Source organism: Lactuca virosa, chromosome 5, assembly GCF_052849685.1.
Source record: "Lactuca virosa cultivar CGN04683 chromosome 5, Lactuca_virosa_CGN04683_v6, whole genome shotgun sequence".
Taxonomy (NCBI): domain Eukaryota; kingdom Viridiplantae; phylum Streptophyta; class Magnoliopsida; order Asterales; family Asteraceae; genus Lactuca; species Lactuca virosa.
Genome location: NC_136430.1, coordinates 403176165 through 403248253, shown reverse-complemented (window position 1 = coordinate 403248253; position 72089 = coordinate 403176165). Strand labels below are relative to the sequence as shown.

Sequence of the window (72089 nt, the reverse complement as noted above, 5' to 3'; positions counted from 1 at the left end):
CAACCCAAAAGGACTTTGTTAATAATTCAAGCATATACCAATTTAGTTATTTGGTTTAGACACCTAATCCAATAGATGGTTCCATCGATGCTGAAGAAGTACTTGGTGTGTACGTATCTGGATCGATGATGGTTCCATCCAAGCATTTGTAGCCTTTGTGCGTAGAGCTATAACCCAAAAAAACACATAATTTTGACCAAAAATTTAGTTTGTGAGTATTGTATTTCCTAAGGCTTGGCCAACATGCACAACCAAAGGCACAAGAAAAGAATAATCTGGGTTGACTTGTAAAAGGCGTATGATTTGGTGTAGTATTTCCTATGGTACAGCTCGACATATGATTTATAAGGTAGCAGGAAGTCAAGAAAGCTTTGTCCCAATAATGAAGAGGAAGAGATGATTGAGCTAAAAGGGATAAACGTGTTTCAACTATGTGGCGGTGTTTACGCTCAACTACACCGTTTTGTTGTGACGTGTGAGGGCAGGAAACATGACGAGAAATTCTAGTTTGTTGAAAATATTTTTGGAGGCGATGATACTCTCCACCCTAGTCAGATTGAATAGTACGAATTTTAAGATTTAATAGACACTTAACATGGTTCTGAAAGTTATAAAAAACTTGTTCGACATAAGACTTGTGTTTGATAAGATAAATCCAAGTGTATCTATTATGATAATCACAAAAATAACATAATATCTAAAACCTCCACTGGACACTTGAGCAGGTCCCTAAACATTGATTTGAACAAGCTCAAGTGGATTAGCGGTGACACAAACATAACTATTATAAGGGAGTTGATGACTCTTTGCATGTTGGCATGCATCACAGACAAATGAATCATTATTAAAAGAACAACCTAATTTATTTGAACTCAAAATTGACTTGAAGACCGTTGGAGTGGGATGACCAAAAAGTTGGTGCCATTGTGACGAGGATACCTTGACACTTGATGAAGCTTGACGAGAAGAGCGACTGACTGGAATGTGATAGAGACCTCATTTGCTTCTACTGAGTAGAATTGTTCTCTTCGTGACAATGTCCCCAAATAAGAAAACATTAGGCAGTGTTCAATAAAAACATTATTATAAGAAACAAGTCTTTGAGCGGATAAGAGATGTTTGTTAATATGAGGAACATGAAGGACATTTTTAAGAACTAAAGGTCGAGACAAACTCATAATTTTTGAGTGACCTATATGCAAAATTGAAAAACCTACCCTATTGGCTACTTGGATTTGATATTTCCTATGATAACAGTCTTGCATAGAGAGTCTATTGAGATCGTTGGTAAGGTGGTATGTAGCTCCTGTGTCAAGGTACCAGGAGGTATCTGGATTATTGTTTCCCATGGTCACACTGTTTCCACTCCGGTGCTCCTCAGCTTGGTAGGCATGTTTAAACATATTCCTGCAATTTAATGCACTATGGCCTGGTATACCACAAACTTGGCAACATAGCCTAGTATTATTGCGACCACGACCATGGCCATGGCTGCCACAGTAGTTTCCTCGCTGGTAATTGTTGTTACTGTTGTTGTAGTTACGTTGGGGATTATTGTTGTTATTGTTGGATTCTTGTCGGGACACGTTGTTGGGTGAAGAAGTGAATTCAAATGTGCTACCCATGGCAGTAGCTTTTGCTTCATGTGCAATCAGGTATGAATAAAATTCAGGAAGAGTTACCTTCCGTTCATTGCTCAGAACGATAATTGTTGTAAACAGATCACCGTGTCTCGGTCGTAGGCCTATGATAATGTACCCAATGACTTCTTCGTTGTTCATTGGTTGGCCGATATTGGCCATAGTATCGGTCCAACCATTTTCTGATAATATTCGACAACACTCATGTATCCTTTCTTTATGGTTGAAAGTTGTGTGCTAATCTAAATGGAATTTCCCTGATGTTGAGCCGAAACTGTTGGATTTAGTGTCTAAGCCCATTATTATAACTGGGATGTACTTGACCCGATTGTAGCATGGTCCCTTTGGGTTGCCTTCACCAGTGCAATTTGATAGGATGGACTTTTGAGAATACGACTATTTGTGATTTATTAATGTATTATAAGTATAATATATTAATTGAGAAATCATATTATTTAATTAGTATTGATCAAGAATTAATTTAGTGATCAAAAGAGACTAATTAAATATACGGGGACTAATTAAGTAAATCAATGATTCTTATAGTGTGGGCCAATGATCCATGGTTATTTAGGATGGGCTAAACCAATGTGATAGTCCATGGAGGTTTAACCCATGAAGCCTAAGTAATATGAAAGGTCATCGTGCATTAGGGTTTACAAAGATGTAACCCTAGCATTTGTTACACTATAAAAGGTATCCCCTAGAGCCAAAATCGGTTGCACCTATCATTCTAAGAGTTTGATATTGATTTTGTGCTAACTAGCTTATTCTCTCAAGCCTCCTCTTGCATTTGGTGTTTGTGATACATTAGAGGCATCACACTTGAGGTGCTAAAGCTTTCAAAGGCCAAGAACTACAACTACATCAAGAGGTATTCATCTAACAATGAGTTTTGTATTGTATCTCCTCCATTGTATGCTAGTTAGGATGTATGCTTTGGAAAATTGAAAATGCATGTATAATTAGAGAAAACATAGATCCAAAGCATCTAGGGTTGCATGTGCACCATAGGAGTGTTATAGTGCTTAAAACCCAACAGGGGTATCAGAGCCTAGGATTGTTTTCTGTTATATTTGATGCTTGTTAATTTTCAAAGTTGAAAAAATCGATTTTTTGGCCTCTGACTGATGAACTCGTCGGGTCCACTGGCTGAATCGACGAGTCCACTCAGTAAAAGGGCAACTCGACGAGTCAGGATCATGCACTCGTCGAGTTGATGGCTCAGGTTGCGGAAATTCGAGTTCTTGGCCAGAATTTGTTAAGGATCATTACCACAAACTGTTTTGTAATCATAAAAAATGTATTTTTTTGATTTGGTAATGATGATCCCCATCCAATTAAAGGACATTTGTCAAAATTTAAGATAATAAGATATTATTTGTATTATTTGATATGAATTGCCTTGCTATGAGTTTGGTTAGAACAATCATGAATTATATGATAATTTTATTTGTTGGAATTGATCTAAATGTTTTTTTAATGAGTTCCATAACTTGTCCTCAAGTTATGGAACATGAAAAGTTTAATCCATTTAAATAACATTAACTCATAAGTTATGGAGTTCAAGAGTCTTCGAGAGTTACAAATTTGCCATCAAAGTTTTGGAACTCAAAGGTTTTAAGGAGTTACAAAAATGTGTCATCAAATTTGGAACTCAAAGGTTTTCCAAGAGTTACAAAACTTGCCCTCAATTTTGGTATTTGAAAAGTCCCAATTTATTAAAACATTAACTCTAGTAATTGAAAGGTTTCAAAAGATGCAACTCTTGGGTTCATAACTTAAAAATTAATTAAATAGTTTTAATTTTGAATTTTTAATAAGCTAGATGCTTTGAATAGTTCAATTACACCTTATGGACATTATTAAATTAATTAAAGTGTTTAATTAAAAGAGAAGTTTAATAAATCCATAATAACATGGTTTAAGATTAATTAAATTAAGAGTATAATTTATTAATAGGTTAAACCACCAAGTATTTTAAATGTATAAAATACACCCTTATACTATATAAAATTAAAAGTTTAATATATTATATATGTATAAGTAAAAGGCCAGTCTTACCGTTAGTAGGCATCATTCACGAAGTCGGTCTATAAGGGGGGGTATAAGGTTACTGCCTATAAAATGGTGGTTTAATGGGTGTCCACTCTCACCGACCACTTATTTGACTGGTGGAGGGTCGTTAGCCGAACGGGTACGATAGGACATTAATTCTCATTAAAAGTATAATGAAAATACCAAGTAACTAAATACTTATAAATTCCCAATCTTAGTTACTTAGGAAAAATGTGAATTTGATGCTAACCCATGAAATTGCACATTGCACATTATTGGTCGTTAGTGGAGCGTGTGTGGTTAACCGACACACTAATATGGGACTAATGAAGGATGACAATGGGTAGCTTGATGTTAATCATAGATCAATGGAGCGTGTGTGGTTAACCGACACATTGATTAGGTGACATGTAACATTAAGTGTACCAAGCTAATTTGCATGGTTATTCACACCTTGTTTGTGATCCTCGACATCCCAATCACAAACTTGAAGGGCATAATCGATATTTAAACATGCCATTGAAAAGTTCAATGAATCTCAAAAGAATCTAGGAATTTCAATTCATTTAAAACCTAAAATTCATTTTCGTTTTTCATGGTGGAAATTAGTAAATCGTAATTTACCTACCTTCAAATATTCTATAATTGGATTACGACATCCCTCTTCCGAGTTGTAGAATATTGTGTTGGGTCCTAGCCTTAATATTTAAGGACTTAAATCAACTAACTTGAATTTCTCCCATTATAGACAACTATGGTCTTCCCGAATCTTATGGAAAAAGTTTTCCTCATGAAGATGATATTCAAAAAGACAATCAAGGTGAAAGATTAATCCCTTCTTCATGCTGTAGTGGAACTTCACTTCCTCCACCTCCTCCAATAATTCTCCCTAACCCACAAGTTCAGAGACTTAAAAAGTTCAAGGTCACTCAAGCCCTATTGGCAGGCAAACACCAAGATGGAAGGTCTGTGTGTGCACATGTCTTGGAGATGAAGTCACACATTGACAGGCTGGGAATGTTAGTGTAACACCCATAAAATTCGAGCCAATTTAAAACTTTTTAAATCATTTAAAACCATTCAGTTATTACAATTTGTTTTCAAAATAGTTTAAACATCAGAGTTCCCAGAAATCATAATCATCAATCGAGGAAGTGTACGGTCACGTCTTCGCCTTCCCACGGTCATCCACTGAACCTGAAACAATAAACTGAAACTTTAAGCTCGAAGGATTAGTGAGTTACCCCCAAAATACCAACCTCATACAACCATATTCATATCATATCAACAAATACAGAATAGCCATGCATCTCGAGTCTACAGTGTGACTGGTCCGCCCGCACCGGGCCTTCAGTCCACCTGGTCCAGTCTCTGAGTCTACAGTCTGAATGGACCGCCCGCATCAGGCCTTTAGTCTATCTGGCCCACTCTCCGAGCCTCGGCACGTCTGGACCGCCCTCTCGGGGCCTTCAACCTATCCGGACCGCTCGTCGGGCCTTCGGCCTGTCTATGTGCCCTCCCCGGTCTGCAGTTTATCCGGTCCGCCCTGGGTATGTTGGCCTACAGCACAAAGCAGGACCCGCCTCAACCCAACCCCCAATCAAACAACCATGTGCACATATAACAGATAATCACATAACAGTCTATAGAAAAACAAACCGATCTAACAGATCATATAGCATAGCAACATCCTATAACCAGGATACCGACCTAACCAGGTCACTAACAAAGCATCATCCTATAACCAGGATACTGATCTAACAGATCATAATATCATAACATCAGCCTATAACCAGGACACCGACCTAACCAGGTCACTAAGCATAAGCATATCCCCATCCTAACTATCAGGATGTAAATCAATAACATAACATGCCATAATCCAAATACAAATCCATAAGGGCCGACCTTGGTGCCTTAGACCCTGTTGATATAGTGAGGATAACTCACCTCGCAATGCCGATCTAAACTGAAGAAACGAACTCCCGAACCGTTATCTCACCGGAAATCCCGAACTACCACAACAATAAATACCAAGTCATTACAACATAACAATCTTGACTAAGGGGTCCACACAATCCATCATGTCCATTCTCTTTTATTGGGTCAAGGCCCAATTCCAATTCCATAACCTTGAAAGTCTTTATGCAAGGCCTATTCTTGGCCCAATTTACCAAATTGGGCCCAACTCCCTAATTGGGCCAAATTCCAAGATCCATTATCAACACTTGGCCCAAATCATTATATTCATAAAGTCCAGCAAAGGCCCAAATCCAACTAGTCCACAAACAGCCCAAAACCCGAAGCCCAACTGCCAAAGGACCAACAGAGGACGTACGTGGGGCGTACTCCTCTGGTACGCGGGGGCATACTCGTCTCTATGTTAACCACCATCGGGGTGGTTGACCCAGTATGCTGGGTGTACGGGATTTACGCTGGGTTTCACCAAAACCCTAATAAGTGCTTGATGGCTTAAGCACTTAAGCCCAAACTCCAGATCCATCGACCAAATGTGCCATAGGACTATAAAGTCTCGAACTTTATTACTTTGGACATCCAGAAAGCTCTTAATCCAAGGTCTTAATCCATTAAGACCCTTCTACTACATGCATGGGACATCTTAAGCCATTGGGACCTCATTTTTATCACTTAAAACCTCTCCAAGGTCCAGAAAGGACAACTTATCTCGTCCAAAATGCATCATGCACCATATTGGGGGTTTTTGGGACAAGAAATGGTTCCATGATGCTAGAAAGGCTAGATCTATGTCCTACAAACATAATGTTTAAAGCTTTTTACCTTCTGGAGCTTCTAGGGCACAACACAACTTCAGATCTACAAGCCAATCTCCTTCTCTAACTATTTGTTGCAATGGCTTCACCTTCAAGAGCTCAAAATACCCACCAACTCACTCTCACACACAAGAACTAGGGTTTGGGGACGTTTCTGGAAGATGGAGGCTGAGAAGGAGGAGAGGAAATGAGTTATAAGGATGTTTATATAGCCCCCAACCCGAGATATTAGGGTTTCCTTCTATTATGAGTACGCCCAGCGTACACAAGTGTACGCCTAGCTAACTAGGGTGCGCCCTAGTACGCTTAGCGTACCCTTATGTACGCACAACGTACTCCTTCTGGTCCTAAAATTATAGCTTAGCCCTTAGGCTCTTCATGGCTTTACCTTTCCATCCCCAGGGACTACAAATGACAAAACTTGGGATGTTACAGTTAGGAGTCATTGTGTCAAGGAAGTTGGTTGTTGACTGGGTTCTTCATTCACTTCCTGAGTCATATGGTGAGTTCATTAAAGATTACTATATGACAGACCGCGACATGTCCCTTATCGATCTTACATATTTGCTAATTGTTGTTGAATCAAAAATGATTTGGCGCACTGGTAATGAAAATTTGATTGGAAGATCTACTTCCTAAACTTCCATGGACATTGACAATGGAAACATTGGAAGTCCAGAAAAGATTTCTCTTTCCAAGGGAAAGGGAAAGGCTAAGTCTGAGATTGTCCCGTGTACCATTCCAAAAGAGTCTTTTTGTTTCTATTGCTAAGAGAAGGGGCATTGGTTGCGAAGCTGCCCTGACTACCTGAGAAATCTAAGAGATGATAAAGTCAAAAAGTTTGACTCTGCTTCAGGTAAGTTCATTATCTAACTCTATTAAGTTCCAATTTATTGATTCTTATTACATGATGTAAAGTTACATTTTGATGTTTTGCAGAATCAAAGAGAAAGAAGGAAGCTTAAAGGAAATAGTAAGCTGAATCTGATCGTGAAGAGATGGATTTCGATCGCATGGTTCGATGATCGGATTTTTGAGCTGATGCTAGGAGTTACGATAAATTGCTTAGAAATATGTAGTAACATAGTTTTCAATTGTAATTGCATTGTAAGGAAAAGTTTTTCCGCATATTATAAATAAAGGAAATTTTTGAAATTTATCTTGTTTTATATTTCCTTGCAATGGCATTTGTGAAAAATGGTGTTTATATATTGTTAGCAATTAGATTTGATTCTTTCGCTTGTGGTAGTGTCAAAATTTACCAAATAAGGAAAGATTCTCATCACCCAAGTTTTAATTGGATAGAAACTTGGAATCATGCAACTTGTATTGTGTGATGAATGAGAACCTTCATCTTTGGGAAATTAAGACTAATTCATTGTTCACATGTATATGTGAGTCAAGTGAAGGACTAGGGGATCGGGTACACTTGGTTGTGCACTGGTCAGGTCCACCACAAAGAACGATAAGACTATTCGTTATGATTTACTAAAAGTTTAGTAAATATGGTTATGCTTACAAGATTAAGTATAATTCTGAATCATTGGAAGAGTTTCAATGTGTAGCAGAACGAATAAGAAGAATCAAATTACGCAGAAAGATAAAAGTTTCTCCAATCTAAAAGGAAGGGAGAGTACTTTAGTAGCGTGTTTTATGATCATCCTTATGACTATGGAACCATGTCACAATTGATCCTCTAAGGATACCTTAGTGCATTTGTATGGCTAAGAAAAGGAATCGTGAATTGTTGAATTGGTTAAATCAAAAGGTGAATCATACTTCGTTCCAAAATCAAGTCTTAGAGTCATACTCCAAGATTGTGCCTTGAGTGATATAATCTTAAGAAAGGTTTATCAAATGTAGAGTAAAATGTTTTCTACTCTTGTACATTTGAAATTAGTAAGTTGTGATGTTTTGGATAAAACAAAGATCAACTAAGATCGATTGTCAGAAGTGTTTGTCTTGATAAGAAACCCTACTAACTCTTGAATATTTGGTTGTCAAGGAATGGTCCTTGACAAAGAGAATATTATATGTCAAGAGGTCAGTAGGAGTCTTAAAGATCTTGAATGTAACAACCTGATATTTGAGTTCAATGTAATAGTCTAGGTCAAATTGTAACTTATTTTGAAATAATAAAAATTAAGATGAAAAGTATCGTCAAAAATGAAGTATTAAATAATCTTGATTGGGATGAATAAAGTGGTTGAGATTGTAACAAGGTTTCCAAAAATATAAAGAACACTGAAATCTGAGTTATAACGAAGAAGTTATGACCAATCGAAGATCCGCGACAAAACCGGCAAAACACTGTTAAACGTAAAAATTGAGTTTTCGATAAATTACTTTTTAGCCTTAAGTTTCTAAATGAAAGTTGTAGTATACGTTAAACCGAGAGTATCCATAAAAAGAACGCCACAATCTGACTTTGTATGAAGAAGTTATGATTTTTCTAAGATTCGACATCGCAGTACACAACTAAAAACTCGAAATAAAGTTCGAGTCATTTTTAGCCGACACAACCTAAACAAGAATCTAAGGTCTCGTCAATAGTAGTACAACGGTAAAAAGACAGACGAAAACGGACGTCAGATGAAGAAGTTATGAATTTATAACGGATTTTCCTGTCCCGGTCTGTTAAAAATAACAATATTAAAAATAAATTCAAAATTAACCGACGGAGTCTAAATGAAAGTCGTAGAGTATAATCTCACCTACGCGTACATATAAAGAACGTCGAAAACGGAGCTCGTATGCGAAATTTATAAATTTTAGAAGTTCGGGGTACAAAAACCGAGAAATTTCGCAAAAGGCATGGTCCGGGTTCGACCACGTCACCTCGCATGCGAGCCTGCCCCGTGTCCGATCTGCTGAGTCATCAGATGCGCGACCCAAGTGAAGTCCAACGCGTATACAAGTAACAACTGTATATATGAATATTCTCATATACACGTATATATATTTCGTTGGGAAATTGTGAGTCATTCGTCTTCACAGTACCTATCAAGGTAGAACAACAAGTCCTGTTTTATAACTCGAGTCTCCTCTCGGAGAGCGTGATACTTGTGTATAGATCTATACGGGATTGATGATCCCGCACCCTGACTGTTAGCTACAGTCCCCGGGGTAACAAATATCAAATAGTACGACGCCTGAAGAACGTCGAGGCAGACAAATCATTTGTTAGTACGGTTATAAAAACTGACATAGGGAAAACGAATATATACATAAACACTTCTCTTCAAATAGTTTTATTTTCGAATAAATCTATATATCATTAATTCAAGTATGGTGAATTACTTATACATGTTTTAGTCTTGGATATAATTAAGACTACTATTTACAATTCAGTTTTATGGAAAATATAGGATTTTCCTGGATAAATACGATTTCTTACAAACAAGCAACTTACAACTCAATTTTATAGAAAATATCGGATTTTCTCGAAACGAATGTGATTTCATCTCTTTGAATGGTATTTATTTCTCATAAAAATACTTATGAACTCACCAACTTAAATGTTGACACTTTTTCTCAAATAACTTGTATTCTTAGGAAATCGGTAATCAGGTACACCCTCAAGTTTTTTAGAAGATGGAGCATTGAGACTCTTAACTTTTGTATATATATTTTGGAGTCAATATACAATAGTTTGAACACATATGTAAAACTTATACATTACTAAATGCATGGTTGTTGTACTTGAATTACTATTATGCAATTGTTGTGATACTATACATGACGTCCTCCACCCCCAAATGTTTCTGCCGTTCAGGTTTGGGGGTGTGACAGATTGGTATCAAAGCATTGTTTATAGTGAACTAAGTATATCTATCCACATAAGATATACAAAGTATAAATACAAAGGGACTAAAAATCTCTGAAGTAACATTTTTATAATAATAAAAAGTTTTTTTTATGATGAGTTGGACACTATGATTAAGTCTAGGGGTATGTAATCATGTTTGGGATAAATATAGCCTGATCAACTATATTTATCCGGGACATGATTAGTATATGCCGAGAAATAGTCGTAGTGAATGACAAGTCTAAAACTTAGCAATAAACTATATAAAGAACTTTATCATACTATAGGAGTATTTTGAGATACTATAAAATTTATTTATATATATATATATATATATATATATATATATATATATATATATATATATATATATATATATATACTTTTTATCTCTATTTCTCGTACAATATAACATGGCTGAATATAATTTACCCGGAGATCCCTACAACCAACAATATGGGGGTTGGATCGTGAATTCAGATGAAGAACCACTTGAAGTTAGTGATAGTGATTCTAGTGGTACAGACACTGAGCCTCAAATATACAATCCATCTCAAGCTGGACAACACCCCGTGGCAAGACAAGATTTTCAAGGACCTATACCAATATGGGGCGAATACTTGAACCACTGGAGTCAGCAACAAGGTCTACGTCCACCTTACAAAATGGCAAGAGGCTATTATGACCTCTCCAGAGGAGGTTCAGTTGACAGAGCTCTTCCGGTCATAGTACACCGTATAGCCCATCAAACTGATCAGGCGTGAATTTCTATAAATCGGATCCTACAAGTAGATGCTACTGCACAAGTCAACATTGTTGATATTCTTCGTTTAGATGAACTTCAGGACGATACCCAAAATCATACTGAAGCACTTCAAAGGCAAATGAATGATGCCCAAGCAGAGATAAGGGCACTAAAGGAATAGGAGGCTACCCAAGAAAGGTATTGGAAGAATAAAGATGAGGCTGAATCCAGTAATCGGCGTCGTACTCGCCGTAGGTAGTGTTTACACTACTCGTAATTCTCAATGTTGTAATTTTCCTTATGTAAATTTTATAGATATATATTTGTTTCCAACAGTATGTAACAAAAATACATATGTATCAAATAACAAGTACTTTATTTCATTGGAAATTAGCATAATTTTCATAACATTTTGTGTACTCATGACAAATTCATTACAAGTGTTGCTTGCGATTGTTTACTTATATTAGTATATTTTTATTAAATCACTAAATAAAACATTATATCAGTCAGGATATGATACAATTAAAATTAAGATGTATCTTGTTCAATATCACCTGACTCATAGCTACCATCAGGAACTTATCATTATTTCCTCATAAAATTTGTAGAAAAAGATGCCGCCAAGAAAGAATCCCAGACCTAACAATAATAATCCACCTCCACCACCTCAGTTTGATGCTGCCATGTTTCAAGCAGCAGTAACAGCTGCTGTAACAACAACTATGAATCAAATAAACACAAACAATGCTAGTGGAACATGCAATGGTGCTAATCCTCCGAATCATGGAGAAAACCCTGGATACCCTAAGGAGTGTTCATACAAAGACTTTACTAATGGGAAACCCATCACTTTCAACGGAAGTGGAGGAGTAATCACCTTAATGCAGTGGTTTGAGAAGACTGAAACAGTCTTCGAAATATGTACTTTCCCAGAAACAAGTAAGGTTAAATATGCAACATGTACTTTCTCTAGCAGAGCTCTTACTTGGTGGAAGAGCCATGTCAAGGTTGTAACTCTCCCAGTAGCAAACTCCATGAGCTGGGATGATCTGAAAATTCTGATGTTAGAAGAGTACTGTCCAAGAGGTGAAGTGGAAAAATTGGAACATGAATTGTGGACTCTTAGAATGGATGGATCTGATCTTACTACTTATACGACCAGATTATGTGATCTCTCTGTACTATGTCCCGGGATGATAACCCCGAAATCGAAAAAGGTGGAAAGATACCTTTGGGGATTATCACCCCAAATTCAAGGGTATGTATTGGCTTCCAAGCCTGCTTCTTTTGATAGCGTGAAACGTTTGGCGCAACAACTTATTGATCATGGAGTTCATCAAGGATCGATAACAGCCGCCCCTAAACAACCAAAGGAAAGTAATAGTCAGAAAAGGGCTTGGAATAAAAGGAAGAACAAAGAAACAGAAAAAAACTCTAAAAGACAGTAAGTGGTGACCGCTCACACCATCACTGCCCCAGCAACCCCAACACCCGCTAAACAATATGTTGGGAGTCTTCCGAAATGTGATAAGTGTAACTACCACCATGTTGGTGCGCGTAGAGAAATGTATTGTACGAGGTGCAAAAAGAAAGGACACACTGTCCGTTTCTGCAAAGAACCAGATCAACAAAATGCCTCAACCTCGAATACAGGAGCAAGCCGTGCTTGCTATGAATATGGAGAGATAGGGCATTTTAAGAAGGATTTCCCAAAAGCAAAGAATACAGGAGGGGTAAAAAGGGTACTGGCAATAGGACATGAGGAGGCCATGGCAGACCCGACTGTGGTTACAAGTATATTTCTCCTCAATAACTCTTACGCATGAATACTATTTGATTGTGGAGTGGATAGGAGTTTGTTGAGCCATCAGTTTAAACATTTACTTAATCAAACACCGAAACCATTAAACAAAACATTCACCGTCGAAATGGCAAATGGAAAGACGGAAAACACTAATGATATATGCATAGACTGTACCCTCTCACTAAACAATCATTCCTTTCAAATCAACCTCATGCCAGTATCGATAAAAAGTTTTGATGTCATCATTGGCATGGATTGGCTATGTCCTCATCATGTTGATATTTTGTGCCACGAAAAGGCCATTCGCCTTAATCTGCCAAATGGCGAAACCCTCATCATCTATGGCGATAAACCCAATACAAGTCTTTGCCTCATTTCTTGTATTAAAGCTCGTAAATACCTACCCAAAGAATATCAAGTATTCCTGGCACACATCGTGAATGAGAAACAAGGAGTGAAAGACCTCAAGAGCATTCCTGAAGTCTGTAATTTTCCTGATATATTTCCTGAGGATCTTCCAGGAGTACCTCCTACACGACAGGTCGAATTTAGAATCGATCTTATCCCTAGAGCTACCCCAGTAGCCAAATCCCCGTACCGACTAGCGCCAGCTGAGATGTAAGAATTATCCAACCAACTAAACGAACTACTCAGTAAGGGATTCATTCGACCAAGTTTCTCACCTTGGGGAGCACCGCTTCTGTTCGTTAAGAAGAAGTATGGATCGTTCCGTATGTGCATCGACTATCGTGAACTAAACAAGCTCACCATTAAAAACCGATATCCACTTCCACGAATAGACGATTTATTCGATCAACTCCAAGGAGCAAACTAATTTTCAAAGATCGACCTGAGATCCGGATATCACTAATTACGAGTCCAAGAAAGCGATGTTCCCAAAACGACATTTCGAACGCGTTATGGTCACTACGAATTTGTAGTAATGCCTTTTGGTCTAACCAATGCTCATGCCGTGTTCATGGATTTAATGAACATGGTATGCCGTCCTTTCCTAGACAAATTTGTGATTGTGTTCATAAATTATATACTCATCTACTCGCGAGGCAAGGAGGACCATAATCAACACCTTCGCCAGATCTTGGAAACATTGCGAGCAGAAAAACTTTATGCAAAGTTTTCAAAATGTGAATTTTGGATTCAGAAAGTAGAATTTCTTGGTCACGTGGTCAGCGAAGAAGGAATACACGTAGACCCCTCAAAAATTAAAGCAATCAATAATTGGTCAGCACCAAAAACACCCACAGAAATTCGTCAATTCTTGGGTCTTGCTGGCTATTACCGCAGATTCATACAGAACTTTTCAAGGATCGTTAAGCCACTTACTACTCTGACTCAGAAGGGTATAACTTTCAACTGGAGAGAGAAACAAGAAGCTGCATTTCAATCCCTGAAACAAGCTCTGTGCAGCGCGCCTATTCTATCTCTACCTGAAGGAACAGAAGACTTCGTTGTATACTGCGATGCATCCAATCAAGGACTGAGATGTGTACTTATGCAGCGAGGAAAAGTTATCGCCTATGCCTCACGACAACTAAAAACGCACGAGGTCAACTACACTACTCATGACCTTGAGTTGGGAGCAGTAGTATTTTCTCTAAAGATCTAGAGACACTACCTTTATGGCACAAAGTGCACCATCTTTACAGACCATAAAAGTCTCCAGCACATATCCGATCAAAAGGAGCTAAACATGAGACAACGATGATGGGTTGAACTACTTAGTGATTACGAATGTGAAATTCGTTATCATCAAGGAAAAGCCAATGTGGTAGCAGATGTCCTTAGTCGGAAAGAATACTTGGGCCGTCGAGTAAAGTCTCTGACCATGACCATCCATTCTCACTTATCCACACAAATCAAAGAGGCTCAACTAGAAGCTTTGAAACCGGAGAACATAACGAATGAAACCTTAAGGGGAATGGAAAAGAAGTTAGAAATCAAGGGTGACGGAGTCCATTATTTCATGGATCGAATCTGGACACCAAAGTTTGGTGGATTCAGAGAAGTTGTCATGAACGAAACACACAAGACTCGATACTCTATTCATCCAGGTTCAGACAAGATGTATCTGGACCTTAAGAAATTATATTAGTGGCCGAACATGAAAGCTGAAATTGCTACCTACGTGGGGCAAGTGCCTAACTTGCGCCAAGGTGAAGGTGGAATATCAGAAGCCCTCAGGTTTACTCCAACAGCCAGAAATACCGGAGTGGAAGTGGGTTCGAATTACAATGGACTTCATCACCAAATTACCCAAAACCCCGAGTGGCCATGACACTATTTGGGTGATCGTTGACAGATTGACCAAGTCCGCCCACTTCCTGCCAATCAAAGAAACATACAAAATGGAGAGACTGACTGGAACCTACATCCAAGAGATAGTACGACTGCATGGTGTACCTATATCCATTATCTCGGATAGAGATAGTAGGTTTACCTCTCGATTCTATCAAACACTTCAGAAGGCTCTTGGAACTAAGCTGGACATGAGTACAACTTATCATCCACAAACTGACCGGCAGAGTGAGAGAACCATTCAAACACTAGAAAACATGCTGCGAGCGTGTGTTATCAACTTCGGCAGGTCCTGGGATACACATTTGCCACTAGTAGAGTTCTCTTACAACAACAACTATCATACTAGCATCAAGGCTGCTCCATTCGAAGCCCTCTACGGCCGTAAGTGCAGATCCCCTCTGTGTTGGGCTGAGATGGGTGACACGCAACTAGCTAGAGGTCAAGTTCCAGACTGCATTCTCACTGGTCCGGAAATCATCAAAGAAACGGCCGAAAATATTGTTCCAATTTGTGAACATATGAAAGCCTCTCGGGATCGACAAAAGAGCTACGCAGACAAAAGACGAAAACCCTTGGAATTTCAGGTTGGTGACCGTGTTCTGTTAAAGGTCTCACCCTGGAAGGGCATGATACACTTCGGAAAGCGTGGTAAATTAAATCCAAGGTACATTGGACCATTTGAAATTCTCGCAACGATTAGTCCTGTAGCTTACAAATTACAACTACCTCGAGAACTTAGTAACATACATCCTATCTTCCACGTATCTAATTTAAAGAAATGCCTATCTGACGAGACTCTTGTAATTCCACTCGATGAAATTTAATTGAACGAGAGTCTACACTTCGTGGACGAACCAGTAGAAATCATGGATAGTGAAGTCAAACGAACAAAACAAAGCCGTATACCAATAGTGAAGGTTTGCTGAAATGCTAAGCGGTGACCTGAATTCACTTGGGAACGGGAGGATCAGATGAAAAAAAAGTATCCACATCTTTTCCCTAATCCATGAGTATTACCTTAGAAACAATTTTGGGACAAAATTCCCTCTAACGGAGGGATAATGTAACAACCCGATATTTCAGGTCAATATAATAGTCTTGATAAGAAACCCTACTAACTCTTGAATATTTGGTTGTCAAGGAATGGTCCTTGACAAAGAGAATATTATATGTCAAGAGGTCAGTAGGAGTCTTAAAGATCTTGAATGTAACAACCCGATATTTGAGTTCAATGTAATAGTCTAGGTCAAATTGTAACTTATTTTGAAATAATAAAAATTAAGATGAAAAGTAGCGTCAAAAATGAAGTATTAAATAATCTTTATTGGGATGAATAAAGTGGTAGAGATTGTAACAAGGTTTCCAAAAATATAAAGAACACTGAAATCCGAGTTATAACGAAGAAGTTATGACCAATCGAAGATCCGCGATAAAACTGGCAAAACACTGTTAAACGTAAAAATTGAGTTTCGATAAATTACTTTTTAGCCTTAAGTGTCTAAATGAAAGTTGTAGTATACGTTAAACCCAGAGTATCCATAAAAAGAATGCCAAAATATGACTTCGTATGAAGAAATTATGATTTTTCTAAGATTCGACATAGCAGTACACAACTAAAAACTCGAAATAAAGATCGAGTGATTTTTAGCCGACACAACCTAAACGAGAATCTAAGGTCTCGTCAATAGTAGTACAACGGTAAAAAGACAGACGAAAACGGACGTCAGATGAAGAAGTTATGAATTTATAACGGATTTTCCTGTCCCGGTCTGTTAAAAATAATAATATTAAAAATAAATTCAAAATTAGCTGACAGAGTCTAAACGAAAGTCGTAGAGTATAATCTCGCCTACGCGTGCATATAAAGAATGTCGAAAACGGAGCTCGTATGCGAAAGTTATGAATTTTAGAAGTTCGGGGCACAAAAACCAAGAAATTTTGCAAAGGACATGGTCCGGGTTCGGCAACGTCACCTCGCATGCGAGCCTGCTCCGTGTCCGATCTGCTGAGGCATCTGATGCGCAACCCAAGCGAAGTCCGACGCATGTGCGTCTGTGGAAGCGTCCGAAGGCGACGCGTGTCTCTTATCCGAGACCGACGCCTGTCCCCCCTCGCATCCGTAGCCTCCGCGTGTCCTTCTTATCCCTTCGGCCGAGAACCCTCGCAGGGTATAAAAGGAGGTGCGAGATCCTCCGGTTCCTACACCACTTTAACATCATTTTTCACACTTTTTCACTGCTATTACTCCCACAAACCTCCTTACAACCCCCCGAACCCCCGGTATCATATCCAACACCTAACGAACATCCCGTGGCACCAGAAGTCCGCAAGAAAAGAGTCTTTCGGTTTCTAAACCCGACCCTCGCAAATCCTAGTTTTCAAGAATAAAGCCTTTTTCTAGCAACGAAGTGCTACACAATTCACCACTTATCAAGTGAGTTCATACTCCTACACTTTTTATAACTTTTTATAAGTTTTAAAGGAGGAAAATACAAGTAAAACACTAGAATATTAGTGTTTAAATATAAATCGTGGTTTATGTTTTCTTTCATTTTATATAACTTTTACATGAAAACATATACATATGGAACATCTTATGACACAACAATTATCGATTTAATTGAAACATATATTGTAAACTATAATAGATATAGTTTGGGTTACATTCTCAATATATTTTACTCTTTCTGGACAAATAAAACAGTTATATAAAAATATGATTATTTTTATATGTTATAAACATTACGAAAAGAGTAACAACTTTATATATGAATATTCTCATATACAAGTATATATATTTCGTTGGGAAATTGTGAGTCATTCGTCTTCACAGTACCTATCAAGGTATAACAGCAAGTCCTGTTTTATAACCCGAGTCTCCTCTCGGAGAGCGTGATACTTGTGTATAGATCTATACGGGATTGATGACCCCGCACCCTGACTGTTAGCTACATTCCCCGGGGTGACAAATATCAAACAGCACGATGCCTGAAGAACGTCGAGGCAGGCAAATCATTTGTTAGTACGGTTATAAAAATTCACATAGAGAAAACGAATATATACATAAACACTTCTCTTCAAATAGTTTTATTTTCGAATAAATCTATATATCATTAATTCAAGTATGCTGAATTACTTGTACATGTTTTAGTTTTGGATATAATTAAGACTACTATTTACAATTCAGTTTTATGGAAAATATAGGATTTTCTTGGATAAATACGATTTCTTACAAACAAACAACTTACAACTCAGTTTTATAGAAAATATCGGATTTTCTGGAAAGGAATGTGATTTCATCTCTTTGAAGGGTATTTATTTCTCATAAAAATACTTATGAACTCACCAACTTAAATGTTGACACTTTTTCTCAAATAACTTGTATTCTCATGAAATCGGTAATCAGGTACACCCTCAAGTTTTTTAGAAGATGGAGCATTGAGACTCTTAACTTTTGTATATATATTTTGGTGTCAATATACAATAGTTTGAACACATATGTAAAACTTATACATTATTAAATGCATGGTTGTTGTACTTGAATTACTATTATGCAATTGTTGTGATACTATACATGATGTCCTCCACCCCCGAATGTTTCTGCCGTTCAGGTTTGGGGGTGTGACATTGAAAAGTTTCAAAAACTAATCAAGAGTAAACCCATTGCTAATCACTAGCGCACGAATTAAGGTTTGTAACCTATCGTGTTGACATATTCTTGTTTTTGTGCCCATTCCAGTTAAAGTTGACTATGCATGTGAGTTCTATGAGTTCTCATCTCTTTGCATAAGGCAAAGCATCTTGATGAGTGAAAGTTCATTGATCAGCATGGGTGAGCTGCTTAACAACTTGGAAGACATGGTAGGCCCTTGTGCTGCCAAGTGGTAAGAAATTAAGATTGAACAAGTTCAGTCCATATGAGTTTGGATTTGTCACTAATCTTGTCTTGTGATTATGTTTATGACAAATTCACACGCATAGGAACACATACACCATAAAATCTAAGTGTCACAAGGTTTCTCTCCGCTTCATGAAAATGATTGTGAGGAAACGCTTTCACTAAATAGATTTTAAGGAGATAGCAATTGTGATATTTGCATTCCCAAATTCGATTATGATTACGGTATCCCTCTTCATAGTTCGAATTGTGAGAAATGGCAAATAGTTTGAACATTCGGAACTTATTGTTGTAAGTTCTGAATAGTTTAGACACACATATGAGCTATCCAAGGAAAGATGTTTGAGTTTGAGAAGCCCAAATAAAGTCTTATCGAAGCGTCTTGTACCAGAAATCTGAAGTTTGGTAAGAAAGTCAATAAGTATTGATTTCTAGAAGTCCAACTGATTTATGGATACATGTGAAAGCTAGTGGGAGCATAAGTGTTATGCTAGTAAAATAATAATTATTATGCTGGTGGGAGCATAATTATTATGGTAAGTGTTGCGAGTTAGCAATGTTAATTATAGAAAACAAAGGTTTCAATTCGCAAGGTTGCAGGGTTTGAAAAGTTGTTTTGCTATAATTAAGGGAGAGGAACTTATACTTCATTTCAATTCTAACAGTTTAGATTGAGATTTTAATCAAATTTAGTCAAGGACATATATGAATGTTATGTTGAAAAGATTCGACATAAGGAAATTCTATAAATGGAAATGTTATAGCAAGAGACTGGTAAAATATCAGGTCTTTATGTGAGACATTATGAATCGAGTCTCATATGCTTCGTATATAGGATCGATTGCATGTGCTATAATATTCTCCTGTTCTAATTTTCCAAATGCCTAGGGCATTAAGAGGGAAAAAGGACTAGAACCGGATATGACTAAAGTTATTAAACAACTGGTAAGGACAATCCAAGGTTCGCTAACGATTGGTCACTTGTGGGCAGTTGGAAGTATAACAATGAATGGACCATATTGATATGATTTTGAATAGATAGGATTCTATTAAGAATGGATAGTCATATGACAATTATGGAAAAGTTTCCATAATGGGAGTTGGATATCAAGAATCTATGAGTAACTTAGAAACATTTATGCAAGAAGGATGTTCAAAGGAATGTGCTTTGAATATGAGACTTCGGATCTATGGAATTGTCTTGTAACAATCTCCTATGGAAAGTTTTGTAATTGGCAAAGTCTCTATCACTTGTGTACATAGTCATTACAAAAGGATCACTGAATATAAATTTAGAATCTAACATATTACAGTAAGTGGCAAGGACTTGGTATTCTTACACTTACGATAAGGATTTGGAATTGTGAAATAAGAGTCATTGGAAATGTTTGCAATTGATCTATTTCACAAAGTAAGGACTGTAGGTAAACATAGTGTGCATGCTTGGAGCATGGGACAACTATTGTTTCAATTCAAGTATTAAGTTGATTAATCGAAACATTATACAATGAATAATGTGTAATCAATATGGTGATTAAATAAAAGGTGTTTTATTTATATTCAAAATTTTTGAGACCATATTGGATTCGATTATTATTGTGTTTCACTTTGCATGTTTTGACTTCCCGAATAACTAGGTTATTCAAACTATCCACAGTCGATCATACTTTGGAAGTAGGTATTGAGGCAAGACTGTCATGAATCCATCTGTAGATTGTCTAAAGTGTTTTAGACATAACACACGTTTGCTACAGTATTCATGAGTACTTTTGGAATAAGATTCGAGTATTGGATTAAACCCACGCTCACCTGAATCACTTCATGGAATTTATCAGGAGTGATTGTGAGTTGATAATATCATATAGTCTTCAAACTAAGATATATGAGTTGTTGACTACGAGTTGGTTGTGCATTGATGATACAAAAACGCATCAGTAACTTGATGTTATAAAACGTATCGTTGTGCATGATTTAATGTGTAGTTAGTACAAGCATATAATGTCAAAGTTTATATGTTCCTTTTATCCTAAGAGGATTAAAAGCGATATCTTGGGCCCCTCGATGATTTTTTTTTGACTTATGTGTCGGGCCCGGTCAGGACTAAATTGATGTGTTCAGTTGTGTTCTATGTCAGACAAATCGGAAATCGGGAAACAAACTGCAGGACAATAAGTATGACTATGTTCCATGTATTTTTCCGCATGATATCTTGAGAACAGAGGAATATATGATCCCTTATCTAAAGGACGCTTCACTGACTGGGTCAGAGTCGATAGCGACTTTTGAAAGCTACGATTGCTAAGTTGGATCCTGAAGTTGCATTGGCAATTATAGTTATTAGACTTATCCAAGTAGGAGACTGTTGGATTTAGTGTCTAAGCCCATAACTATAATTGGGATGTACTTGAACCGAGTGTAGCATGGTCCTTTTGGGTTGTCTTCACTAGTGCAATTTGATAGGATGGACTTTTGAGAATAAGGCTATTTGTGATTTATTAATGTATTATAATTATAATATATTAATTGAGAAATCATATTATTTAATTAGTATTGATCAAGAATTAATTTGGAATTAATTTAGTGATCAAAATAGACTAATTAAATATACCGGGACTAATTAAGTAAATCAATGATTCTTATAGTGTGGGCCAATGATCGATGGTTATTTAGGATGTGCTAAACTAATGTGATAGTCCATGGAGGTTTAACCCATGGAGCCTAAGTAATATGAAAGGTCATGGTGCATTAGGGTTTACAAAGATGTAACCCTAGCATTTGTTACACTATAAAAGGAATCCCCAAGAGCCAAAATCGGTTGCACCTATAATTCTAAGAGTTTGATATTGATTTTGTTCTAACTAGCTTATTCTCTCAAGCCTCCTCTTGCATTTGGTGTTTGTGACACATTAGAGGCATCACACTTGAGGTGCTAAAGCTTGCAAAGGCCAAGAACTACAACTACATGAAGAGGTATTCATCTAACTATGAGTTTTGTATTGTATATCTTCCATTGTATTCTAGTTAGGATGTATGCTTTGGAAAATTGAAAATGCATGTATAATTAGAGAAAACATAGATCCAAAGCATCTAGGGTTGCATGTGCACCATAGGAGTGCTATAGTGCTTAAAACCCAACAAAAACATGGTGTGGAGAGCATTCCATAATTGTTATGTTGTGTCATACAACGAATGAATTGGGAAAGAATGTCCTAAATCATAGAGGATAGCAGACCTCCGATGATGGCTTGATCCTGAATCACCCACGTTTCATCGTCGGGATTAGGTGTTGTTTTTGGAGCTTTGATTGCTTCTTTTCTGGCGACGCTAGTTCTGGTGGTCAATGTGGAAGAAGGTGTTGGTGTAGTTCCATCAAGATGTCCAAAGAGTCGGACTCCCCGTAGGATAGAAGTGACTTGAGCCTTCCATAGCAGGAAGTTAGTGTGAGTCAACTTGCAAGATATGGCGGTAGCAATGGTGGATGATTTTATCAGAGAAGCCATTGAAGAGATACTCTTTGACCGAAGGTCAAAGAGTCAAGGTTGGAAAAAGGTTTTTGAGATGTAGGGATCTTGGCTCTGATACCAAGTTAAGAGAAGTATTTGCCGTGAATTACCCTTAGGTATCGATATCTTTATATATACATAGAAGTGATTACAACAATAGATCCTAAGATAATGGATCTCATATATATATATATATATATATATATATATATATATATATATATATATATATATACATTAATTCATATCCAATATCTAAACAATCTATTCTTATCTCGTTTACATTATTTTGTATAATAATTTCATTTTATGTTTTGATTTGACATAAAGTAATGTTTCGTAATCAACGATAACTTAATAGCCAATTATCTAGGCTACATGGCTTTAAAAAAATGGCATGACATTATTAATGTTGTTTTTAAGCTTATAAGGATCAAATTATAACCCAATATATCATCCATTAGCCCTTTGATAGGAGTTTCTTTTGGGATTAAGAAATCATTACATTTTTTACATTGAGAATTGAGCTTATGAATTACTCTTCTGTGGTAATACATATTTTCTGTTTATCGTGTATTGTTTATAAAACTTTGTTAACAAAACATTTTGTTGTATTAGTCGACCAATCATTAAATGGATCGAGTTTCAACTTATATGTTTAGCGGCTTTCATTTTAAAATACTTTATCTTTCGATTTGATAACTTCTATACTTTTGAAGTAGATCCACTAAAAGTATGGAAACTGTAAATTTGCTTGTTGGATCTAGAGATGGAAAAGGGGTCAGGGAATACTGGGACCTCAACCCCATCCACAATCCCACCCTTGAATCCTCATTCTAATCCCCATCCCTACCCCCCAATGGGGACTGGGGATCCTTAGCAAGAAATCGAGGATTTTTTTTTCTATTTTAATACGAAACTTTTACGTAAAGAAAAACTCTAAATTTCAACTTTAGCAACATAAGTTTATTATTACAAAACATAAAAATATTCATAGATTTCATAAAAACTATAAAAAAAAAATTCTACCAAATTTAAATATATATGGAAAATCAAGTAGACAAAAAGTTATCAGAGTGATATTTGAGGTAACAATAGATAAACCAATGATAAAAAAAGCTATACACAAGGTTCAATTAGATTAACGAAGAAGAAAAAGTACAATTTCAACTAAGTAATTACTAATGAGTTTGGTAACTTTGATTACATTTTAGGTATTGTAAATTTTACTATAAGTATATGTTTTGTATTTTATATTTATATATTAATATATGCGGGAGACGAGTCTAGGGTAAGGGACTAAGGGTATCCCCATCCCCGCTTTTTTATTTGGGGACTCCCCATTCCCAATCAACTAGGGGATTCCCCGATCAAACAAAGTACGTGTTTCGGATTCCCCATCGGGTATGGGTTTTTTTCATGCCTAGTTGGATTGTTTCGATCCAATTTGGATTAGAGGTGAAATGAAAAAAACAAAAGTTTTTCCTTCCATAGATATGATAACTGTAAATTCGACTTTTAGGTTGTTTTCGATACAAATTTGGATTAGAGGTACAATCGAAAAAATTAATTTTTACATTACACCTTTAATCTAAATTGTGTGACTTCTTATTTAGCACAACAAAAATCTTCAATTTTGCAGTTCATTTCGCTTTGACAAAATATGTTATAATTTTGAAGCTAATAGTTCGGAATAAGACTACATACATGTCAAAATTTTGGCTCATTAAGCCTATAGTCATTTCCTGGAGTATCATGTATTAAATTGTATTAAGCTCGTATTTCCTAATTTGTGGACCTCGTTAGGCGCGGTCTAGACTGAAACCCCAACCCCAATATACATATATATATTCTTAACTGCATCAGTGAATCTTAGGACAACTCGTTAGCCAGAACGGGATTTTGGTCGACCTGTCCAAGATTGAGGTTGTTATGCAGTAGGAGGTTCCGAAGTCTCCTCGATGATCAGGAGTTTCCTGGGTTTAGCAGGGTATTATCGAAGATTTATTAAGGATTTCTCCAAGCCTGTTGTACCCCTCACTCGTTTGATGAGGAAGGACTTGGATTTCCGTTGGGGGCATGAGCAGCAGGTTGCATTTTAGATGCTAAAGCCAGTTTGGGGGCAGTACTCATGCAAAGAGTGAGAGTTGTTGCGTATGCTTCTAGGAAGATGAAGCTGCATGAGGTTCGATATCCGACGCATTATCTGGAGTTGGGACGGTGCTGTTTGCCTTCAAGATTTGACGGAATAATCTGTATGGGGTCCGGTAGGCAGGGTAGCCTATCAGTTAGATTTGATTGAAGAGCTCAGTCAGATTCACAACACCTTCTATGTTTCTCACCTTTGGAAGTGTGTGCCTGATGATTCAGCAGTTTTTCCGTTGGATGATATTCCGGTCGATGATTGCTTGAACTATGTTGAGAGGTCGATGATAATTTTGGATAGTAAGATGAAGGCCTTGCGCAACAAGGTGTTTCCATTGGTCAAAGTTTAGTGGCAGCATCAGAAGGGTTCCGAATGGACTTAGGAAACCAAGGCAGAGAGGCGAACTACCCTGAGTTATTCACAACATCGAACTTCGAGGACGAAGTTTGATTCAATTGGGGAAGAATTGTAACACCCTGATCCAGGTATTTTCCATTTATACCCTTAATATGAAACTTTTTGGAAAATGGTCCCATAGCCCACCTTTTGAAAATGCTTGTTTGTGCCTAGTACGCTGGGCGTACTCCAGCTTATGGAAGGCGTATGTAAATGAGGGTCAAACCCTAATTTTTAGGGTTTGAGCCCTATTTAAACATCATTATCCCTTGAATACCTTTTCCCTCATCAGCCTCCATCTCCCAAATCGTCCCTTGCTAACCCTAATCCATTGTGTGAGCATTTTGAGCTTTAAAGTGTGTTTTTGGTGATCTTGAAGGAGGAAGAAAGAAGTAGAATCATCTTGGAAGCTCAAGGTATCTTGGAACCATAAGTATCCCACCCTAAAGCATCATTTGAAGGTATAAAGCTTGGATCCCGATGTGTTATTCACTTAGATCTTTCTAGTCTCGAGTTTATGTGCATTTTTGGTCCCATAGTTTTGGTCTAATGTAGTATGATCTACTCCAGCTCCTTGAATTGTAGCTTCCTGTAGTTTTGAGCTCTTATATTCATAAAAATGAGAGCTTGGGCACTCTCATTAAGACATGCAAGAGTTTTGGGACCAAGGGTTTGATTTTTTACCCTCTTGTATGCATACAAATGGATAAAGTTGAAGACTTTATCCATTAATACGTCCCTTTTTGATTTGGATCTGAAGGTTGGTGCTTTGGCTTAATGAAATAAGAACTGAATGGAAAAATAGGGATTTAGCTCTGAGAAGTTGGGTGTACCTATAGGTACACTGCACGTACCATGGATCAAACATGTGTCTGGAAAGGAACCCTTTATGCTGGGAATAGAGAGGAGTACGCAGGGTGTACTCAACCTAGAAGGAATCATTGACTTTTTTTGGCTTGACTTTGACCAAGTTTGACGTAGGGGTATTTTGGGTATTTGGAGCAGTAGTTTGAGACTAGGTCATTGTTTGTTGAATAGGTGACCTATAGAGTCAGTAGTTGGAGCTGAGATCGGTTCAGCTATATTTTCAGACTGTGACGTGAGTTTTCTTCACTGTACTTGTGGGTCGAAGGCACCAATGTCGGCCCACTGGATTATGTATCCTGGTATATTGGATTGATGTTGTGATCACTATGCGATAGACTGGTAGATTTGTATAATTACCTACGTTCTTTAAGTATGTGTTAGATTGGTAGATTAGTCACATTATCTGTATTTACTAGTCATTATATATGTTGACATGTTATGGTTTGCGTTGGGTTGAGGCGGTCCTACTTTGTGCTGAAGGTCGGGGTGTGTCGCAAAGGCTGAAGGCCCGAGAAGCGCTCCAGTCAAGCTGAAGGCCCGGAGAGTGGTCTAGATAGGCTGTAGGCCCTGTGAGGCGGTCCAGTTAGGTTGAAGGTTCATATTTGCATGTTGTTATCTATTTGGCTGTGTATGGTACTTTGGGGGAACTCACTGATCTTTGGCTTACAGTTTAAGTTTTATGTTTCAGGTACTTCAAATGATCGGGGAAAGGCGAAGGTTTGATTGTGCACATCCTTCAGTTTTTATGAGATTTGATTTTGGGATACTCTGATTTGTGATTTTGAATTTTGGGAAACTAAGTTTTGTAAACATTTAGGGTTTGTTGTTTAGTTTTGAAAAATGAAAATTTTACCTTGATTTTTGGGCTATTTCAAGTTGGTATCAGAGCCCTGGTTTGAGAGAATTAGATAAGCATTCGTGTGAATCCAGACTCAAACTTAGGATCTGTAAGAGTTTTCAAAATGGTTTTCAAAGTTGTTTTCAAAAGTAACCAAGGAAGGACGAGATGTGTACGATCAGTCGGAGCAAGAAAGTATACCCCAAGTTACCCACACTATTATTTGTTTATGATTTTTATGATAGAACTGCATGCTAGTGATAGGATAGAGATCTTCCGGAATTACATGATAAAATTGCCTTGTAACACCTCAATTTCTTGGTATTTACATTTTCAACCCTTATTATGTAATTAGTTTGCAAGATGGTCTTAAGGAGCCTTAAATGAGAAAAGCACATTTTCCTAGTACGCTGGAAGCACGTGGCCGAAGGCCAAACCCTAATTTTTAAGGTTTGGACCCTATTTAAGAAACATTAACTCCCCAAGACTCCTTCCCTCATCAGCCTCCAGCCCCATTTCATACCTTGCAAACCCTAACCTATTTTGTAAGAATCTTTTGAGCCATTAGTGTGTGTTTTGGTGTTCTTAGAGGAAAGCGAATGAAAGGAGAACATGTTGGAATCTTGAAGCACTTTGGATCCAGAAGCATCTTGCCCTCAAGCTTCATTTAGAGGTATAAAGCTCTAAACTTGGTGGTTATTTCATTAGATCTTGCTAGATGTGGAGTTTTGTGCTTATTAGCCCCATAATCTTGGTCCATTTGAGTATAAACTAATCTTGACCAAATGAGTTGTCCTTTTGGACATTTTAGAGCATCTAGAGTGATAAAAATGTGATCTTGGCCTTTTTAGTCCATCCATGTAAAGGTTATGGTGTCTTAGTAGGTTAAGAAGTTAGTGTTTTAAGATTTGGACCCTTAATATCCACGAATGACCATAAAGTTGAAAACTTTATGGTTTAGAACACTATTTGGGACTAGATCTGGATTGTGGACGAAAGGACTTAATGATATAAGCACTTAATGGGAAAGATACCATCTGGCCGAGTACGTTGGGCTTACTTCTGAGTACGCCGCATGTACTCCCTTGGGAGCCCGTTTTTAGATCTTGAGTACGCTAAGTGAACATGCTGAGTACGCTGGGCATACTCAGCCCGAGTTAACTCGGTTGACTTTTTGACCTTTGATCTTGACCAAATTTTGACTAAGTTTGACCAAGGGGTATTTTGGGTATTTTGAGTTGTAGTTGAGTTTGGTCACCATTTCATGTATAAGTGACTAGTAGAGTTGATATTCGGAGCAATGTCCTGTTCAGCTATTTGTTTAAGACTGAGAAGTGAGTTTTCCTCACTATACTTATGGGTCGAAGGCACCAATGTCGGTCCACTGGGTTATGTATCCTGGTTTAGCGGACGTTGCTATGTTATACTGGTCATGTAAAGCCGAAACCTGGTATATAGTACGTTGTTATGAGATAGTGATCTGTAGATCTGCCTGTTAGTCTATTGACTGGTTATATGATTATCTATTTACTAGATCTATGTTATTTTGTTATGTATATGTCAACACAGTATGGTTGGGTTGAGGCAGTGCTGCTTTGGCTTATGATTTTGGATTTTGGGATACTCTTATTGTGATTATCACTTTTGAGAACAATGTTATGTAAAGAATTATGGGTTTTGGTTGGATTTTAAAAACAAAAAATTTACCTTGATTTGTGGGATGTTACAAGTTGGTATCAGAGCCCTAGTTTGAGAGAACTGGGTAAACATTTGTGTGAATCCAGACTCAAACTAAGGATCTGTAAAAGTTTTCAAATTTGTTTTCAAAAGTAACAAATGAAGGACGAGATGTGTACGATCAGCCGGAGCAAGAAAGTTTACTCGAAGTTACCCACATTGTTATTTGTTATTGGTGATTATGATAGAACTGCATGCAAGTGGTAGGCTAGAGATCTTCAGGAACTACATGATAGAATTACCTGATGTATGATGCCTGATAGCCTAGGAGGACTTCTTGTATGTTAGATGAAATTGAAATCATTACTGTAGTTGCTTAGTGTGTGCATCGTAGTTGTACATAAATAATATTCTATATCTTGAGAATGTTTGATTTAGCTATATTTCCTATTACTTGTTTGGTTGTGGACTTAGGGTAGAATCAAGTATTCGACTGTCTGTGGGATCCAGTGTTATGTATGATTAGCATGCACGAACGGTTATAGGGTTGGTGGAAGTTTCATGAGTGAGTATGTGGGTATAGCAGGCCAGTTGAGGAAGGATTATCCACTCTCGAGAGAGTGAGGATAGGATGTATATGTATCCTAGATGTGGGTTTGTTTTCGAGCAGTTTGTGATGATCCATTTAGACAAATACGGGTAGGCGTGGAAGGTAGTATGGGCCCGTACTACTGAAAGAACATGATCCGTACGTGTAACAAGGAAGTGACAAATCCTGAGGGTTAGTCTTGTCATGTTGGTTATAGAAGTATGAATTGTGGCCTTTCTGATGTATATATTGATTTATTTTCAGCATGGTGATGACGAGAGGTTCTGGTTCTGGAGCTGGTGGCCAGGATAGGTCGGGATTGACATATGATGACATTCGCGAGTTGATCGCTACTGGGTTAGCTGCTGCTGTGTGGAGTTCTATTTTGGCGCTCTTTAGGTCTATCAAGATCGTTATGATTGAGCTATTTGATGATCAGTATGTTGCATCGACTGAGGTTGTTGCTGCTGCAGCTACTGTGGCCATTGCTGCTGCAGGGATTCGAGGAGAGAGATCATTCCAGTATTAGGACTTCAACAATATGAAGCTCCCGAAGTTTGATGGGGTCAAGGACCCGATTGTCACGATGAGGTGGTTGTCTGATGTAGAGGTTTGTTTTTTCACATGTTTTTGCCGAGATGACTAGAAGGTCAAGTATGCCCTGAACCTTCTCCCGTTAGGGGCGAAGGATTGGTGGAGATTGGTGACCAATTCATTACTCCTGAGCAAAGGGCTGTTGTTACTTGGGAGCAGTTCTTGGAGATGTTTTGTACGAGATATGATCCCCTGGTGGAGAGGGAGACATTGGCTCAGGAGTACCTGGATCTGAGACAGACGACTGAGGCACTGACGAAAATCACTTAGATTTTCACGAAGAGGGATCTTTTCTGCCTTAAGTTTGCTGCTTCGGAGCAGGCTCAGATGACTCAGTACTTGAGCATGCTTAATACGAATATCCAACAGTTTGTGTCCATCCAGCGTTACGGCACCCTCACCGAGCTTTAGGATGTTGCAAGGAGGCAAGAGATTGAGATGGAGATTCGGATTAGGGAGCATCGAGATGTTCCCGTTCAGTCACAGCCGACAGCGAAGCGGTTTAAGCCCGTTGATTCGCGTTCTGGGGGACAGAGGGACCGCACTTGTGGGAAGTGCGGCAAGGTTCATGAGGGTGTTTGTCGGTCTTCTTCTTCTGGGTTCCATAATTATGGCAAGATGGGGCATTATGCAAAGGATTTTTTTCAGCATGCCCCAGTACCGAGCACCAGAATATGTTATCACTGTCATCAGGCTGGCCATGTGAGCACCAGAATTTCTTGCTGTAAGGTCAGCATAGGCTCCAACACCGGCCACTTTGAGGATCACGGATGGACGCTAAGGTAGGATGGATCCCCCGAGGGCTTGAGGTCGTGCTTTCCAGCTCACTGCGTAGGAAGCCAGGGCGGCGCCGGACGTCATTACTGGTATTTTTCTCATTTATTATTTTGTCAATTATTTTATGGTATGCTTATATTTATTATTCTGCTAGGTTCCTTCTTAGTGAACTCCTTGTATGCTCTTGTGCTTTTTGAATCAGGTACGAGTCAGTCTTTCGCGTCTCAGTCTTTCAATAGGAGTTTTGATATGGATCTTGGAGAGTTGGAGTGTCCGTTGCGGGTTTCTATCGCCAACGAACACGGGGTTTCTGCATCAAGCATTTATCAAGCTTGTGTCTTGGAGATTTTTGGGGTGCCTTATCCGATTGATCTGATCCCTATACCCATGGGGGATGTGTGCGTCATAGCAGGGATGGACTGGTTAAGCAGGTTTAATGCATTGATCAACTGTGAGGGTCAACGGATGGTAATTCGAACCCCAAGTGGGGAGAACTGATTATTTATGGAGAGGGTACCAGCATTAGATTGGACTTTTCTTCCACTGCCAGAGCTCAGTAGCATCTTCAACATGGGTGTATGGGTTATCTTTTGTATGTGGTTGACACCTGGGTTGGGAAGGAGGTTTCGGTTTTGGATGCGCCCGTGGTCAGAGAGTTACTTGAAGTGTTTCCAGAGGAATTTCACAGTATACCTCCTGCGAGGCAGGTTGAGTCCAGGATCGATTTGGTCCCTGGTGCGGCCTCGATTGCTAAGGTGCTGTACCGATTGGCACCGCCAGAGATATAGGAGTTGTCCTCTCAGCTTCAGGAGCTGTTGGGAAAAAAATTTATCAGACCGATTAGTTCGCCTTGGGGAGCACCAAACTTATTTGTGAAGAATAAGGATGGGTCTCAGCGCACATGTATTGATTATCGGGAGTTGAACAAGTTGACGGTGAAGAACCGTTACCCACTTCTACAGATTAATGATCTCTTCGATCAGCTGCAAGGTGCATCTTGGTTTTCTAAGATCGATTTGAGGTCAGGGTATCATCAGATGAGGGTTAGAGAGGAGGATATTGATAAGATGAAATATCGGACTCGCTATGGTCATTATGAGTTCGTAGTGATGCCGTTTGGACTCACCAATGCGCCTGCAACATTTATGGATTTGATGAATCAGGTGTGCAGGCCGATGCTCGATGTAATGCCCGTGTTTCTAGGCTAGGCATTAATATTGATGTGATAGTCTAGGTTAACCTTTATAACTCATTTTGAAGAAATGAAAAGGAATTATGTGAATATTATGTGAATTATGTGTTTTATGCTTAATTACTAGGATTTAATTAATTAAGAATAAAAATGAGCGTCGAAAATAAATATTAGATAAAGCCGATATCTATTAAGAAAGTTGTAGTGGCCGTGACAAGGATTACGGATATATAAAGAATACCAAAATCCGAGTTATAACGAAGAAGTTATGACCTGTCGAAGTTTCGCGACAAAACCGGCACGGTGCCGAATGACGTAAAAAGTGAGTTTTTGATAAACTACTTTTTAGCCTTAGTGATCTAAACGAAAATCGTAGTGCTCGTTAAACCGAGAGTATGTATAAAAAGAACGCCCAAATCTGACTTCGTATGAGGAAGTTATGATTTTTCTAAGTTTCAGCTTAGCAGTAGACATCTAAAAACTCGAATTTTAGATCGAGTGATTTTTAGCCGACACGACCTAAACGAGAATCGAAGGTCTCATCAATAGTAGCACAACGGTAAAAAGACAGACGAAAACGGACGTCGGATGAAGAAGTTATGAATTTTTAAGGGATTTCCTGTCCCGGTCTGTTAAAAATAATAATATAAAAATTAATGTCAAAATTAGCCGACGAAGTCTAAACAAAAGTTTTAGAGCGTAATTTTACCTACGCGTGCATATAAAGAACGTCAAAAACAGAGCTCGTATGCAAAAGTTATGAATTTTAGAAGATTTTGGCACAAAATTCGAGAAATTTCGCATAGATAAGCTTCATCCGGAAAAGCCACGTCACCCTCGCTCAAAACATGCCACGTGTCCGAACTGTTGAGTCACCCGATGCCAGCTGGCGAGGCGTGTCACACCCTCCTCGCACCGAAGGCTCGGCCAATCAGAAGCTGCCCCGTGCCTTCTCCGTATCCGATCTCGGTGAGTCATCCGAAGCAGGCAAGTCATCCGAAGCTGGACCAATCCGAAGACCCCACGTGTCCGAGCCTCGCACCGCAATCAACCTCCGAACCTCGCAGCTGCGACGCCTGTCTTCTTCTCGCTGCTTCGGGTCCGAACCTCGGCCCTATAAATAGAAGGCTTGCGAGCCTTCCCGGGTAATTTTGGAAAATTGTCTCTTTTCACCAATTTTTTGAATATTTTCACTATTTCCACTTCCCCCAAATCCCCGGTATCATACCAAACGCCCGAAACACGCCCCGAAGTGCCCGAATACCCGGAAAATTTTATCTTTTCGGTTTTGAAGCCCGACCCTCGCAGAGCCCGGTTTCTCAATAAAACTCCCGGTTTTATTAGAAACGATCGTTTTAGGGAACGAAGTGCTGCCCGATTTTCAGTAAATCAAGTGAGTGTGTAGTCACTTTCATCTTACACCTAGATATGAAGTATTTTCTATAAAATGTGTGCTATGTGTAATCAAGTGAGGTGACTGTTGAACAGATGTTATATACAAGTTTTAAACTGTACATGTATTTTATCTACAAATATGTTGGGTAGAACTGAAGGGTTTTAGGTAAAACAAATAAACTAGAAAAACAATTCCTAAGTTCACATGCAACCTACTTTGGATCTATGTTTTAACTATTGAACATACAACTTTGAATTGCAATACAAGAACCCTAGAGGAGAGAGGCTATTATCGAAAATAGTAAACTAGGGTTTAGGGTTTACATACCTTTCAATTGTTATAGCAAACAATTGATATTCCCTTGATCTTGATCTTGATCTTCTTGGAAGCTTTAGCACCACAAGTGTAATGCCTCTAATGGAGTCACACCCAAACTAGCAAGAAGGAAAGTAGAAGAAGAGAGAGGGGAGGGAGTATGCAATTTCGGCCACTAGGGTTTCTTCCAAAGAATTCAGTACCCAAAATGTGAGCCAGGAGGCTCCTTAAATAGTTGAGGGATCTAGGGTTTAAGGGAAACCCTAGTTATCCTTTGCTTAGGGCCTAAGCAAACCCAAAGGCCTTATCCAAGCCCCTATGGACGAAATTATTAGGGTTTCCCCTAAAGATTTCGTCCACCCTCTTCCAAGGGGGTTCTAGAGCCTTCCACTCAACTATTAGATAATTGCAAACTAGTCCCTGCACCTTATAATTAATTCTTTTAACCCCAAAATCAATTCTGATTAATTTCTGGCTAACAATTAATTAAACATAATGATTTCTAATTAATATATTAATCCATTAACATATTAATAAATCATTTATATATATATATATTAATTTATTAATCTTATAAATTAATATCTCTCCTTTCATAATTTCCTTGTCCAGTTGCTAGGTTGAGGGCAACCCAAAAGGACTGTGCTGCTGTCAATTCAAGTACATACCAATTATAGTTATGGGCTTAGACACCTAATCCAACAGTCTCCCACTTGGATAAGTCTGTAACTATAATTGCTAGTATGCCTTCTAAATTTGACCAGCAAATTGTAGCTTCCAAAAAGCTGCTGCCGAACTCTGACCCAGTCAGTTATGTGTCCTAAGATAAGTGATCATATAACCCTTCGTTCTGCTTGATATCCCCAGACAAAAGACATGGAATATAATCAATCTCTTTGTCCAGAATCTATGTTTCCCGATTCCTGATTTGTGATGATGTAGGACTTCTAATTGAACACATCAATTTAGTCCTGGCTGGGCCCAGCACATAAGTCAACACCAAATCATCGAGGGGCCCACAGATATCGCTTTTCCTGTTAGGGCAAAAGGAACGAATAAACGTTGACTCATATGCTTGTATCTTTTACTCATCAAATTATGCATGACAATACGTTTTATAACACCAAGTTACTGATGCGTTTTCGTATCACCAATGCACAACCGACTTGTAAATTACAACTCATATATCTTCGTTTCAAGATTATAAGATATTATCGTCTCAGTATTACTCGTGATGAATTCCATGAAGTAATACTCTGAGCGTGGGTTTATCCAATACTCAAATCTCAATTTCTGAGTACTCATGAACATTGCAACAATTCTATTGCCATGTCTATCCTTAGACAATCTGCAATCCAATTCATGACAGTCTTAATTCACTACTTACTTCCAAGAGTACGAGCGACTGTGGAGTTTGAATAATCTCATTATTCAGGAAGTAAAACATGCAAAAATGAAACACAATAATAAACAATTGACAAAAGGTAGTAGCCAAACTTATAAATAATACTTTATTATTTAATCACCAAAAGTCAATTACATTTACTTTGTTACAAGTTTCAAAAACTAATCTAACTACTAAAACTAATATCATCTTTCAGTCCTATGCTCCGAGCATGCTGAATATGCTTAGCCCTACTCAGACCCTTTGTGAGGGGATCTGCTGGGTTATCTTCAGATGACACCCTCTTTACTATAAGATGGCCTTCTTCAACTCTATGTCTGATGAAATGGTACTTTCTGTCGATATGTCTGGTCTTACCATGATCTCTCGGTTCCTTTGTCAAGGCAACCGCTCCTTCATTATCGCAGAACAGTTCCATAGGCTCCTGGATGGTTGGAACAACTCCGAGATCCCCGATGAAGTTCCTCAACCAAGCTGCTTCTTTCGACGCTTCACTTGCTGCAATGTACTCTGATTCACAAGTAGAATCAGCCACCGTATTTTGCTTGGAACTCTTCCAAGTAACTGCTCCTCCATTCAGTAAAAACACCCAGCCCGACTGAGAACGGAAGTTATCTCTATCCGTCTGAAAGCTGGCATCACTGTAACCATCTACTCTCAAAGTATCACTGCCACCAAGCACAAGGACCCAGTCCTTTGTCCTTCGCAAATACTTGAGTATATTCTTAACTGCTATCCAATGAGCTCTACCTGGGTTTCCCTGATAGCGACTGACCATGCTCAAAGCAAATGCCACATCAGGGCGAGTACATGTCATAGCGTACATGATCGATCCGACAGCGGAAGCATAAGGTACACGACTCATGTCATCTATTTCAACATCTGTACTCGGGCATTGAGTCTTACTCAATCTGGTATTGCTCTGAATAGGTAGCTCTCCCTTCTTGGAGTTTTCCATACTAAACCTCTTTAGTACCTTATCCAAGTATGTGCTCTGACTAAGTCCAATTAGTCTCTTCTTTCTATCTCTCAATATTCTAATCCCAAGAATATAGGCAGCTTCTCCAAGGTCTTTCATGGCAAAACACTTTCCAAGCCAAGACTTAACTTCTTTCAAGGTTGGAACGTCGTTACCAATGAGTAATATGTCATCGACATACAACACCAGAAAAGTTACTATACTCCCACTAGCTTTGATATACACACAGAACTCATCTTCACTTCTAGAGAAACCAAATTCTTTGACTTTCTCATGGAAGCAAAGATTCCAACTGCGAGATGCTTGTTTCAATCCATAAATGGATTTCTCAAGCTTGCACACTCTATTAGGGAACTTTGCATCAACAAAACCCTCTGGCTGACTCATGTAAACATCTTCAGCCAACTTCCCATTAAGGAAAGCAGTTTTGACATCCATCTGCCAGATTTCATAATCATGAAAGGCAGCTATGGCGAGCAATATCCTAATAGATTTAATCTTAGCCACTGGCGAGAAGGTTTCATCATAGTCAACCCCTGGGGTTTGAGTGAAACCTTTTGCAACCAGTCGAGCCTTGAATGTGTGCACATTTCCATCCATGTCTGTCTTCTTCTTGAAGATCCATTTGCACCCAACTGTCTTACGACCTGGTGCACTATCAACCAAATTCCAAACTTGGTTGTCATACATGGACTTAATCTCGCTGTCCATTGCCTCTTTCCACTTGGAAGCCTCTGGGCCTGCCATTGCTTCCTTATAAGTGACTGGTTCATCTAAGTTTACCAGTGTTCTGTCACTTATGAATGTGTCACCATCTGAAGTAATATGAAAACCATACAACTCAGGTGGCACACTCACCCTAGTGGATCTTCTAAGAGGTAATGAGTTATCGATTGGTTCAACAGGAACTGTTTCCTCTGGTTGAGTGCTAGTGTCATCTAAGGTTCCTTCATTGGCTGAATCTTGAATTTCTTCAAGGTCAATAGTGCTCCCACTGTCCTCTTTGAATATGAGCTCTCTTTCAAGAAAGACTCCTCTTCGTGCTACAAAGACCACGTTTTCACTAGGCCTGTAGAACAAATATCCAAAAGACTGCTTTGGGTAACCAATGAAAACACATTTCTCACTTCTAGCTGCTAGCTTGTCGTGAGTCTCTCGTCTTACGAAAGCTTCACAACCCCAGACTTTAATATGTGCTAACGAGGGAACTTTCCCTGTCCACATTTCGTGAGGTGTTTTGGCAACCTTCTTTGTAGGGACAAGATTGAGGATGTGGGCGGCTGTCTCTAAGGCATACCCCCAGAAGTGAATGGGAAGCGAAGCCCGACTCATCATAGAACGAACCATGTCTAACAAGGTTCGATTGCGCCTCTCAGCTACACCATTTAACTGTGGTGTCCTAGGAGGAGTCAATTGTGAGACTATCCCACATTCTTTCAGATAGTCGTTAAACTCGATACTAAGATACTCCCCGCCTCTATCGGATCTAAGTATCTTTATCTTTCTGCCCAATTGATTTTCGACTTCATGCTTAAACTCTTTGAACTTTTCAAAAGTTTCTGACTTATGCTTGATCAAGTAGATATATCCATATCTGCTATAATCGTCAGTGAAGGTCACATAGAATCGATTAGCATCTCTTGTAGTTGATCTGAAGGGTCCACACACATCCGTGTGTATGAGATCCAACAGACCTTCACCTCTTTCACAAGACCGTGTGAATGGTGATTTTGTCATCTTTCCCAAAAGACAAGACTCACACATATCATCTGACTTTAGGTCAAATGATTCCAACACTCCATCCTTTTGGAGTTGGGCTATGCGTTTCTTGTTAATGTGTCCAAGACGACAATGCCACAAGCATGCCTTGTCTACACTATTAGACAAGTCAATATTAAGTACACTATTTCCTAGGCTATCAACACAAGTCACTGTTTCATACACACCATTACAAGGCAAAGCTTCAAACATAAAAACACCATTCTTATAAACAGAAATTGAACCATTCAAATCATTAAAAGAATATGTAAAACCTTGTCTGAACAATGCATGAAATGAAATAATGTTTCTCGTCATCTCAGACGAATAGCAACAATTTATTAAATCTAATCTAACATCATTACTAAGCAGAAGCTGATAAACTCCGATCTTGGTTACTGGTGAAGACTTTCTGTTTCCCATGATCAGGTTTATCCTTCCTCGCTCTATCTCCTCACTTTCCTTTAGACCCTGCAAATCAGAACAGATATGAAAACCACATCCTGTATCAAGGACCCATGAACGAGAAGATAATGAGTTATTAGCAGAAATAGTGTAAATACCTGCCGAAGATGGCTTCACTTTGCCATCCTTGATATCTTGCAGATACTGTGGGCAAGATCTCTTCCAATGCCCCTTTTGGTTGCAGTAAAAGCAAACTGCCTCTTTTGGATCAGAAACATGGGGAGTGGAACCATTGGGCTTAGCCTTTGGGCCATTACTAGATGACCCAGCTTGAGCCTTGCTCTTCCAGTTTTGCTTGGGAGGACCTTTCCTCTTTTTCCCCTTTCCCTGTCCAATAGCCAAAACAGGGGCACTAGCAGGTGTGGAGGGTATACTTTTACCTTTCATCCCTGCCTCAGCTGTCTGCAACAAGTTGTGCAATTGGGCCAAGGTCTGCTCAGTATTGTTCAAATGGTAAGTTAGAATAAACTGACCATAACATTCAGGAAGTGAGTTCAAGACCATGTCAATGGCCAATTCCTCATCAAAGTGAATATTGAGCTTGACCAAACGCTCTATGTAGCGTTGCATTCTTTGCACATGTGACACTACCGACTCCCCATCCTTCATCTTGCAAGCCATGAGTGACTTGACTACTTCGAACTTTTCTTGACGAGCTCGCTTATGGTACTTTTCCATAAGGTCCTTGTTCATCTCGAAAGGCCAGTAGTCCTCATAGTACCTCTGCAGTTCTGGGGACATAGTTGCCACCATGATGCATGCCACTTTGGTAGCATCATCGTAATGTTTCTTGTAGGCAGCAAGATCTTCAGGAGTAGCTTCATTCTCATCAAGCTCTTTGAGCTCCTTTTCAAGAACATATTCTTTGTTCTCGAAACGAAGAGCCATCTTGATGTTGCGCATCCAATCGTTATAGTTTGAGCCATCCATAACGACTTTGGAGCATATATTGAGCAAGGAGAAGTTCTGGTTGGAGGAGGATGAAGTAGAAGTGTTTCCAGGAGTAGACATCTGAAAAGAAAGAAAGTTTTAGTTAGATTTCAAGATACCTTAATAGAATAACCCAAAGATATAATATCAAGGTTAGGATCCAACTATGAAGATTCACAACTTAGAAATGGGATGCCGAGATCCAAGTGCAAATTTCATAAAGGTAGGTGAATGACGATTCACCAATTCCACCATCAGACGAAACAAACGAAGTGAAATTCCTAATTCTTTTGAGATACATTGAAACTATTCAATGGCATGTTTTATTCTCAGATTATGCTCTTCTATTTGTGACTGGGATGCCGAGGATCACAAACAAGATGTGAATAACCATGCAAATGTGCTTGGTAACCTCATTGTCTTTATCATTAACTATTGATGTGCTGGTAAACCACACACGCTCCATCAAAATGACAATTATGAGATACCCATTGCTACTCTTTATTAGTGCCTTTTAGTGTGCTGGTTAACCACACACGCTCCACTAACGACCAATAAAGCATAATGTGCAATTTCATGGATTAGCATACTTTTCACATTTTTCCTAAAGTAACTAGAGTTGGGATTTTGAAAATAATGTTCTAGTACTTTCTTTAATATCATTATACTTTTAATGAGAAGTAGTTATCCTATCAAATCCGTTCTGCTAACGACCCTCCACTAATCAAGGAAGCGGTGGGTGAGAGTGGACACCCATTCAACTACCATTTTATAGGCAGTTTCCTTATACCCCCCTTATAGATTAGCTTCGTGAATGAGGCATACTAGCGATTTGACTGACCATATTCTTATACATATAATATTAAACCTTTAATTATAATATATATATAAGGTGTGTTTTAAAACTTTTTAAAACTTCAAGGGTTTATATAAATTTCGAAATTTAAGCTGTTAAATTCAAATTTAAATAAACCAATTCACTAGATTTAATATTTATCTATTAATTAACTATTAATCAAATTATTAAATCTTGTAAGGATTATCTAATTAAATTAATCAATTAATTTAATCCTAATCCTTATCCCTCTAATTTCGAAAAATAGGGTAAGGATAATTATCCAATTAATCTAATTAAGTAACAATTATCCAAAAAACAAGAAACCCTAGTTATCCTCTAGCATATTTCGAAATTTACAAGGGAGGAGGCTAGGGTTTTCAAAACCCTAACCCTAATTTCGATTAGGGTTCTTTGGAGGCTAGGGTTTTCGAAAAAACCCTTTGATCCAAAACCCTAGAAATCGAAAATTTGGCCTTTAGGGTTTAATAGCTATAAACCCTAATTTGCAATTCAACAATTGTAGCAATTCAATTTAAAACAACAATGGCTCTGATACCACTGAAGGGTTTTAGGTAAAACAAATAAACTAGAAAAACAATTCCTAAGTTCACATGCAACCTACTTTGGATCTATGTTTTAACTATTGAACATACAACTTTGAATTGCAATACAAGAACCCTAGAGGAGAGAGGCTATTATCGAAAATAGTAAACTAGGGTTTAGGGTTTACATACCTTTCAATTGTTATAGCAAACAATTGATATTCCCTTGATCTTGATCTTGATCTTCTTGGAAGCTTTAGCACCACAAGTGTAATGCCTCTAATGGAGTCACACCCAAACTAGCAAGAAGGAAAGTAGAAGAAGAGAGAGGGGAGGGAGTATGCAATTTCGGCCACTAGGGTTTCTTCCAAAGAATTCAGTACCCAAAATGTGAGCCAGGAGGCTCCTTAAATAGTTGAGGGATCTAGGGTTTAAGGGAAACCCTAGTTATCCTTTGCTTAGGGCCTAAGCAAACCCAAAGGCCTTATCCAAGCCCCTATGGACGAAATTATTAGGGTTTCCCCTAAAGATTTCGTCCACCCTCTTCCAAGGGGGTTCTAGAGCCTTCCACTCAACTATTAGATAATTGCAAACTAGTCCCTGCACCTTATAATTAATTCTTTTAACCCCAAAATCAATTCTGATTAATTTCTGGCTAACAATTAATTAAACATAATGATTTCTAATTAATATATTAATCCATTAACATATTAATAAATCATTTATATATATATATATTAATTTATTAATCTTATAAATTAATATCTCTCCTTTCATAATTTCCTTGTCCAGTTGCTAGGTTGAGGGCAACCCAAAAGGACTGTGCTGCTGTCAATTCAAGTACATACCAATTATAGTTATGGGCTTAGACACCTAATCCAACAAGAACATGGGTAGACAAAATAGTCGATGTGTGTTAAAATGGTGAGAGGCCTCGATGTTGTTGTTGTTGTTGTTGTTGTAGTCTTCTAGTGGAGTGTAGATGACGACCACGGACCTTTCTAGACAGTCCAGTGGCACACTAGCAGGTTCGCAACTTGTAGGTGTTGATGAACTAAATGTTTATTGGCGTACTCCATCCCCATCATGGTTGCCTTTAGGACATGTATGGTTGAGGAGTCCCCTTAGCAGTAGTGTCCATCCCGATGATATTCCTTAGGCTAGGTCCCTTGTGATAGGTGTTTAGGGACGTAAAGTGAGGATAACTGGAATAGGTAATCAGGGTTATTGTTGATTGGTGAACTTAATAAGTTTATTATTATTGTGGGTTGAAAACCCTATATGCTCACTAGGCCCCCAAGCCTGACCCACTCAGCGTTTTATGTTACAGGTAGTGGACCCCGAGCATAGTCGGAGGACGATGAGAGATTTTTTGATTATAGGCCAGTAGTTGTAAATAACTGTTGTAAGGCTTATAATGTATTGTTTATGCTTTTGATCTGTATCGGAACATGACATCCCGAGGTTTTGATATGAAATGAAACTATACATTTCTTAAAGAAAGGTTTTGATAAACTTTTATCATGTTTTGTTTTGGGGACCAATTCCGCAACATCTTTAAAAAATATTTCTCTGATTTTATTTTAAAAAGCATAAATTAAATCGGTCTTTTTTGGTCGAGAAATTAGGGGATGTCACAGTTGGTATCAGAGCATTAGTTTAAGCGAACTAAGAAATTGTAGGATTTCTAGACTTAAACTCAGAATGCTAAGTGATGATTGTGAGATGAGTGTCTACCATATTTTAGACACGAGCACTAGTTTATTTTAGGAAAGATTCCTAAAAGGCTTTTATGTTCTAAATGCTATATGTTTTCCATATATGTCATTATTTGTTCGGATCTATGGTCTGTTGCCGACCGGATCTGGAAACCTTATGTGTGTAGGATTCTAAGCGTATGATTACGAGATTAGAACTAACATGTAAACATTTCGGAGTGATAAGGGAATTGAAATATCTATCAAGGATAAAGACCTAAATTCGCCTTATTCGGTATATAGATTATAATGGCAAGAACTCGAAGTGGAGCGGGAAATGCAAACAGAAACCAACAACCTCAACCTAAGTGGTGGAACATGTGCCTATAGTAGGAGCTGCACCATAACCCATCACCATGGCTGGAGTACGAGCCATGATTCAGACCATGATGGCTGAATAAAGGGAGGATTTGAGGCAAATGTTACTGAACAACAGGGATGAACCTTCAGTTCCTGTTGAACAACGTGAATTAAATGACGACAGATCTGAAGAAGGAAACAACAGTAGATCTGTTGATCATAGTGAACCGCTTGTGGTTGGGAGAAATAACCACGAGGATAGAGTGGAGAGAAATGGGTGCAAGTATAAGGACTTTATGACTTGTAATCCACCGACCTTCATTGGAAAAGAAGATCATGTCGGAGTAATGGATTGGATCTCGGAAATGGAATTGGCTTTCATGACTTGTGGTTGCCAAGGAAAGTTACAAACCACATTTGCAGTGCATCAGTTCAGGGGTAGTGTTGCTCGTTGGTGGAACACTCTGGGGAAAACCCTAAGCCCTAATGAGCCCCTGCAACTGACTTGGGCAGAGTTCTTGGTGCACTTTAAGCGCAAGTACTGCTCGGCCCAAAACGTGCTTGAGTTAGAAAACTAATTTCTAACGTTGAAGAAGGGGAGTATGACCGTTGACGAATATACGAATAACTTGACAGACAAAATGGAGTTTGCTTTGCGTATTGTCCCAGATGAGCTGGCAAAAATTGATAGGTACGCAAAGGGACTTCCATGGGAGTATGCGGTGCCAGTACGTCAGGCACTTACATTGGAGGCAGCTATCTGGGCTGCCAAGTCTGTTGAAGATATGATTAAGGGGAGAGCCGCCAGCAAGGTTGAAGTTGGCGAAAAGAGAAAGTTTGAAGGAACTTCAGGTTCCAATAAAAAGAACAAGTTCTCGAAGACTGGTTCGAGAAAATTCGGAGGAGGAGCCGAAGCCAGGGCATTATGCCAATGAATGAACCTTCGATAAGAACATTTGTTTTGGGTTCCATGAAGAAGGGCATATTTTGAGGGATTGCCCGAAGAAGAAGGATGCAGCAAAGCCCAATCTTCCACCAAAGCCGAAGGCGAGAGCCTTTCAGATGACACTTGAAGCTGCGAAAGAAGAAGCCGATGTCGCTTCAGGTACCTTTCTCGTAAACGAATTGCCTGCCCAAATTTTGCTTGATTCTGGAGCCAATTACTCCTTTATTTCGCATGAATTTGGTAGAAAACTAGCTTTGCCTGTAGATAGACTAGTTAATGCTATAATAGTCGAGATTGCTAGTGGCAAGTTTGTACCTGTCAGCCATCGTATGAAAAACATCTTCATTGACTTGGATGGGAATAAGTTCCACGAGGAATTATTGCCTATCGAGTTAAATGGATTCGACATAGTTTTAGGAATGGATTGGCTTAGCGCCAATGATGCTGAAATATTGTGTAGGAAGAAGATAGTAAAAGTAAACCCGCCAGGGAAAGAGTCGTTTATGGTGTATGGAGACAAACGCAGAGTAAACTCTGGAATCATTTCCCTAATGAAAGCCAGAAAGCGTTTGGCCAAGGGATGTACATCATACCTAGCGTTCGTGATCGATGCTAAGAAGGAAAAGAAGGAGGTGCAGAATATTCCGGTGGTGTGTGATTATCCGGAAGTCTTTCCCGAAGATCTTCCCGGATTGCCCCCTGATCGACAAGTAGAATTTCGTATCGACTTGTTACCAGGAACGACGCCGATAGCAAAAGCACCGTATTGATTAGCACCAACAGAGATGAAATAACTTATGACACAACTTCAGGAGTTATTGGACAAAGGTTTCATTCGACCTAGTTCATCACCCTGGGGAGCCCCGGTGTTATTTGTAAAGAAGAAAGACGGGAGCATGAGAATGTGCATCGATTACAGAGAGCTGAATAAAGCGACGATAAAGAACAAGTACCCGTTGCCGAGGATCGATGACCTGTTCGATCAGTTGCAAGGTTCGATCTATTTCTCGAAGATCGGTCTTAGGTCAGGATACCATCAACTAAAGGTGAGAGAGCAGGATATCGAAAAGACTGCGTTCAGAACAAGATATGGACACTATGAATTTTTGGTTATGTTGTTCGGACTAACCAATGCCCTAGCAGCTTTCATGGATTTGATGAACAGGGTTTGTAAACCATACCTTGATAAATCCGTGATAGTATTCATAGATGATATCTTGATTTATTCGAAAAGCAAGCAGGAGCATGACAAGCATCTGCGTGAAGTGCTAGAAGTTTTAAAAAAGGAGAAGCTGTATGCAAAGTTCTCCAAATGTGAATTTTGGATTCAAGAAGTCCAATTTTTAGGTCATGTGGTTAACCGAGAAGGAATAATGGTTGACCCAGCAAAGATTGAAGCTGTGATGAAGTGGGAACAACCAAAAAGTCCTACGGAGATTCGAAGCTTTTTAGGATTAGCCGGATATTATCGTCGATTTATCCAAGGCTTTTCTTCGATTGCTACTCCATTAACAGCTTTGACCCATAAAGGAGCTACTTATACTTGGAATGAGAAGCATAAGGAAGCCTTTGAAAAGTTAAAGAAGAGATTATGTGAAGAACCGATTCTTTCGTTACCTGAAGGAGTTGATGACTTCGCAATTTATAGTGATGCCTCTGGATTTGGTTTAGGATGTGTTCTGACCCAAAGGGATAAAGTGATATCGTATGCATCGAGGCAATTGAAAGAGCATGAAAAGAACTACCTCACTCATGATTTGGAGTTGGCAGTGGTAGTATTCGCCTTAAAGATATGGAGGCACTATCTTTATGGTACTAAATGCAAACTTTTCACTGATCATAAGAGTCTTCAATATCTCTTTAATCAGAAAGAATTGAACATGAGGCAACGGCGCTGGCTAGAGTTACTCAAGGACTACGACTGTGAGATAATTTACCACCCTGGTAAAGCAAATGTTGTTGCTGATGCTCTCAGTCGGAAGGTAAATCTTGAAAAGAAAAGGCCAAGAGCGTTGAGAATTGAAGTTGTCTCTATAATTGTGGAAAGTATAAAGAAAGCTCAGGAGGAATCTTTAGAGAAAAATGACCAGAAGGAGGAACGTTTGGGTAAAACGTTGGTGTTGGATACAAACGGTCAAGGACTGAAGGTATTCAAAGATAGGATTTGGGTACCTAAGACGGGAGGAGTAAGAGATCTTCTGATGGAAGAAGCTCACAAGACCATGTACTCGATTCATCCCGGCAGTACGAAAATGTATAAGGATCTAAAACCCTTTTACTGGTGGCCGACGATGAAGCTCGATGTTGCTAAGTATGTGGCCGAGTGTGTAACTTGTGCTAGAGTTAATGCACAACATCAAAAACCGTATGGGAGTTTAGAACCTTTACCTGTACCCATGGGTAAATGGGAAGACACTACCATGGATTTTGTGACTAAACTGCCCAGAACAAGGAGTGGTCACGACATGATTTGGGTGGTCGTTGATCGCTTCACTAAGAGTGCGCATTTCATAGCCGCTAAGGAGAAATGGTCTATGGATAAACTTGGGAATTCTTACGTGAAGGAAATTGTGAGGCTTCACGGTGTTCCTTTAACGATTGTATCCGATCGTGACAGCCGTTTTACCTCAAGGTTTTGGAGAAGTCTACAAGAGGAATTGGGTGCCAAGTTGTGTTTGAGTACAGCTTACCATCCGCAAACTGATGGTCAAAGCGAACGAACAATTCAAATGTTGGAGGATATGCTGAGAGCATGTACCCTAGAATTTCAAGGTAACTGGGATGAACACTTACCTCTAGTAGAATTTTCCTATAATAATAGTTTCCACTCAAGCATCAAGATGGCACCTTATCACGCTTTGTATGGGGAAAAGTGTCGAATGCCGTCATGTTGGCTGGAAGCTGGGGAAAAGCAGATTATGGGACCTGAAATAGTCCATCAGACTGCTGAAAAGTTGAAAGTGATTAAGGAAAGGATGTTAGCAGCTCAAGATCGACAAAAGAGTTATGCTGACAAGAAAAGACAATCAATATCCTTCGAAGTTGGAGATTCGGTTTTACTTAAAGTCTCGCCGTGGAAGGGACTTATAAGATTTTGTAAAAGGGGAAAATTGAGTCCAAGGTTTATTGGACCGTTTAAAGTTCTTCAGAGGATCGGGAATCAAGCTTACAAGCTAGAATTACCGGAAGAACTGGAGGGTATTCATAACACCTTTCATGTGTGTTATTTGAGAAAGTTCACGGGAGATGTGCGCGACATAATTCCCATTTCTGAATTAAGGTTGGATGAAAACAAGAGGTTGATTGAAGAACCTGAGGCAATCGTTGACCGTAAGACTAAGAAGTTGCGACGCAAGATGGTCGATTTAGTGCTTGTGCGTTGGAAACATACGAATGGGCCAAATCTCACCTGGGAAACGGAGAGTGACATGATGAGTCGCTACCCGCAGTTGTTTGTTGATATGTGATTCCGGGGACATAATCATCCTAACGGGGAGAATTGTAATCCCCGTGTTTCTAGGCTAGGCATTAATATTGATGTGATAGTCTATGTTAACCTTTGTAACTCATTTTGAAGAAATGAAAAGGAATTATGTGAATATTATGTGAATTATATGTTTTATGCTTAATTACTAGAATTTAATTAATTAAGAATAAAAATGAGTGTCGAAAATAAATATTAGATAAAGCCGATATCTATTAAGAAAGTTGTAGTGGTCGTGACAAGGATTACAGATATATAAAGAATACCAAAATCCGAGTTATAACGAAGAAGTTATAACTTGTCGAAGTTTCGCGACAAAACCGGCACGGTGACGAATGACGTAAAAAGTGAGTTTTTGATAAACTACTTTTTAGCCTTAGTGATCTAAACGAAAGTCGTAGTGCTCGTTAAACCGAGAGTATGTATAAAAAGAACGCCCAAATCTGACTTCGTATGAGGAAGTTATGATTTTTCTAAGTTTCTGCTTAGCAGTAGACATCTAAAAACTCGAATTTTAGATCGGGTGATTTTTAGCCGGCACGACCTAAACTAGAATCGAAGGTCTCATCAATAGTAGCACAACGGTAAAAAGACAGACGAAAACGGACGTCGGATGAAGAAGTTGTGAATTTTTAACGGATTTCCTGTCCCGGTCTGTTAAAAATAATAATATAAAAATTAATGTCAAAATTAGCCAACGAAGTCTAAACGAAAGTTGTAGAGCATAATTTTACCTACGCGTGCATATAAAGAACGTAAAAAACGGAGCTCGTATGCGAAAGTTATGAATTTTAGAAGATTTTGGCACAAAATTCGAGAAATTTCGCATAGATAAGCTTCACCCGGAAAAGCCACGTCACCCTTGCTCAAAACGTGCCATGTGTCCGAACTGCTGAGTCACCCGAGGCCAGCTGGCGAGGCGTGTCGCACCCTCCTCGCACCGAAGGCTCGGCCAATCAGAAGCTGCCCCGTGCCTTCTCCATGTCCGATCTCGGTGAGTCATCCGAAGCAGGCGAGTCATCCGAAGCTGGACCAATCCGAAGACCCCACGTGTCCGAGCCTCGCACTGCCATCAGCCTCCGAACCTCGCAGCTGCGACGTGTGTCTTCTTCTCGCTGCTTCGGGTCCGAACCTCGGCCCTATAAATAGAAGGCTTTTGAGCCTTCCCGGGTAATTTTGGAAAATTGTCCCTTTTCACCAATTTTTCAATATTTTCACTATTTCCACTTCCCCCAAAGCCCCGGTATCATACCAAACGCCCGGAACACGCCCCGAAGTGCCCGAAGACCCGAAAAATTTTATCTTTTCGGTTTTGAAGCCCGACCCTCGCAGAGCCCGGTTTCTCAATAAAACTCCCGGTTTTATTAGAAACGATCGTTTTAGGGAACGAAGTGCTGCCTGATTTTCAATAAATCAAGTGAGTGTGTAGTCACTTTCATCTTACACCTAGATATGAAGTATTTTCTATAAAATGCGTGCTATGTGTAATTATATTAAGTGTTTATTTGAGGTGACTGTTGAACATATGTTTTATACAAGTTTTAAACTGTACATGTATTTTATCTACAAATATGTTGGGTAGAACATGGGTAGACGAAATAGTCGATGTGTGTTAAAATGGTGAGAGGCCTCAATGTTGTTGTTGTTGTTGTTGTAGTCATCTAGCGGAGTATAGATGACGACCACAAACCTTTCTAGACAGTCCAGTAGCACACTAGCAGGTTCACAACTTGTAGGTGTTGATGAACTAAATGTTTATTGGCGTACTCCATCCCCCTCATGGTTGCCTTTAGGACATGTATGGCTGAGGAGTCCCCTTAGCAGTAGTGCCCATCCCGATGATATTCCTTAGGCTAGGTCCCTTGTGATAGGTGTTTAGGGACGTAAAGTGAGGATAACGGGAATGGGTAATCAGGGTTATTGTTGATTGGTGAACTTAATAAGTTTATTATTATTGTGGGTTGAAAACCCTATATGCTCACCAGGCTCCCAAGCCTGACCCACTCAGCTTTTTATGTTACAGGTAGTGGACCCCGAGCATAGTCGGAGGACGATGAGAGATTTTTTTATTATAGGCCAGTAGTTGTAAATAACTGTTGTAAGGCTTATAATGTCTTGTTTATGCTTTTGATTTGTATCGGAACATGACATCCCGAGGTTTTGATATGAAATGAAACTATACATTTATTAAAGAAAGGTTTTGATAAAATTTTATCATGTTTTGTTTTGGGGACCAATTCCGCAACATCTTTAAAAAAGATTTCTCTGATTTTATTTTAAAAAGCATAAATTAAATCGGTCTTTTCTGGCCGAGAAATTAGGGGATGTCACACTCGATATCTCAGTCGTTGTTTTTATAGATGTTATCTTGGTTTATTCCAAGACCAGAAAGCAGCATGAGGAGCACCTTCGAGAGCTTCTGGGAGTTTTAAGGTGGGAACGACTGTCTGCCAAGTTTTCGAAATGTGAGTTTTGGTTATGGGAGGTCCAGTTCTTGGGACACCTCGTTAACCAGAATGGGATATTGGTCAACCCGCCAAGATTCATGCTATTATGAAGTGGGAGGTTCTGAAGTCTCTCTCGGATATCATGAGTTTTCTGGTATTAGCAGGGTATTATCGGAGACTCATTCCAGATTTCTCCAAGGTTGTTGTACCCTTCACTCGTCTCACATGGAAGGGCATGGATTTCCACTGGGGTCCTGAGCAGCAGGCCGTATTTGAGACTCTGAGGCGGAACTTATGTGAGGCTCTAATGTTGACCCTCCGTAAGGGTGTTGAGGATTTTGTGGCATATTGTGATATGCATTCATCACCGGTCTGGGGGCAGTTCTTATGCAGATAGGGAGCGTTATTGCTTATGTTTCTCGGTAGCTGCAGCCGCACGGGGTGTGATATCCAACGCATGATCCGGAGCTGGGGGCGGTGGTGTTTTCCCTCAAGATTTGGAGACATTACCTATATGGGGTCTAGTCTACCATCTACACAGATCACAAGAGTTTGAGATATCGCATGGATCAGCCGAATATGAACACGAGACAGTGTAGGTGTTTTGACATGGTCAAGGATTATGACTGTGAGATTCTATACTACCTGGGGAAATTGAATGTGGTCGCTGATGCTTTGAGCTGCAAGTCGGTGAATTCTTCGATTGGGGGTCTATGTATGAGGGTTTCAATTGAGTCGTCATTGCGGGATTTGATTAGGGAGGCTCAAGCTAAGGGAGTAAAGAAAGAGAATTGGAAGCATAAACGAATCAGGGGCAAGATTAACAGGTTTTCTACCACAACCATGGATTCTTGACACGATGCGGTCGGGTTTGGGGACCAGATTTTGGTGGAATCAGGAAGACTGTATTGGAAGAGGCACACAAGTCCAGATTTTCGATACAATCAGGACCCACCAAGATGTATCGGGATTTGCGACTTAGTTACTGGTGGCCATGCATAAAGAGGGAGACAGCCTGGTATGTTGAGAGGTGCTTAACCTGTCGGATGGTCAAGGCAGAGCACCAGAGTCCGCATGGAAAGCTTCAACCTTTGGAGTTTCCCATGTGGAAATGGGAACAGATCACCATGGATTTCATCACCAAGCTACCCTGTACGACTACAGGGTTCGATGTGATATGGGAGATAGTGGACCGTCTGACCAAGAGTGCCCACTTCTTAGTTATCCAGGAGAGCTCCTTGGCTGAGAAATTGGCCTATGTGTATGTGCACGAGATCGTCACCCGAAATGGTGTTCCAGTTTCTATTGTATCATATCGGGATTTTCGATTCACTTTACGATTTTGGTAGAAGTTCCACGAGGAACTGGGCACGAGGTTACATTTTAGCACTACTTATCATCCACAGACTGACGGCCAGTGCGAGAGGACCATTCAGACACTTGAGGATATGTTGAGAGCTAGTGTCATAGATTTCGGTGGGAGTTGGGCCTCCTACCTTCCTCTGGCTGAGTTTTCTTACAAAAATAGTTATCATTCCAGTATCGGTGCCCCGCCATTCGAGCTTATCTGTGGGAGGAAGTGTCATACCCCAGTTTGTTGGGGAGAGGTCGGTCACAGGGTTATGGGACGGACTAAGGTAGTCCTTCCGATGACAAAGCTTATTTAGTAGTTATACAGAGGTTGCAGACAACTCGGAGTCGAAAGAAGAGTTATGATGACAGGTAGGGATGTAAACGAGCCGAGCCGAGCCGAGCTTGACACTAATCGAGCCAGGCTTGTTTGAAGTTATGAAAGCTCGAGCTCAAGCTCGAGCTCGTTCGAGCATGTAGTGTGAAGCTCAAGATCGGCTCGTTTAGAATATTTAAAGCTCGGGATCGGCTCATTAAAGCTTGCTTATTCGTGAGCCTAAACGGGCCCTAGCTCGGCTCGTTTGTAGCAGAGCTTGATCTCGTTAATTAACACATCTGAGCTAGTTAAGTAGCTCGTTTATTAAAATTGGAAATCAAAAAAAAAATTATAAATATGCATCTACCTCAAAACGTGCTTACAAATTTTGATTTGCAATACCCCAAAATATCAACTAGAAACCAACATTGCCACATTTTACTACTAACATGAAAATTCACGTGTAGAATTTGCAAATATTAAAAAGTAATTAATGGGTTCAGATTCATAATCTAATACCAATATAGCAAAAAATTACCTCCATTTAAAAAGGTCACAAAATAAAAACTAGAAACCATCACCAAATTAAAAAACCAATATACTAAGAATTTACTTGTAAAACTTGCAATATTGAAAAGCCATTAACAGGTTCAACTTCATAATCACAATGCGTCAATGCCAATATACCAAAAAAGCTTCGTTTGAAAAGGAACCTACATTAAAATAAAGATGGTTATTAGATGATAAAAAATAGTAAGTTCAAAAAATATTGGGTTATACCATTATACCTTGGACTAGCTTGCTTTCATAGCAGGTAGTACAACTTCAGTAGGAATTTCTTCCCTCTACAAAATAAAATTCAATAATTTAAAAGAATGAAATATTAAGTCTTATACGTTTCAAGTTTTAAAGCATACCTTCAATTTCTTTTTTATTCCATACATTTGTCTAATCCAATCCCCTCCACAAATCAACATCTGAACCGTGTCGGGTGCCAACAAAGAGCGATATGGATCAATGACTCTACCCCCTGCGCTAAATGTTGACTCTGATGCAATCGTGGAAATAGGAACTGCAAGTACATCCATGGCCATCCGCGACAACACCCGATATTTCAACTTGTGTATGTTCCACCATTCCAAAGCATTAAACGAGTGCATTCCTCCTCCTTGAACATTATGTACGCTTTCTTCCAAGTACAAAACAAGTTCAGACTTTTCTGGAACCTCCAAATCCACACTTTTAATAAACTGCCCAAATGCCTCCCAACCTGATTCAAGTGGCGTGCCTTCATTAGACATTGATGCATTGCTCCTTCCAGAAGATCCACCGGAGGAAGTTGAAGCTTCCTTAACTAAAGAATTATGCATTAATAAATAGTCAGAATACATATCCTCAAGTGCTTTCTCCACTTCTTTAATGTTCTTGGTAGCTTCATTTGGTGGATACAACTTTGGATAACTAAACTGAACCAGCTTCATCTTGAACCTAGGATCTAACACAGAAGCAATGGCCATAAGTAGGTGACACTCCCCCCAATACTTGTCGAACTTTTCTTTCATCTTAATTGCCATTTTACGAATAAAATCATCTTTAGATGGTGCAGATCTATCCAATGTTTCTTTCACTTTGTAAACCTCAATAAGATACAAATTTGATGTAGGATAGTCACTGCCTGAGATAACATTTGTGCACACCTCAAAAATCTTTAATATTTCACACACATTCTCCACATTTTTCCACTCATCCTCATTGGGCAAATGATGGAAATGAGGCTCATATTCTGCATATCTAAGACCAACATAGAAGATAAAAAGGAAAATCTTAAGATAAAAGAATTACATATATATATATATATATATATATATATATATATATATATATATATTCATATTAGACACTTACCTCGGAAAAACATCTTTAAACTTGAGAGCTGTGGACAACATGTCATAGGTGGAGTTCCACCTGGTAGGGACATCGAGCAATAATTTTCTATCATACACTTGAAGTTGGTGTGCAACATTTGAAAATGTTTGACGTCTTGCCTCAGAAGAATTAATATATTTCACAGCTTCACGGACTTCTTCAATGACAAAATCAATATTTGAAAGGCCATCTTTGACTAAAAGATTTAGGATATGTGCACAACACCTAACATGGAATAGTCTACCACCACATGGAAGTTTCTTCACTCTATTAAAGTTGTTTTTCAACGTATTACTGCCCTGTCATTGTACGAGGCATTATCCACAGAGATAGAGAAGATCTTTCCCTCAATTTCCCATTCCTTCAAGCATCTGTAAATTCCATCTGCAATATCAAGCCCGGTACGAGGAGGAGGTACATGAACAAAACTTAGCACTCGCTTCTGCAATCTGAGAACAAAAGACATACAATTCAAAAAGGCTGTCAGGTTAAGGAGAATAATATTGACAAAATCTCTGCAATACCTCCAGTTCTGATCAATGAAGTGCCCACTGATGACCATATACTGAATCTTCTGATGAGATGACTTCCAACAATCAGTGGTAAACTAATTTTTGAAGCAACACTTGTTAGATCTTTTAGTTTTTTCATTTCATGCTTATAGACCTTCAAACAATCTTCCTTTATTGTAGCCCTACATGTCTTTTGAAACAACAGATTAGCCCTCTTCATCATGTAAACAAATAAGTCATTCTCCACCACTAAAAACGGCTGCTCGGTACCCATTATCTAGTTAGCAATTGATTCTCTCATCTTATTAGGATCATACTTTGTATCAGGTCCAATTAAGGGAGGAGGCTTATCATATCCCATATCCACATCAATCGGCTGAAAATTAAGCATTTGTTGAGATTTTTGGTAAGCTTTACGTTTTTCACAGCTTACTAAGTGTCGTTTATACGTTGATGTAGTGCCTGATCCAACTTTAGCCAACCGCTTCTTGCAATGAATACATTCAACTTTTACCTTGCCGTCAGGAAGAGTCACATCAACAAACTCTCCCCATACTGAGGAGGTCCTTTGTCGCTTAGGCTTTAATTCCAACTCGTCCACAAAACCAACATCTTCACTAGTATTTTGACCATTAGGATGGATCTCCTCGTCATCGAGGTTAATGCCTTCATGTGCATCTTGTGTGGGTTGATTATCATCACCAACACCTACTGGATTCGATGTAGAACCTTGCATTGGACTAACTGGATTTGTTTCACTAACAATTTGCATTAGTAGTGTTGTGTATTAAGATATAACATCAACAGTAATAGATGAAATAAAAAAACTGAACACTGTAAAAAAACCTAACCTTGTGTGGGTGTTCAACGAAGATGTACAGTCGTAGATGAACCAATTGATTCCGATCGAGAGTAAGAGAAGAGAAGTACTTATCAGCTGTCACTTGGGGTAAATTAGGGTGAATACTAGGGTAAAACTATATTGTACGCGAAAGGCCCAAGCCCCAAAGAGTGCTTATTTAATTTCAATACGATAATAATAATATATAAAATAATATAAAATGATATTATAGAATTATAAAAAAGCTCGTCAAGGCTCGCGAGCTTAAACGAGCTCTTACCTTAAAGATCGAGATCGGGCTCGTTTATTAAATGAGCTTTATTCTAGGCTCGAGATCAGGCTCGGGCTCGTTAAAGCTTGGCTCGTTCCGAGCTTTTAACGATCCGAGCTCGGGTAGCTCACGAGTAGCTTGGCTCGTTTACATCCCTAATGACAGGCGCCGATCGGAGTTGGAGTTCCAGGTCGGCGGTATAGTACGATTAAAGGTATCACCCTGGAAGGGAGTAATACGCTTCAAGAAGAGGGGCAAGTTGGGGGCCCGATATATTGGGTCGTTTCGAGTGATTTCCAGGGCTGGCCGGGTAACTTACCGGTTGGATTTGCTTGAGGAGCTCAGTTAGATTCACAACAACTTCCATGTTTCTGACCTTCGGAAGTGTGTAGCTGATGATTCAGCGGTTGTTCCTTTGGATGATATTCAGGTTGATGATCACCTGAATTATGTTGAGAGACCAGTGACGATATTGGATAGGAAGACGAAGGCCTTGCGCAACAAGGTAGTGTCTTTGGTCAAGGTCCAGTGGCAGCATCGAGAGGGTTCTGAATGGACTTGGGAGCCCGAGGCAGAGATGCGAGTGCGCTACCCTGAGTTATTCGCGACAGCAGACTTCGAGGACAAAGTCTGATCCAAGTGGGGGGGGGGGGAGTTGTAACACCTCGATTTCCAGGTATTTACATTGTCAACCCTTATTATGTAATTAGTTTGCAAGATGGTCCTAAGGAGCCTTAAATGATAAAAATGTCTTTGCCTAGTACGCTGAGCATACGTGGCCGAAGGCCAAACCCTAATTTTCATGGTTTGGACCCTATTTAAGCAACATTAACTTGCCAAGACTCCTTCCCTCATCAACCTCCAGCCCCATTTCGTACCTTGCAAACCCTAACCCATTTTGTAAGCATCTTTGAGCCATTAATGTGTGTTTTGGTGTTCTTAGAGGAAGGAGAAGGAAAAGAGAACATCTTGGAAGCTTGAAGTACTTTGGATCCAGAAACATCTTGCCCTCAAGCTTTATTTAGAGGTATAAATCTCTGAACTTGGTGGTTATTTCATTAGATCTTGCTACATGTGGAGTTTTGTGCTTATTAGCCACATAATCTTGGTCCATTTTAGTATAAGCTACTCTAGACCAAACGAGTTGTCCTTTTGGACGTTTTAGAGTGTCTAAAGTGATAAAAATGTGATCTTGGCCTTTCTAGTCCTTCCATGCAAAGGTTATGGTGTCTTAGTGGGTTAAGAAGTTAGGGTTTTAAGATTTGGACACTTAATAGCCATGCAAGACCATAAAGTTGGAAACTTTATGGTTTAGAACACTATTTGGGACTAGAACTGGATTTTGGACGAAAGGACTTTATAAAATAAGCACTTAATGGGAAATATACCATATGACCGAGTATGTTGGGCGTACTTCTGAGTATGCCATGCGTACTCCCTTGGGAGCTTGTTTCTGGATCTTGAGTACGCTAAGCGTACATATTGAGTACGGTGGGCGTACTCAGCCTGAATTAACTGGGTTGACATTTTGTCCTTTGACCTTGACAAATTTTGACCTAGGGGTATTTTGGGTATTTTGAGTTGTAGTTGAGTTTGGTCACTATTTGATGTATAAGTGACTGGTAGAGCTGATATACAGAGCAATGTCCTGTTCAACTATCTTTTTAGACTGGGAGGTGAGTTTTCCTCACTGTACTTGTGGGTTGGAGGCACCAATGCCGACCCACTGGTTTATGTATCCTGGTTTAGCAGATGTTTCTATGTTGTACTGATCTGTTAGAACTAAGTCTTGGTATATAGGGTGTTATTATGCGATAGTAATCTGTTGATCTGCATATTAGTTTGTTGAATGGTTATATGATTATCTGTTTACTTGATATATGTTATATGTTATGTATAGTTCGACATAATATGGTTGGGTTGAAGCGATGCTGCTTTGTGTGGAAACCAAAAAACCTGGGAGCAAGCCAGACATAAGTTGTGGGCATGAGAGGCAAACCAGAATTATGCTGTGGGCTTGGGAGTAAGCCAGATATGAGTTGTGCGTCGGAAGGCAAGCCAGACTCATGCTATGGACTCAAGGGTAATCCAGTCTGTTAGTTATGGACCCAATATGCATGTTGTTATATGTTTGTGTGGAGGTACTTTGGGGGAACTCGCTATGCCTTAGCTTATGGTTTTCAGTTTCATGTTTCAGTTACCTCAAATGATCGGGGGAAAAGCAAAGGCGTAATCCTGCACATCCTTCCGATTGATTGTGATTATCACTTTTGAGAACAATGTTTTGTAAATTATTATGGTTTTTTGTTGGATTTTAAAAATAAAAATTTTACCATGATTTTTGGGATGTTACATGCCTGATAGAATAGGAGAACTTCTTGTATGATATATGAAATTGACGTCATTACAGTAGTTTCTTAGCGTATGCATCATAGTTGTACATAACTAAGATTTTATAACTTGATAATGTTTGGTTTAGCGTTATTTCATGTTCCTTGTCTGTTTGTGGTCTTAGGGTAGACTCAAGTATTCGACTTTCTATGGAATCCAGTGTTATGTATGATTAGCACGCACGAGCGACTACAGGGTTGGTGGAAGTTTCATGAGTGAGTATGGATGTAGTAGGCCTGTTGAGGAATGATTAGCCACTCTCGAGAGAGTGAATATTGGATGAATGTGTATCCTAGTTTTGAGTTTGTTTTAGGGTGTTGGGATCATCCATTGAGACAAATACGGGTAGGTTTAGAAGGTAGTATGAGTCTATACTACTGGAATCACAGGACCTGTACGCGTAACAAGGAAGTCACAAACCTCAAGGGTTTAGCCTCTCTGTGATGGTTGTAATAGTATAAATTTGGCATTTATGATATATTTTAGGTTCATTTTCTGTATGGTGTTCACAAGAGGATTTGGTTCTGGAGTTGGTGGCCATGATAGGCCAGGATTGACAGATGATGACATTCGTGAGTTGATCGCTACTGAGGTGACTGTTGCTGTCCGGGGTACCATCCCTGAGGTTTTTGGTTCTATCAAGACAATTATTTTTGAGCTATTTGATGAGCGGTATGCTGCCGTGGCGGAGGCTGCGGCAACAGTCACCATAGTCGTTGCTGCTGCAGGAGGCCGAGGAGGAAGTTCATTCCAGTACCAGGACATCAACAACACGAAGCCCCCAGAGTTTGACGGGGTCAAGGACCCGATTGTGGCTATGAGATGGATTTCTGATAAGAAGGGCTGCTTCTTTTCCTGTTCCTTTCTGGAGGACTGGAAGGTCAGGTGCGCCCTAATCCTTCTTCGATCGGGCGTGAAGGACTGGTGAAACCTGATGACTGGTTCTTATACTACATAGCAGAGGACTGTTGTTACTTGGGATCATTTCTCGGAGATGTTTCGCACGAGATATGTTCCCCTGGTGAAGATGGAGAGATTGGCTCAGGAGTACCCAGATTTGAGACAGACGATAGAGATGGTGACGAAGATCACCAAGTTGTTTACTAAGAGGACTCTATTTTCTCCCGAGTTTGTGACTTTGGAGCAGGACCATATGACACGATATTTGAGTATGCTCAAGACTGATATTCGGCAGTTTGTGTCTACCCAGCGTTACAGTACCCTCACCGAGCTTCAGGATGCCACAAGGAGGTGAGAGATTGATATAGAGACCCAAACGAGGGAGCAGAGGCAGGCTCCCATTCAGTCACAACCTCCAGCCAAGAGGTTCAAGCCCGTTGATGCACGATCTCCTGGACAGAGGGGATGCACTTGTGACAAGTGCGTCAATGTTCATGTGGGTGTTTGCCGATCTTCTTCTGGATGACACAAATGTGGCAAGGAGGGACACTATGCGAGGGTTTGTCGCCAGTAGGCCCTGATACCAAGCACCAGGATTTGTTACCATTGTGATTAGGTGGGCCATGTGAAGGCCCAGTGTCCCGTGCTTGTTGCCAGGCCGGTGCAGGCTGTAGCCCCGACTACTTTGAGGATCACAGATGGACGCTAAGGTAGGGCGGATCCCCCAAGGGCTCGAGGTCGTGATTTCTAGCTCACAAAAGAGGAGGCTAGGGCAGCGTCAGATTTCGTTACTGGTATGTTTTCATTTATTATTATGTTAAATTATTTTATGGTATGCTTATGTTTATGATTCTGCTAGGTACCTTCTTAGTGAATTCCTTTCCAGCTCTTGTGCTTTTTGACTCGGGTGCGAGTCAGTCTTTTGTTTCTCAGTCTTTCAGTAGGAGTTTTGATATGTCTCTTGGAGAGTTGGGGTGACTGTTGTGAGTTTTCATCGCCAACGAGCATGGGGTTTCTTCATCGAGTGTTTTTCGGGATTGCGTTTTGGAGATTTTCGGGATGTCCCTACCCAATTGATTTGATCTCTATCCCGATGGGGAATGTGTGTGTGATAGAGGGATGTAGATGATAGATCATGAGGGGCATCAGGTTGTAGTTCGAACCCCAAGTGGGGGAGAAATGATCATTTATGGCGACGCTACCAGGGTTCGATCATCCTTTTGTTCTGTTGCCAGGGCTCGACAATATCTACAACATGGGTGTATGGGTTACCTCGCGTATGTGGTTGACACTCGGGTTAAGAGGGAGGTCTCAGTTTTGGATATTCCCGTAGGTAGGGATTTCCCATATGTGTTTCCGAAGGAGTTACCAAGTGTGCCTCCTGAGAGGCAGGTTGAGTTCAGGGTCGATTTGGTCGTTGGTGCAGCCCCGATTGCTATAGCGTCGTACCGATTAGCACCACTAGAGATGCAAGAGTTGTCGTCTTAGCTTCAGGAGCTGTTGGGCAAGCAGTTTTTCAAACCGAGCAGTTCACCATGGGGAGCACCGATCTTGTTTGTGAAGAACAAGGATGGTTCCTACCGTATGTGCATTGATTATTAGGAGTTGAACAAGTTAACAATGAATAACCGTTACCCACTTCTGCAGATTGATGACCTCTTTGATCAGCTGCAGGGTGCATATTGGTTCTCCAAGATTTATTTGAGGTCATGGTATCACTATATGAGGGTTAGAGAGGAGGACGCAGAGAAGACAACATTTCAGACTCGTTATGTTCATTACGAGTTCGTGGTGATGTCGTTTGGGATCACCAATGTGCATGCGACATTTATGGATTTGATGAATCTAGTGTGCAGGCTGATGATCGATCGATTAGTTATTGTTCTCATCGATGATATCCTGGTCTATTCCAAGACCAGGGAGCAACATGAGGAGCACCTTCGAGAGCTTCTGGGAGTTTTGAGGCGGGGATTCTTGGGAAACCTCATTAACCAAAATGGGATTTTGGTCGACCTGGCCAAGATTGAGGCTGTTGTGCAGTAGGAGGTTCCGAAGTCTCCCTCGGAGATCAAGAGTTTTCTGGGTTTAGTACGGTATTATCGGAGATTTATTAAGGATTTCTCCAAGGTTATTGTACCCCTCACTCGTTTGACAACGAAGAGCGTGGATTTCCGTTGGGGGCCTGAGCACCAGGCTGCGTTCGAGATGCTGAAATAGAGGTTATGTGAGGCCCCAGTGTAGAACCTTCCGGAGGATATGGAGGACTTGTTGTTTATTGTGATGCTTCCATCACTGGTTTGGGGGAAGTACTCATGCAACGAGGGAGAGTTGTTGTGTATGCTATTAGGCAGCTGAATCCGCATGAGGTTCGGTATCCGACACATGATCTGGAGTTGGGGGCGATGGTGTTTGCCCTCAAAATTTGGCGGCATTATCTGTATGGGGTCCGATGTACCGTCTATATGGATCACAAGAGTCTGCGATATCTCATGGATCAACCGAATCTAAATATGAGATAGTGTAGGTGGCTTGACGTGGTCAAGGATTATGATTGCAAGATTCTTTATCAGCTGGGGAAAATGAATGTGGTCGCTGATGCCTTGAGCTGCAAGTTGGCTAGATTTTTTGTTGGGAGCTTATGTATGAGGATTTTGATTGATTTGTCACTTTTGGATATTATTAGGGAGGGTCAGGCTGAGGGAGTCAATAAGGAAAATTGGAAGCAGGAGCGAATCAGGGGTGAGATCGACAGGTTTTCTACCGATAGCTGTGGATTATTGACTCGGTGCTGTCGGGTTTGGGTACCCGATTTTAGTAGGATCAGACAGACTGTGTTGGATGAGGCACATAAGTCCATATTTCCGATACACCCTGGAGCCACCAATATGTATCAGGATTTGAGACGTAGTTATTGGTGCTCATGCATGAAGAGAGAGATAGCATGGTATGTTTGACCTGTCGGACGGTCAAGGCCGAGAACCAGAGGCTGCATGTCAAGCTTTAACCTTTGGAGGTTCCCATGTGGAAATGGGAACATATAACCATGGATTTCAACACCAAGTTACCTCGGACGGCTAAGGGATTTGATGCAATACGGGTTATAGTAGACCGTCTGACCAAGAGTGCCCACGTTTTAGCTATCCGGGAGAGCTCCTCGGTCGAGAAATTGGCCGATGTATATGTGCACGATATTGTCGCTCGGCATGGTGTTCCATTTTCCATTGTATCCGATCAAGATGTTCGGTTCACTTCTCGATTTTATCGGAGGTTCCACGAGGAACTGGGTATGAGGTTGCACTTTAGCACTGCTTAACGTCCGCAAACTGATGGCCAGAGCGAGCGTACCATTCAGACACTTGAGTATATGGTAAGGGCTTGTGTCATAAATTTCGGTGGGAGTTGGGACTCCTACCTTCCCCTTTCTGAGTTTTCTTACAACAACGTCTATCACTCTAGTATCAGTGCACCGTCTTTTGAGCTTATTTATGGGAGAAGCTGTCGTACCCTAGTCTGTTGGGGAGAGGTTGGTCACAGGGTCATGGGAAGGACCGAGGTAGTTCTCAAGACGACATAGATTATCCAATAGATCAGGCAGAGGTTGCAGACAGCTTAGAGTCGGCAGAAGAGTTATGTTGACAAACGTCAATTTGAGTTGGAGTTCTAGGTCGGCGATATGGATTTACTGAAGGTATCACCCTGGAAGGGTGTAATACGCTTCAGGAAGAGGGCAAGTTAGGGCCCCGATATATTGGGCCATTTCAAGTATTAGCCAGGGTAAGAAGGGTAGCCTGTTAGTTGGATTTTCCTGAGGAGCTCAGTCAGGTTCACAACACCTTCCATGTTTCTCAACTTTGGAAGTGTGTGGCTGATGATTTAGCAATTGTTCTGTTGATATGCAGGTCGATGATCGCCTGAACTATGTTGAGAGTCCGGTAGCAATTTTGGATAGGAAGACGAAGGCCTTGTGCAATAAGGTGGTTCCATTGGTCAAACTTTAGTGGCAGCATCAGAAGGGTTCCAAATGGACTTGGGAACCCGAGGCAAAGATGAGAGAGCACTACCCGGAGTTATTCGCAACATCGAACTTTGAGGATGAAGTCTGATTCAAGTGGGGGAGGATTGTATGTAACACTCTGAATTTTCAAACCAATTTTTCATTTTTAAAATCACATAAAACCCAATATCTCATTTCTCAAAAACCACAAATGTATAAGTTGTCAAAACACAAGTGAACAATTGTTTAATAATATCCCAGAATCCTCAAAAACATAATCTCTAACTGGTGTGTACAATCAAGTTGGCGCCTTCCCTCGATCCTGAGAAGTACCTCAAACACATATCACACAACACTGTAAGCACGAAGCTTTGTGAGTTCCCCAAGATACCATGCACAAATAATTAGCCTTTCATGGATAAATCTCATAAAGGAACCTCCGATCATCTGTCTCAGTGAGAATCCTCCGGTCTCATAGCTCGGGTCGGACCATCCAGTCTGATATCTCAGTGAAGAGCCTCCGGTCTCACAACTCAGTTTGGACCCTCCGGTCCTAACTCAATAAGGCACAACTAATATACAACATAAATCACAAAGACAAAATGCATAATATCATATAACTCAGAATAAGCACATAAGACCCTCTGGTCGATACTCAGATAAGACCCTCCGGTCACTCAATATTACCACTCAGGTAAGTATAGTGAGAAGACTCACCTCGTAAGCAAAGCAAGTATGTCTCGTACTCAACGATCGGTCTCGACTCCGCCTACATATCATAATCATCTCTAATTAACACTTTGTAATAACCACTCTAAGGATATTAAGTCAACCCTTTTTCTAAAACTTGGAAAGGGTGAAAAGACCATTTTACCCCTACATGGCCTCCACATCCATAACTTGACCATGTTGGATATAGTGTCTAAGTCCATAACTATATTTGGTATGTACTTGACCCGACCTGGCATGGTCCATTTGGGTTGCACTTCACCCGAACAATTTATGGATAATCTTTTGAGAATAGTATAAGTTATGATTTATTAATATATTATAAGTTCTAATATATTAATATAAAATCATATTATTTAATTAGTGTTGATCTATAATTAATCTAGGATTACTTTAGAGATCAAAAGTATGACTAATTAAATATGGGCTCTTGTATTTATATAGTGTGGGCTAATGCTTATTTGGAATGGGCTAGGCTTGCATGGAAAGTCCATGGATACTCCATGGAGCTTTAACCCATGGATCTCATGGAAATGAAAAGACATGGGTATTAGGGTTTACATGGATGTAACCCTAATCCACCACACTATATAAAGGAGGCTTTGGTTCTTGAAATCACACTAGTTGTGGTGAGTAAAGTAAGAGGGCTGATTTCAAGAAAGGTGATTACTATTCTCTCAAAATTCCAAGTTTGTGGTGATTTGTGATTTCCATTTGAGGCATCCACACTATTGGTGCTAGGCTCTAAAACTCCAAGCAATCAACTACAACTACAAGGTAAGTAATTCTACTAGCTTTATTTGATTCAAGTTCCCCATGCCATGCTAGATAGGATAAGAACCTTGGAAAAATAATTATTTGCATGTATTTTAGTCAAACATAGATCCAAGGTTTCTAGGGTTGCATGTACACCATAGGAGTGTTAGAATGCTCAAAACCCATCAGTGGTATCAGAGCCTGGTTTGTTTATTTGATACTTGATGCAAAAAAAAAAAAAAACTTGAAAATCGAAGTTTTGTTCAAAAGCTCGTATCAAAATTTCAAGTTTTGTATATGTTCTTACGATTCTTGAAATTTTTGATATGAACATTCATAAACATATGAGTTTAGAAGATCATAGAAATTATGTGCTAATAATTGATTAGATTAATTCTTGATCTTTATGTGTTTTAATGGAGTCCATAACTAGTTCTTAAGTTATGGATAACCAAAAGTCACATTTATAAATAACCATTAAAAGAACACATAGGTTACAAAAAATGAAGAGTCTTCATTTTTAATAACCATTAACTCATAAGTTATGAGAAATGAAAAGTTTTGAAAGTTTACAAAACTTGCCCTCAAGTTTTGGAACATGTAAAGTCATCTTAAAAACTTTAGTTCCAACCCCTAGAATTTTAAAAGTTAAAATTCAACCCTTATACTTTATAATATTATAAGTTTAATAATATTTATGTATGTATAAGATCAAGTCGTCTTACCGCTAGTACGCCTCATTCACGAAGCCGGTCTATAAGGGGGGTATAAGGTTGTTGCCTATAAAATGGCAACTTAATGGGTGTCCACTCTCACCCACCGCTTCCTTGATCGGTGGAGGGTCGTTAGCCGAACGGGTATGACAAGGACTTATAAATTCTCATTAAAAGTATAATGATAATACTAAAGTAACTAAACTTTATTGAATTCCCAATCTTAGTTATTTTAGGAAAATATGAATAAGGTGCTAATCCATGAAATTACACTTTACACTTTGTTTAAGTCGTTAGTGGAGCGTGTGTGGTTAACCGGCACACTAACTTGAACTTAACAAGGTAGGTAAAGGGTGACTTAATGTTTATCATAGTATCGATGGAGCGTGTGTGGTTAACCGGCACATCGATTGAGGGGTAATACATTAAGGGTACCAAGTAATTTGCATGGTTACTTCACACCTTGTTTTGTGATCCTCGGCATCCCAGTCACAAAACTTGAAGGGCACACTCGAGATTGAAACATGCTATTGAAGAGAGTTCAATGAATCTCAAAGAATCTAGGAGTTTCTAAACCAATTAAAACCTAATTAAATATTTCGTTTTTCATGGTGGACATTGGTGAATCGTCATTCACCTACCTTCAAATATCTTATAGCTTAGATTATGGCATCCCTCTTCTAAGTTATAAAATATTGTGTTGGGTCCTAGCCTTAATATTACATTTGGGTGTTTTGTTAAGGACTATCTCTATATCTAATCTAATCTATTCCCTCTTCTTTACAAGATGTCTTCCAATAACAATGCTTCTGGCTCAAACCCTACTAGCTCCTTCTCTCTCATGAATCTTTGTGGGAGAGTCATCTTTGATGGGTCCAACTTTACAGATTGGATCAGAAACATCAGGATGGTCACTCGGTATGAGAACAAAGAATATGTTCTCGACAAGGAGCTGAAGGTACCCGAGCCAACTGCTACTCCTGAAGAGCTTGCTGAATATGAGGTACATGAAAGAGATGCTACAAAAGTGGCATGCATCATGATGGCCACCATGACAGCCGAGCTCCAAAAGTCCTATGAGGACTATTATCCTTTTGAGATGCACAAGGACTTGATGGACCGCTACCATCAAAGTACTCGTCAAGAGCGATATGAAATAATCTCCTCCATGATAACAACCCGAATGAAGGATGGTGAACCCATCACGGGCCATGATAACAACCGTTTACTGAAGCTGAATGTGAACTTCCCTGAGGAGTTAGAAATTGACATCATTTTGCACTCCTTGCCATCGTGTTATGATCAATTCCGCATGACATATCACATGAACAAGGAAGAAGTCACCCTCAGCAAACTTCAAGGACTCTTGAAGACCGCCGAAAGTGGTCTAAAGGGTAAGTCGGTTGCTACTACTCCTACTCCTACTCCAACTGCGGCCAATGTCTAGGCAATCGGGCATGGCAAAGGGAAGAAGAGAAAGAACCCTTCTAAGGGTACCAAGGGTAAGACCCTTGAAGGCTCCTCTTCAAGCAAAACCAAGAAAGGTTTTGTCACTCCTTCTGCTAACCCTAATGAGGCTGAATGCTTCTATTGCCATGAAAAGTCGCACTGGAAGCGAAACTGCCCAAAGTACCAGCAAGATTTGAAGGATGGGAAAGTAAAACCCAACCATGCAGGTATATACACTATATTGTCTAATAACTCACCTCATTCTAAGTCTTGGGTCCTTGATACAGGTTGTGGTATTCACATATGTTGTGATTTGCAGGGACTAAAAAGAAGTGAGAATGTGGAGCAGGGAAAGATAAACTTGATCATGGGAAACAGGAAAGCTTCACCTGTCACCAAGATAGGAGTTTATTCCTTAATGCTAAATAGTGGGTTTACATTAGATTTGAATAAATGTTATTATTCGCCAGAAATGGCAAGAAATGTTATTTCCTTTCATGCATTGTATAAACAAGGTTTTACCTTTTATTTTGATAATAATAATGGTAGTATTGATGCTTTCTTTAATAATGTTCTTTATTTTAAAGCATTACCTTGTGATGGTGTGTATGAAACTGTATCTGTTGTAGATAATCTAGGAAATAATGTATTGTGTATTAACTCTTCCACTAACATAGATAAAGCATCCTTATGGCATTGTCGTCTTGGACATGTAAGCAAGAAACGCATAGGCCAACTCCAAAAGGATGGAGTCTTGGAGTCATTTGACCTAAAGTCAGATGATAGTTGTGAATCTTGTTTGCTTGGTAAAATGACAAAGTCACCTTTTACTGGCACTTGTGCTAGGGGTGAAGGTTTGTTGGACCTCATACACACGGATGTGTGTGGACCCTTCAGAACCACAACAAGAGATGCTAATCGGTTCTATGTGACTTTTACTGATGATTTTAGTAGATATGGATATGTCTACCTAATCAAGCAGAAGTCGGAAACCTTTGAGAAATTCAAAGAGTTTAAGCAAGAAGTAGAGAATCAGTTGGGCAAGAACATTAAGATGCTTCGATCTGATCGTGGTGGTGAGTATCTTAGTACTGAGTTCCTTGACTATCTTAAGGAATGTGGGGTTGTCTCACAACTGACACCTCCTAGGACACCACCGTTGAATGGTGTAGCTGAGAGGCGCAATCGGACCTTGTTGGACATGGTTCGTTCCATGATGAGTCGAACCAATCTCATTTTGGGGGTATGCCTTAGAGACTGCCGCCCATATCCTTAATCTAGTCCCTACAAAGAAGGTTGCCAAAACACCTCACGAGGTGTGGACTGGAAAAGTTCCCAATCTAGACCACATCAAGATTTGGGGTTGCGAGGCTTTCGTGAGACGCGAGACTGACGATAAGCTCGAACCCCGAAGCGAAAGGTGTATTTTCATCGGCTACCCACAGAAATCCTTTTGTTACATCTTCTACAGACCCAGTGATAATGTGGTCTTTGTAGCAAGAAGAGGATTCTTTCGAGAGAGAGAATTCATGAGCCAAGGAGACAGTGGGAGGCAAATTGACCTTGAGGAAATTCAAGAGTCAAGTGGTGAAGGAACCTCAAACCCTAGCCCTCAACCTGAGGAGGAAACTCCTGTTGAGCCGACTGAAGAATCTATACCTCTGAGGCGTTCCACCAGAGTTAGGAATGCACCTGAGTATTATTATGGTTTTCATATTACTGCAGAAGGTGAGACACTTATCAGTGATAACACACTGGTAAATTTGGATGAGCCTAACAGCTACACGGAAGCCATGGTAGGCCCTGAGGCTGCTAAAAGGAAAGAGGCTATGGATAGCGAGATACAGTCCATGTATGACAATCAAGTTTGGAACTTGGTTGACAATGTACCTGATCGTAAGATAGTTGGGTGCAAATGGATCTTCAAGAAGAAGACCGACATGGATGGTAATGTACACACTTATAAGGCACGACTGGTTGCAAAGGGTTATTCTCAAACTCCGGGAGTTGATTATGATGAGACCTTTTCACCAGTGGCCAAGATTAAGTCTATTAGGGTTCTGTTAGCCATTGCTGCATTTCATGATTATGAAATATGGCAAATGGATGTCAAAACCGCTTTCCTTAATGGAAAGTTGGCTGAAGATGTTTACATGGTTCAGCCAGAGGGTTTTGTCAGTACAGAGTACCCCAGTAGAGTGTGTAAACTCGAGAAATCCATTTATGGATTAAAACAGGCACCTCGCAGATGGAATCTTTGCGTTGATGAGAAGGTCAAAGAATTTGGCTTTTCAAGGAGTGAAGATGAATCCTGTGTCTATATCAAGGCTAGTGGGAGTATAGTCAGCTTTTTGGTACTGTATGTGGATGACATACTACTCATAGGAAATGACATCCCAACCCTGCAGGAAGTAAAGTCCTGGCTTGGGAAGTGTTTCGCTATGAAGGACCTTGGAGAAGCTGCCTATATCCTAGGGATAAGGATTTTGAGAAACAGGAGTAAAAGACTAATTGGACTTAGTCAAAGCACCTATGTGGACAAAGTGTTGAAAAGGTTCAACATGCATAACTCCAAGAAAGGAGAGTTACCCATCCAGAGTAACGCCAGATTGAGTAAGACACAAAGCCCTAGTACTGAGGCTGAGATAGCAGAAATGAGTCGAATACCTTATGCTTCAGCTGTAGGATCGATCATGTATGCTATGATGTGTACTCGACCTGATGTAGCCTTTGCTTTGAGCATGGTTAGCAGGTATCAGGGGAACCCTGGCAAGGCACACTGGACTGCGGTAAAGAATATCCTCAAGTACCTACGGAGGACTAAGGACTGGGTCCTTACCCTCGGTGGCAGTGAGGACTTGAGAGTTGTAGGGTACAGTGATGCTAGCTTTCAGACTGACAGGGATAATTTCCGCTCTCAGTCGGGCTGGGTCTTTACTCTAAACGGAGGGGCAATTACTTGGAAAAGTTCCAAGCAGGAGACAGTGGCTGATTCCACTTGTGAATCAGAGTATATAGTAGCAAGCGAGGCAGCAAAGGAGGCTATATGGCTAAAGAACTTCATCGGAGACCTTGGAGTTGTACCAGCTATAAAGGATCCAATGGAGATTTTCTGTGACAGCAATAGTGCGGTTGCCTTAGCCAAGGAACCAAGAGATCATGGGAGATCCAGACACATTGACAGAAAATATCACTTCATTAGACATCGAATAGAAGAAGGAATCCTCGTGGCAAAGAGGGTATCATCGGATGAGAACCCAGCAGATCCCCTCACGAAGGGACTGACTCGGGCTAAGCACCTCCAGCATGCTCGGAGCATAGGGCTGAAGGATGATATTAGTTTTAGTAGTTAGATAATCTTGAAATTTGTAAAATGTAATTGACATTTGATGATAAATAAAAGCTGTTATTTATGAGTAAAGTGTTGCTATCTCTTGTCAATCGTTTACTATTATTTCTTTTTGCATGTTTTGACTTCCAGAATAATTATGTTATGGTTTATATCATATTCTTCAAACTCTCCACAGTCGGTCATATGTTGGAAGTAGATATGAATCAAGACTGTCATGGGTTGGCTTGTAGAGGTCTAAGATGTTAGACAAAGCGGGGCTACAGCACTCATGAGTGCTCATAAGTTCTGAGTATTGGATTCAACCCACGCTCACTTGTATCACTTCATGGAATTTATCTCGAGTGATCGTGAGACGGTAATATCATATAAGTCTTCAAACCTAGAGATATGATTTGTTGCCTATGAGTTGGTTATGCATTGATTGCATGAAAACGCATTGGTAACTCGATGTTATAAACCGTGCTTTTGTGTGTAATTCAACAAGTAGTAGAGCAAACATATGAGTCGAAGTTTATCTATTCCTTCTAGGATTAGAAGCGATATCTGGGCCCCTCGATGATTTTGTTTTGACCTATGTACCGGGCCCAGTCAGAACTAAATTGATGTGTTCAATTAAGTTCTATGTCAAACAAATCGGAAATCGGGAAACAAATGCTGGACAATAAGCAAGACCATGTTCCATGTATTTGTCCGGCTGATATCTAGAACAGAGGATTATATGATCACTTATCTAAAATGGCGCTTCATAGTTCAACAGAGTTTAAAGAGCTACGATTGCTGATCGGTTCCTGAAGTCATACTTGCAACTATAGTTATTAGACTTATCCAAGTGGGAGACTGTTGGATATAGTGTCTAAGTCCATAACTATATTTGGTATGTACTTGACCCGACCCGACATGGTCCATTTGGGTTGCACTTCACCCGAACAATTTATGGATAATCTTTTGAGAATAGTATAAGTTATGATTTATTAATATATTATAAGTTCTAATATATTAATATAAAATCATATTATTTAATTAGTATTGATCTATAATTAATCTAGGATTACTTTAGAGATCAAAAGTATGACTAATTAAATATGGGCTCTTGTATTTATATAGTGTGGGCTAATGCTTATTTGGAATGGGCTAGGCTTGCATGGAAAGTCCATGGATACTCCATGGAGCTTTAACCCATGGATCTCATGGAAATGAAAAGACATGGGTATTAGGGTTTACATGGATGTAACCCTAATCCACCACACTATATAAAGGAGGCTTTGGTTCTTGAAATCACACTAGTTGTGGTGAGTAAAGTAAGAGGGCCGATTTCAAGAAAGGTGATTACTATTCTCTCAAAATTCCAAGTTTGTGGTGATTTGTGATTTCCATTTGAGGCATCCACACTATTGGTGCTAGGCTCTAAAACTCCAAGCAATCAACTACAACTACAAGGTAAGTAATTCTACTAGCTTTATTTGATTCAAGTTCCCCATGCCATGCTAGATAGGATAAGAACCTTGGAAAAATAATTATTTGCATGTATCTTAGTCAAACATAGATCCAAGGTTTCTAGGGTTGCATGTACACCATAGGAGTGTTAGAATGCTCAAAACCCATCAGACCAACCCTAAAACTCAACAGAAGTCAACACCCGAGTCAACAGTCCATGTTGACCCAACTCGTCGAGTGCACCTATGCGACTCGTCTAGTTCCTCCTATTCTCAGAAAATCGGGAAAACTCCAAGAGTTGTCTCATCAACTCGTCGAGTTTGCACGTGTCCAAACTGTTAGGGAAAACCCTAACCGACTCGTCGAGTTGGCTCATGGACTCGTCGAGTCCCTCTAGTCCATTTCTCATTCAGACGATTCTAAATAGAACTAAAGTCCCAAACTCTAGATCTAGCCTCCAAAGGTTGAAATACCACATAAAGTTGCAAGCTTTACGTCCATGCATGGCACCTAGGGCTCAAAATGCTAAAACAAAGCTCTATAGAAGGTTTAATGTTTGGAACTTGGCCAATAGCTTGATAAAGCTTGGATCTTTATGCTCAAGGGACCTCATACAGTCCAGATCTGAAGTTTCAACTTCATGTCATGCTCAAATGACTCAAAGGCTCAAAAGGAAGATCGAAATGGCCACAAACTTCCTAAAGAAGAGATCTAATCAGACAATGATCAAGGTGATAGCTTTTTACCTCAAGTTAGCAGCTAGTACTGAAGGAACACTGGATCCAAGACCTTCTTCTCGTTCCAAGCCTTTTGTTCCTCTATTTCCTTCCAAGAATGCACCAAACCACACACTTTTAGCCTCTCCCTCTCTTATATATGATACCAGCTCGTTTAGGGTTTCTCTCAGGGTGATAAAGTGATAAGGGAGACGGAAATGAAGGCTTAAGGTCCTTTAAATAGGGTACAAACCCTGAAAATTAGGGTTTTCTCACTCAGCACCTACTCATCGAGTTGGGTCCTCCAACTCATCGAGTAGACTCTAAAACTCACACGGGTATCTTCAGCTCTACTCGGCGAGTTGGGGCCTCCAACTCATCGAGTTGCCCTGACAAAATGAATATCACTTAATTAAATATTATACCTGGGAGTCGGGATGTTACAATTCTCCCCCACTAGAATCAGACTTCGCCCTCGAAGTCATTCTCCGGAAACAACTCTGGGTACTGCTCCCATATCTCGGACTCTGGCTCTCAATTCCACCCGGATCCCTTCTGATGCTGCCACTGAACCTGAACCAAGGGCACCTCTTTATTCCTCAAGACCTTCAACTTCTGATCTAAAATCGCCACTGGTTTCTCAATGTAGTTCAGGCGATCATCAATCTGAATGTCCTCTAAAGGGACCACTGTCGTCTCATCGGCTACACACTTCCTTAGCTGGGACACATGGAAGGTGTTATGAATCTGACTCAACTCTGCATGAAGCTCTAATTGATAAGCTACCTTACCAAATCGAGTGATCACTCTGAAAGGACTGATGTATCTAGGGCCCAGCTTGCCCCGCTTCCTGAATCGCATCACGCCTTTCCATGGGGATACCTTCAGGAGAACATAATCTCCAACATGGAACTCTAGCTTTGAACGTCGCCGGTCTGCGTAACTCTTCTGACGACTCTGAGCCGTCGGTAACCTCTGTCTAACCTGCTGGATCTTCTATGTCATCTTGAGCACTATCTCAGTGCTCCCCATCACTCTCTGCCCTACCTCTCCCCAACAGATGGGGTTCCGACACCTCGTCCCGTATAAAAGCTCAAAGGGAGGCATACCGATACTGGAGTGATGGCTGTTGTTGTATGAAAACTCAGCCAAGGGCAAGTGAGTATCCCAACTTCCACCAAAGTCCAAAACACATGCACGTAGGATGTCCTCGAGCGTCTGAATCGTCTGG

General features: G+C 39.7%; 1 protein-coding gene across 1 annotated transcript; it reads right to left on the bottom strand.

Annotated features, from left to right (window-relative positions):
* Window positions 1-51536: 51536 nt before the first annotated feature.
* LOC145113904 (zinc finger BED domain-containing protein RICESLEEPER 2-like) lies at window positions 51537-53586 on the bottom strand. The gene is made up of 6 exons (XM_079049945.1): window positions 53309-53586; window positions 53112-53249; window positions 52780-53067; window positions 51792-52665; window positions 51696-51719; window positions 51537-51587 (listed from the first exon to the last, which is right to left on the bottom strand). The coding sequence occupies exons 1-6, from the start codon at window positions 53584-53586 to the stop codon at window positions 51537-51539; spliced, it is 1653 nt and encodes a 550-aa protein (XP_078906071.1).
* Between the last annotated feature and the right edge of the window lie 18503 nt (window positions 53587-72089).

Excerpts from the sequence above, each read along its gene's own strand:
- LOC145113904 (XM_079049945.1), bottom strand. The coding sequence starts at position 53,586 with ATGGGTACCGAGCAGCCGTTTTTAGTGGTGGAGAATGACTTATTTGTT. Across the intron at positions 53,250-53,308 it reads GGAGGTATTGCAGAGATTTT|ATTGCAGAAGCGAGTGCTAA; the intron begins GTCAATATTATT and ends TTTTGTTCTCAG. Across the intron at positions 51,720-51,791 it reads GAATAAAAAAGAAATTGAAG|AGGGAAGAAATTCCTACTGA; the intron begins GTATGCTTTAAA and ends TTTATTTTGTAG.